The sequence below is a fragment of the Rhipicephalus microplus genome, chromosome 3, assembly GCF_043290135.1.
Source record: "Rhipicephalus microplus isolate Deutch F79 chromosome 3, USDA_Rmic, whole genome shotgun sequence".
Classification (NCBI taxonomy): domain Eukaryota; kingdom Metazoa; phylum Arthropoda; class Arachnida; order Ixodida; family Ixodidae; genus Rhipicephalus; species Rhipicephalus microplus.
The window spans coordinates 263,482,465-263,554,553 of record NC_134702.1 but is presented as its reverse complement, the minus strand read 5'-3'; the positions used below and the strand labels follow the sequence as shown (position 1 = coordinate 263,554,553).

General features: G+C 45.5%; 1 protein-coding gene across 1 annotated transcript; it reads left to right on the top strand.

Annotated features, from left to right (window-relative positions):
• Positions 1–16,315: 16,315 nt before the first annotated feature.
• Osbp (oxysterol binding protein) lies at positions 16,316–67,399 on the top strand. The gene is made up of 8 exons (XM_037419806.2): positions 16,316–16,815; positions 24,404–24,669; positions 34,904–35,524; positions 36,807–37,052; positions 51,387–51,491; positions 59,482–59,861; positions 66,113–66,254; positions 66,594–67,399. Exons 1-8 carry the CDS (start codon positions 16,470–16,472, stop codon positions 66,816–66,818), a joined length of 2,331 nt encoding a protein of 776 aa, XP_037275703.1. The 5' UTR covers positions 16,316–16,469; the 3' UTR covers positions 66,819–67,399.
• The last annotated feature ends 4,690 nt before the right edge of the window (positions 67,400–72,089 follow it).

Sequence of the window (72,089 nt, the reverse complement as noted above, 5' to 3'; positions counted from 1 at the left end):
TATGCGTTAATTCCGCGGCGCGTGGCTGTTCCGGTAATTTTTTATTGCTGGGCTCCCTAATCGGACAAGATTTTAGTCGGTACGCAGGAGTGTGCCGCCCATATGCCCTGGGTTATCCGGCACCTGACTGAGTGTAATAGACCGTAAGGCACCGATGTCGACATCTTCATCCTCTGACAAAGGTCACAGTGACGCACGCACCGTCTGACATATGCGTAGAGCTTCGGCCAGTAATACGTAGACCTAAAAGATCGAATGTTCGCCTGATGCCCGTGTGGGCACCGTCTCGCCCTTCATGCATTTCACGGAGTGTCTTAGCTTGTCGTTGGGCAGGAAGGCAGAGGAGAAATTTACTGCTGACTGGGCCTCGGTCTCTTTTGTACAACGCGTTGTTATGCGTGATGAACTTCTTTTGCACGCGTCTCGCTATTTTTTTCGTGCCCAGTGCACCCCTAAGCATATCTAGGACTTTTGCACAAAATGTATCCTGACGTTGCTCCCCACCCATGTTGTCACAGAATCACAGTGATGGATATGAATGAATGAATGAATGATCTATATTGCACTCATATCTTATACAAAATAAGCACAAACTGTATGGTCCCATGGCCAAAGGCTAGTGCGGGTCCCGTTGAAAGTATACATAACTGAAACTGTAATAGTTCTAATTAAAAATAAACATAAGTAAACAATTCAAATTTGATATCACCATACAAGAAGTAGCGTTTATCTGCTAACAACAGTCACTTGAATTTGATTGAACATAGAAAAAATGGAAAGTACATAACGTGTAGTAAACACAAATATTTGGTGATTAGTGGCGTACAGAGCTAAAGAATGATACTTGTAGTTGCAAGTATCAATAGTAGTTCTCTTATATGGCTTAATAAAGCGAACAAGGGTATTGAAACATCTTTCAGAGAAAACTTCTTTCAAAGAAAACACTAAACACATAAAGGGCTATATATATACATAATGAAAAATTACAACCTAAAGTATCAGTTAACTCAAGCAGAGAAAATTCCTTCAAAGTAGTTTTTTTTTTCAAGGATCTGGAAAAGTTTTGGGTATTCTTTATATAACGCGGTATTTCACTCCGGTATATTGTAGTAGACGTTTGCTATAGGCGTTTTTTGTGGGCGGTACATTGAAGTTGTTAAAAGTTTGGTTCCTCATTTGGCATCGGGGAATACACAGTAATGAAATTGGGAATGGTTCATTGTTCCTAACGATACCGTTAATACCTGTAGCTAATTTTAGTTCCCGCACAAAATCAAATGGTAAGATCTTTAACCTAGAATAAAGTGGTTTGCTATGTTCGTAGTAAGGTGAGAAAGTAATCGTACGTATAGCCCGTTTTTGCAGCCGTCGTATTGGCTCAAGATAAGAGTCATATGTCGAACCCCATGACTCTGCGCAGTACAGAAGGTGGCAGTTAACTAAAGCAAAATACAAAGTGCGCAAAATTGTAGTGTCAAAATATTCGCGTGCTTGCAAAAGGACGTAAGAACTCGAAGCTAGTTTCGAGCTGACTGCTTCTATTTGACTCTGCCAATTTAAACAGCTACCTAGAACAACACCTAGGTAAGTAAAAGAATCAGCACATTCCAGGGAGCAATTATTGACGTAGAGTTGTATATCATGTGGGGTAGGATTTGTACGGGAGTGGAATAACATATAATTTGTTTTTTGGCATTGATGGTAAGACTGTTAGCTGTAAACCAATCGGCAAGCTTAGCTAGTTCAGTATTCACCTGTTCTTCTATGTCTGACAGATTTTTGCCGGTAATAATTAGGGAAGTGTCATCAGCATACATAAGCATCTCGGCAGTTGTTAGTACTAGAGGCAAGTCATTTGTGTAAGGCAAGCAAATTAACGGACCTAATACGGAACCTTGTGGCACACCTGTTTGAATGGACTGGAGAGAAGAAGTAATGTTACTGATAATACCATCTGTAGTCGACCTTGAAGGTAACTCTGGAAAAAATTCGACATAGGGTTGAGAAAACCATATCTACGTAATTTGTAAAGTAAGATGTCATGATCTACTGTTTCGAACGCTTTTCTGAGGTCCACAAAAACCACTGCGGCGAATTTGTTATCTTGGAGGGCAGTATTTAAAACTTGGCTTAGTGTGAGCACTGCTGTACTTGTAGAGCGCATTGGCCGGAAGCCATGTTGGTGCGGACATAACACATGATATTTGCTCAAAAAGGAAAGCATACGTTTCGAAATTATTTTTTCGAAGACATTGTTAAGTACACTCAGTACAGAGATCGGGCGGTAGCAAGAAAGATCTGACCTATCTCCCTCTTTTTAAACAGGGGTGACTTTGGATATCTTGAGTATTGATGGGTATTGACCGGCATATAATGAGTGGTTGAATAGGTTACATAATACTTCTCCGATTAAATCAATGTTCCCTTTTATAACGTGCGCTGGAATCTCGTAATTAGCAAAGCGCCTGGTCATGACAAGTTTACTCACAAAAAGAAGAATTTCTTTAGTCTCCATGTTGTTTATAACGAAGCTATTTGGTAAGGATGTTGGTTCATACAGCGCTTTGTTAGGAATAGGCAGCATTTTGGCTAATGAAGGACCAACATTTGTAAAATAAGTATTAAAGCCGTTGACAGTGTCCTCAGTGACATTGTCGGGTAGCGTTTCTTCAGCACGAGTATGCCCGATTGCTTCGTTTTTTTTTTGCCTAGTTTTTCGCGAGTTACCGGAAGCTTGTTCAATAAGCTTCGAATAATAGTCTTTTTTACATTTACGTGACATGGCTACCGATTTGTTACGAGCAGTTTTATACTCATGTAGTAGATGAGCATTGTGCTTATCCCGTTTCTACTTATGATACCAGTACTCTTTAGCCTTAAGCGCCCCTAATATACCTTGGGTCATCCAAGGACAGATTGGTATTTCATATGAGCGTCTACGGATGACTTTTTTCTAGGTATGTACGGCTTCCGTAATAACAATAATTAGATTAGCAAACTCCTGGTCTACCTCATCATGATAAACCTCATGCCATCGAAAAGAGCGTAAGAAATAACGAACCTTTGAGTAATCAATTCTATAAGAAGTAACCTTCCTCTGATGATTTATTATAGGCCCTCCATCCACAGTGATAAAAGTTGGCATGTGATCAGTGACAAGCTCATTAAGAACACCTGCTGTTATGTTGTTAGTGTAGTGGGGAATTTGCAAGGCAATGACTAGTGGGACCATCACTGAGCGCGAAGCGCGAGCGGGAGCACGAGCTGTAGACGCTAGACTGCCCGAGTATTTGTTTCCGTACCGGCTGTCTGCCTATTACCTGGCGTCGCTATTAAACCCCCTTACAAAGTGGTGGAAGTGTGCTGGGTACGCAAACCTGGAACTTCGAAGCCGGAAGCTGCCCACTGCATCAGCAATGCCTGATCAGACGACCTGAAAGATCCTTCCGGCCGCCTCGGACGTTGGGCACTACGCCTCCAGGAATTCGACATACGCGTCGTCTACCGATCGGGGCGAAAGCACTCTGACGCAGATGCGCTTTCACGATCACCCGTGAAATCTGATGATACGGATATATCAGCCCTGGACCTTCCCCTCTCTGCCGTCAGCGTCACAGGCATGCCATCCGAACAGCGGAAGGACCCTTGGATCGCCTCGCTCTCGAATATGCTGTCTGACGCATCAACTTCCGGTTACCCGCGTGCTCTACGCCGCCAAGCAACGCATTTCGCCATACGGGATGGCCTGTTATCCCGTCGCAACTATCAAGTGGCGGGTCGTAAATGGCTGCTAGTCATACCCAGCCATATGCGGTCTGATATCTGCAAATATTTTCATGCTGAACCGCAACACGCACACGCCGGTGCGCTAAAGATGTATGAGCGGATCTGCCAACGTTGCTACTGGCGGGGTATGTACACGTTTGTACGCAAACACATTCGCTCATGTTCCCAGTGTCAGCAGCGCAAGACATTCCCTCATTCACCCGGTCAACTGCAGCCTTTGCAATGTCCTGCACGCCCATTTGACCGTGTTGGGATTGACCTATACGGCCCGCTACCGTGCTCTGTTGGTGGTAATCGATGGGTGATTGTGGCTTCCGACCATCTGACAAGGTACGCCGAAACGGCAGCGCTACCTTCGGCTGGTGCTCGTGACGTTGCAACCTTCATCTTGCACGGGTTTGTTCTTCGTCATGGTGCACCACGCGAGCTCCTGAGTGACAGAGGACGTGTATTTTTGTCCGAAGTTCTGCAGCAGCTCCTACAGTCATGCCGTACGGTACACCGCACGTCAACAGCCTACCACCCTCAGACGAACGGCCTAACGGAACGTTTCAACAGAACCCTCGGAGACATGCTCGCTATGTATATTGATTCCGACCACTCCAACTGGGACGTTGTTCTTCCTTTCGTGACGTACGCCTACAATACGGCGATTCAATCAACGACAGGCTTTTCTCCATTTTTTCTTTTATATGGTCGTGACCCATGCAACACACTCGACACAATTCTGCCATACAATCCTGATGCCTCCGAGTTCAGCCCAGTTTCTGAAATGGCCGAACATGCTGAAGAGTGTCGTCAAATATCACGGTCCTTCACAGCCGATAACCAAGCCCTCCAAAAAGATCGCCACGACCATGATCTTGTTCAGAATACCTTCCCCGTCGGTTCTCTCGTGTGGCTCCGACTGCCTTTCCACTCTCCTGGACTGACTCCCAAGTTTGCACCGAAGTATACGGGCCCTTACCGCGTCATACAGCACCCTTCTTCTGTCACCTATGTGATTGAACCGCTCAAGCCGTGCACGGACAAGCGCCGCCTTGGTCTTGAGACGGTCCACGTCAGTCGCCTCAAGCCCTGTTACGACCCTCCTGTTCTCTCATCACCTTGAGTCGCCAGGATGGCTCGTCTTCGTCGCCGGGGCGTTGTAGTGGGGAATTCGCAAGGCAATGACTAGTGGGACCATCGCTGAGTGCGAAGCGCGAGCGGGAGAACGAGCTGTAGACGCTGGACTGCCCGAGCATTTGTTTCCGTACCGGCTGTCTGCCTATTACCTGGCGTCGCTATTAAACCCCCTAACATTAGGAATATTGTGAAGACATGGTCCAACATAGTTTCTGTTGTACTTGTTACTCGTGTAGGCGCAGTGATCAGATTGCGGAAATTATACGATTGTATAAGGTAAGCGTAGTCCTTATAACTAGCACTAAAGGCATCAATATTTATATCCCCAAGACTAATAACCCGAGCACGACCATTCCTTGCCAGGGTAGACAGAATGCTCTCAAGTTAATAAAAAAACAGCTAGTATCGGCGTTTGGCGGCCGATAACAACAAATCAACAACAGAAGAGCATTCCATCTTTACAAAAAGTGCTTCTATATATGGGAGGCTGCATGTGAATTCAGATAGTACAGATAAGCGGAGTCCGTTCTTTACGAAAAAAATCAACGCCTCCACCGCGAGAGTTAGATGCACGTGGCTGAGATATCAATTTATAGCCAGGTATGGTAACTGTTTCATCCTTTCTCAGCCATGTTTCTGTAGCTGCTATTACGTCATAATGTTTGCCATGCCGCGAGATAGACGAGAGAAGAAGATTAAGATTTTTTCTTATACTGCGTGTATTACAGCGGAAAAGAGTTATATTTCCTTTCGGATTCGATGTGTGAGACTCAGCCATAAAAAGAGGTTAATTTATTTTATTAAGGTCATCAATACATGCCACTCGGGAGTTCTCACTTTTACGCATTAGTATCTTTCCATCGGATACCCATGCAAACTTCCAGTTCTTTTCTCGTTTTACCTGTATGGCTTTACCCAGCAAGACTCTGCACACAAATGTTCGTTGACAAACACCGACGTGTTATTTTCAAAACCAAGCATTGAAGTGTTAAGGCGGTGCTTTTTAGCTGCTCTCAGAAAGTTGTCTCTCGAAGTCCGTGACACATATCGGACGACAATATTTGGGGGCGTGCCACTTTTTGTGGGAACGCGATGCGCAGCATCAATTTCTTTGCTGGAGTGTTCAATGCGCAATAATTTGGCAATCTTCTCAATCGTGTCGAGTATGTTTTCGTTTTCCGCAAGCGGAACACCCTTCACTTCAACATTGTTCCTTCTTCCGTACTGCTTTAGTTCTGTTAACTCTTTCCTAATTACCCGTATTTCACTGTTCAATTTCTTATTTGTTTTCAGAATCTCAACATTTTCTTTCTTCACTTCTGCAAGTTCTTGTCGAATCGACTTGAGTTCCTCAAATTCTTCAAAACTTGTATTAACAAAGTTCATTGACATCTTTACTGATGATAGCTCAGCTTTTATGCTATTGTTCGAGGAATCAAGTTTCTTCATTTCTAACCTGAGATCGTTCATTGCATCGGTAAATTTAGCGGTCATTTCCAGTAACACTTTCACCACCTCCTTTATGCTGTTAGGGGCTTTATCACCCAAAGCCTTCGTGAAGGTCACTAACGCATCAGTGTCGGTGTCCTCCACGACGCTCTTTCCAGCCATGGTAAGTGCACAGCACAACGTTAAAATGACAACATCAATAAAGCACTGAAAACAGCGGATGACACCAGAGCAGACCAACAGCCATTCTAGTCAAAGGCTTTAGTTCATACATAGGTAATCATACAGGATGCCTACCTGCAGCAAAAACAGGACAGCGTTAGCGAGCGTGCCCGCGCAGCTGCCGGATCTGCTCTGTTGCCAGTCCAACTGTGCTGTCTTCTTTTATAAGGCCTCCGGAAACGCCCCCCTGGCTAGCCCTGGTAGGACGGTGATCCTGCCATGCGTCGAAATGGTGACGTCAGTCGTAGACCCGCGCAGCCGCAGTAGTACACAGCTGCCGAAGACCACGTTAGCTTGCATACAGTTGAAGACAGTTTCCTGAGTTTTGCCTGCAGCAAAAACAGGACAGAGTCAGCGAGCGTGCCCGCGTGGTTGCCGGATCTGCTCTGATGAGGGAGATGAGCAAGATATGATACTGCAAGAATTGGTTCAGCATCATCAACAATGGGTGAATTCCTGGAAAAACAATCTGGTGCGCTGTGCAGAATTTTCGATTTATAGATGACATCAAAGTCAAACTCCTGCAGAATCAGTGACCAATGAAGCAGGCGTTGGTTTCCTTCCATGTAGCGCAAGACTCAGCACAGTGCATGGTGGTAGCTGACAACTTGAATTTTCGGCCAATCAGGTATGGTCGTAGCTCTTCTAATGTCCATTTTATTGCAAGATCTTCTAGTTCTGTCGAAGAATAATTAAACTCTGCGCCTTTCAGAGATGGACTCAAGTATAGCACTGGACAATATCGTCGCTCTTCACCCTCTTGCAGCAATAGACTTCCCACGCTGAGCCGAGATGCATCTGTGTGTACCTGAACACAAAATTATGGTTTTTCGGAGAATTGTTTAAGGATGGGCGGCTGGCACAACGCGCGCTTTAATATCTCAAATGCCACTTGCTGATCTTCTTCCCAAGAAAAAGTGGCGTTTTTCTTTAAGAGTGAATAAAGAGGTGCTGTGATAACGCTGTAATTCGGGATAAACTTCCTGAAGTACAATGTGAGCCCGATGAATGATTGTAGTTCCTGTACATTTCGTGAAGGCCGGAAAGCCTAAACCGCTGCCAGTTTCAATGGGTCGGGAGATACACCATCCTTTGTGACAACGTGCCCAAGATAATTGATAGCAGTACAAAAAACAAACAAACACTTGTGTGGCTTGAACTTCAAGGCTGCTATTTCGAACCTTGTAAATATGTTCTGAAGGTGCGAAACGGGTTCTTCAAATGTCCGGCTGAAAACTGCGCAATCATCCATATACACAAGGGCATTGTCTTATTTAATACCGTCAATGATCGTATCTACGGCTCGCTGACATGTTAATGGGGCACCTTTAAGGCCAAATGGCATCAGGAGGGATTCCTAAAGACCCCACGGCGTGGCGAAGCCAGTCTTCTGTATGTTATCTGGATGCATGGTGATCTGATAAAATCCAGACACCAAGTCCATAACAGAAAAATACTTGCTTCCAGTGAGTGCCTGCAGCGCATCTTCAATTCTTGGAAAAGGGGACACAATGTCCCCAGTGATGGCGTTGAGACGTCGATAATCAACGCAGCTGCGCGTCATCTCGTCTTTCTCTGCTACAAGGACAAGGGTTGACGCCCAAGGACTCCGAGAAGGTCGCACTTTATTGGCATCAATGAGGTCCTCGATCACACTTTTGACGAGATCACGCTGTGCTGGTGACAATCTGCGAGGGCATTGCGATATTGGCTTTGCGTTTCTAGTTGGAATGCAATGTCACTCAACTGTGCAGGAGCCTACATCTGTACTTGACTGTGCAAAGCAAACCGAATGTTGAACCAACAAATCCTTCATGACCTGCAACTCATTGAAAGATAATATTACAATGTGAAAGCGGCGTCTCCTATTGCGATTGAACGGTGCTGCGGATCGACCACCGTATGAGCTGGTGGTGCATCAAGGTCCACAGGAGAAGAAAGGCATGAAATTTGGAGGATCTGTTGGCAGTTCTCTTCAGAAAGTTCATTATCTTCAATTCTGCTTGCTTCGACGAATACTGCGAAGATCTCCAAGCCCCAGTCGATGACGGCTCTTGAAGCCCGCAAGAAGTCATCGCCTAGCTGTATTTCTTCGTGAGGTAGGTGGGGAACAACAACAAAGTCATGCTGCAGTGTTTGGTCATCCCTGTCTCCACAGCACTGACTTGACCTAAATTTTGTAGCTGATGACCACTTGCTCCTACCAAACGTAGGGTCGAAGGCCTTATACTCAATTCGAGTTTGTCAACTATTGGTGCCATAATCAAGCTTTTGACAGCTCTAGAATCCAAGATACATTTTAATCGTTTGTCCGTTGATGGCGACAGGAACAGAAAAAGTACCCGCATCAGAGACACATGACACCTGCTCAATTACTGGCGACTGCTCGATGGCATTGGCGTCACCAGCTGTTCGTTTCCCCGCTGTTGTGAGCTGGAAGATTAAAAATCTTCCCGCCACTTCAAAATTCTTCAAAATTCAGTTAGCGGCAGACGACACTGCGTGAAAAAATGGACACTTCTGGAGCAGTTCAAGCACAGTTTACGAAGTCTCAAGTCATTTCCTTGCGACCTTTCAAAAACACGCGTTGCGGAATGAGTCGATTGCCGTGACGGTGAGTGCTTCGCTTTCGTATCCCCTTTCACCTTTCTCTCAGTTACTTCATCATCTGAGGAACCGCTAGACCCTGTAGATGATGTTCGCGCGTTGACGATGGCACATAGACTTCCGAGGGGAACGCTGCGCCATAACATGGCATTGGGCGGGTGGCGTTGTGGATGGCGTTTCGCGTTCTTCCGCAGCCAAAATTTGAATGCTTTCCTCCGAATCCTGAGCAACTCAGCCGTTGTTACTAACACAGTGGAACTGCAGAGGTCTGAAGAACCACAAGAAGCGGGCTCATTTCCGCCTCTATCTTGAGACCTTTGAGTTCCTCGTTGCCGTGGTTGCCCTTCAGGAACCCGGCACGGACGTCAAACTCACAAATTACACTACATTTCAACACAACCCGGAGACATGTATACTTGTTCACAAGCAATATACCGCCCAGGAAGTCGCACTCCCCACAACACCGCCTTTCCCATACACGATAGTGTCGGTGCTGCCTATAAGGCGATCTGACCCACCTGTTCATATTTTAAACATTTACTGTCCCCCAAAGCTTAAGAACGTCACGTTCAGCGCAACTTTCACACAAGCTATGCAGGTGGCAGGACGGGACCCCCTCCTGATCATCGGCGACTTCAATGCCCCAAGCAGGTTATGGGGTTACCCACGAGAGGACACGCGTGGAAGGAAGCTTGCGTAACTTCTTTCTACACTTGGACTCACCCTCCACACTGATCCCGCCAGCCCAACACGTGTAGGCAACTCTGTTCAACGAGATACTTGCCCGGACCTCACAATTACACGCAACATACGCCATGCCGACTGGCTGAACACACAGGACACTCTCGGTAGTGATCATTGTGTATTAAACACAACCGTGTACATGCGTCCCTTAAAACGGCCACTTACACAAGCTCGTATCCCAGACTGGACAACTTTCCGCACAACTCTACCTATTGTAGACCCTCTCCAGTCGGGATACGACACCTGGTCTAAATCACTGACGTCTGCACTGAAACAACACGAACAACTGATACAGCTCACGGAAGCTCAAACGGACGTGGACAACCACCTCCTCCATCTTTGGCAGGCCCGCCGCAGCCTCACCAAACGATGGAAAAAACAAAAACATAACAGACGCCTCAAGAAACGCATCCTAGAACTCACGGAGCAAGCTGCGGAATATGCTGCTCAGCTAGCCCACACTAACTGGGTGGACAGGTGCAACACGGCTGCACGCCAGATGTCTGGTCGCAACACGTGGCGCCTGTTTCGCGCTCTCATCGATCCAACACAAACACGCACGGAAACTCAACGTCACTTACATAAGGTCATGCACAACTTTACAGGAACGACAACACAGCTGGCAAACACGCTCAGGGACCGGTACCTGTGCACCACCAAGGACCCCCGGACGGCCGAATACTCCTACGCAGGCAAAAAGAACACGCAGTTGGACACCCCGTTCCAGCTGCACGACCTCCAGGCGGCCTTACACAAGATGAAACGTGGCACTGCACCAGGGCGTGACCAGGTTACGGTCAAACTGTTGGCCAATCTTCCCGACGCAGCCTACGCCACGCTCCTCAAATACATCAATAGCATTTGGGACGGAGAAACTCCTCTCCCTCTTGAATGGAAATCAGCTCTCGTGACCTTCATCCCGAAGGCAGGTAAACCTATTGACGTGGAGAACCTTCGCCCCATCTCCCTCACGTCTTGTGTCGGCAAGCTGATGGAAACGATGGTGCGCGACAGACTCTCCGAGTTTCTAGAAACACAGCACACTTTTGCGGACACCATGTTTGGATTCCGCCCTCAGAAGTCAGCCCAGGATATACTTCTACAGCTCCACCATGACATATTAGATCCTGTTGAATGCCCCCACAATGACAAGGTAGTCCTGGCCTTGGATCTTAAAGGGGCATTCGACAACGTGAAGCATGAGGTAATCCTTGACCACCTCAGTCAGACCAACTGTGGCTATAAAACATTGAATTATGTTAGACAGTTTCTTACAGACCGACAAGCCTACATACGCATACAAGATGAGGAACATGGGCCTTACGTCATCGGCTCGAGGGGAACTCCTCAAGGCGCGGTCCTCTCTCCCCTCCTATTTAATATAGCCATGCTTCATCTTCCCCCCAAATTGGCTTCTTTACCAGGGATACATCACGCTCTTTACGCGGACGATATCACGATTTGGGCCACGCAAGGTAACCTGGGTCACATGGAGTCATGCCTGCAAGCAGCAGCGACTGTAGTCGACGACTACGCAACCTACTGCGGACTCCAGTGTGCCCCGGCTAAGTCAGAATTTGTGCACGTACGTCCCTCCCCTCAGGACACAACTCAGCTCCATATCAGTCTTCCCTCGGGACCGATCCGTTAGGCCAAGGAGATCCGCGTCCTTGGCCTCTTCATACACCACCAACGCAAAGCCGACACCACAATAGCCAAACTTCGCACGGTGGGAGATCAGGTGGGCCGTATGGTCCACCGGGTCTCCAACAAGCGGGGCGGATTACGAAGTAGGGATGCAATGCGGCTTGCCCATGCTTTCGTAACGAGTAGAATACTCTACTCGACTCCCTACTTGCACCTACGCAAACACGAGGATGATCAACTCGAGGTCATCCACCGTAAAGTTATCAAGCGGGCTCTCGACCTCCCTATCACCACGTCCAACCAGAGACTTCTGGCCCTAGGCGTGGTGAATACCTGCCGGGAACTTCGAGGAGCCCACCTCGTTAACCAATACACGCGCCTTGCACAGACCCATTCCGGTCGCCGCCTCTTGGACCGAATACACATCAAACACGATTACTATATTGAGGAAAGGGTGAGAGTGCCAGAACCTTGGAGACGCGCCCTCCGGATCCGACCCCTTCCCCGCAACATGTCCAAAGAAAACCACAGTGGTCGCCGCCAGGCGCGCGCGGAAGCGTTGCAGCGACACTTTGGTCAAGAGGAACACGTGTGCTACGTGGACGTTGCCGGCCCGCACCCTGGGGGGTGGTATACTGCCGCAGTCATACACAACGCAAACACCGTAAACGGGCTCACTTTCAAAGCCTACAGCGCAACACACGCGGAGGAGATTGCCATCGCTCTGGCTCTCACCTATCCCTCTTCTAAACATATCACCGACTCACGAGGGGCCTGTCGGAACTATCAGCTAGGGTGGGCTTCACCGCTTGCTCAGCGCATACTGAAACCTAGCTGCCGATACGTTAATCCAACTCCGCGAAATCTGGTTTGGGCACCCAGTCACCAAGGACTCAGGGGTAACGAACAGGCCGATCAGGCCGCCCGCGCACTCTCTTCCCGGGCTATCTCCCTGTCTTTGGAAGCCTACTCGCAATCAGACAATTAAGACAATTCGGCCTTTTCATTCAAAGATATTACCAATTACTACAAGGAGGAGCACCGGCGCTATCCAGACCCTTGTAAGGGACTGCATCGCGCTGACGAGCGCCTCCTTTTAAAACTGTTTACCAATACTGTACTGTGCCCGGCGGTGCTAAAACATTTCAATTCATCCTTTGATGGCACGTGCCAGTTCTGTGGTGAGGTGGCTGACACCTTTCACATCGTCTGGGCGTGCCAGTCTAATCCATCTATCCCCCCCCCCCCCCAACCCCAATCCCACGAGAGAGGACTGGGAGGCGGCCCTGCTCGGCTGTCAAGACCTGAAGGCCCAAGAGGCTCTGGTTCAACGGGCGCGGGCGGCGTTGCTTGCCAATGGGGCCCCGGAATAGGGGTTCCACCTAGTGCTGTGAGGGTAGGAGGCCAATAAGGCCCCAACCCAATCACCTCTCTGTAACCATTTAATGGTTATTAAATGTTTTCACCACCACCACCACCTCCGAATCCTTGATCTGGTCAAAGCGCAGAAAAGAGCTTATCCTATCATCTAGCTGCTTAAATGTTTTATCAAAAAGGTGCTTCTTTGCCTTGGGTGACAGAATAGTCATGATAACTTGGCACTTTTCGTGTTGTAGTACAGGATAGTTGCACTGCTTCATCAGGTCGAGCTTTCGGTATGCGAAGTCTGTACATGACTCGCCTGCGCGTTGCGTTGCGCCGAACAATCGTTGCTTAGATGTAACATCGCAGTCCATGTTATAACGTCGGCGGAACGCTGCCTTCATGTGAGCCCCAGTACTGATACTAGCTCTCTTTTGCACTCGTGCTTGATTTGGCGTCAGAATTTTCATGCGTTTTTAACTCCAGACGCTCGATGCGTTCTACTAGTGGAGCAAGTAAGTTACACAAGAAGTCATGACTTGTCTTCATCTGTGAGTCAGGAGGCGGTTTTGGTGCGTCGTCGTGCTTGGCGGTGTTGTGGTCTTGAAGAATCATCAGTTTCAGTTTCTCCAATTCGCTCCGGAGCTCGCCCACCTCGGTCCTTAGGCGGCTTCGGACACAGCTGGCCGGTAAGCTTGCACTCGGATGGCGTCATACAGCTGCTCGAACACGTCGACAGAACACGGGGCCGTCGCCATCTTGGGATCACGGAGCCGGCGCGGCCCAAACGTCAGTGGTTGAGCCGAAGGAGCGCGTAGGGAGCGACGTTCCCACATAGATGATGTAAACGTCTTCTTAGTTCACCTCGAGCCGTTGGGCGCCAACTGTGACGTGCCGTTGTGGCCGTCAGATATACTGGGTTCCGAGGCGGCCTAAGAAGGACGTTAACACTCTTTCAAGATCAGGAAGGGACTGCCAGACACTTTTTAAATGCGAACTTCGGCGACTTTGAGCGTATCTATCTATCTATCTATCTATCTATCTATCTATCTATCTATCTATCTATCTATCTATCTATCTATCTATCTATCTATCTATCTATCTATCTATCTATCTATCTATCTATCTATCTATCTATCTATCTATCTATCTATCTATCTATCTATCTATCTATCTATCTATCTATCTATCTATCTATCTATCTATCTATCTATCTATCTATCTATCTATCTAGCCGCCGAGACGTTTAGCTCTCCTGGCCGTTTCGATAATAATATCGATACCAAGCTTGGTATGCCATAACATGACTGTAGGAAGACAATATTTGACTAGTCATAAGACGAAAATCATATTTATGTCATGAATGTCATGATCTACATTTCATGGTCCTGCAGCTATCGCGGTGGTTTCGTTCGCATGGCATGTTGCAAAAATGGTATGACATGATTGTATGGCGAACACAAGCGACAGGCTCTAACATGAAAATCATGATATTCGTGTCATGTAACAACATGAATACATGCCACGCTCATGATGCGCTCGCGGCCATTTTGCTAGCGTCACATATATCAAATTTACTATTAAGGCACGTGAATGGATGACGAAGGTATGTGACTGGTGCGAACATGATAATCATTAGATGCGTGTCATGTAACAACATTAATACATCTCACGCTCTTGATGCGCTGGCGGCCGTTTCTATAGCTTCACTTATACCAAATTTGGTATTATGGGACGTGAATCGAAAATAAAGGTATGATACGGGTGCAAACGTGTGATGCGTGTCATGTAACAACATGACTGCATGCTACGTTCATGATGCGCTCGCAGCCGTTTCGCTAGCTTCCCATATGCCAAATTTGGTATTAGAAAACGTGAATGGATCCCGAAGGTATGATACTGGTGCAAACATAATAAACATGAGATATGTGTCATGTAACAACATGACTACATGCCACAGTCAAGGAGCCAATTTATTTCGATGTGACGCGGTGCGCGCGCTCGCCGGTGTTCATTTCATTGCGTCACCACGCCAGGCGCCGGTCCTGCCATATACTCGCAGGCGCGTGCCGCGTTGCTTTGACACATGCGCGTTTCAGCGCGCCCCTCCTTCACGAAAAGAAGGAGACGCAGTGTTGTCTGGGTAACGCATCGGCACGAAATGCAGCATATGTCGCATTTCACGCTGGTTTCCGTTGGGCCGCATAGACGGACGCTGGTCGCGCCGGTCGCTCCTGGCGTCAGACAATAGTGTGGCAGCTTGGGCTAGTTGGTATGGCATGACGATAGTTATAGCGCGAGAACAAAACGACGACACGCTCGTGTCTTTCGTGTCCTTCTTGTCTCTGTGTCGTCGTTTTGTTCTCGCGCTATAACTATCGTCAGACAATAGTGCTCGCATTTTGCTAACGTAGCGTCGCTGTGCCCATTGGAGCATGAGGAGTATACATTGGAGTATAGTGGCCCCTTCATGATGCGCTTGCGGCCGTTTTGCTAGTTCCACATGTTCCGAATTTGGTTTTACTTGACGTCAATGGATGACAAAATATATGACACGTGCAATCATGATAATCCTGACACGCGTGTAATGTAAGAACATGACAACATACCACGCTCATATCGTGCTCGCGGCCCTTTCGCTAGCTCCACATATACCAAATTTGGTATCACGTGACGTGAATAGATGACGAAGGTAAACGACACATTCAAACATGATAATTATGACACGGAAGTCATGTACGGCATCATTTACTTCCACGCCGTAAAGTCGTTCTGAGTTTAATATGACATATCAACATTTGTCATTCATGCTTCGCATATCATCGATTCCCACTGTACGCGGGATCTGCTATTTTTTTTTTTTTTCACGTTCCTCGAGCGCCCGCGAGCTCAGCACCGATCTACTTCGTTTTCCTCGTGCAAAGGCGCGAGACACGCACCGAGCATCGTCTGCTATCGCACGTCACACTCTCTCAATCAGCAGATGCGTTTCATCATTTTTATGCCAGTACAAAACAACGAATTCGTCGACTTTTGCCGCGGACTTACACTGTTGACAATGTAAAAAAAGATCAGAAGGTGAGCTTGCGGTTAGCGATCTCGAAGTTCCAATAATCTCATGGTTAATGCAGCGACCCGTTTGGTCTACGCCGACACCTGCCGCATCTGTGTTTGAATGTCGCGCTCTCTCCGTGTCAATACCATTGGAAACAAATGCAAAAAAAAAAAAAAACGGTGTCACAACGACTCAGAGACCGGAAAATATGCAAGCATAGAATGCGGAGAGTATGTGTGAAATGTGCGTATGTTTGGTGTCACCACCGGAAGTGGCCACGCGGGGGCGTGGAACCACCCTGCTACACGCCGGGCCGCGAACATGGCTGACGTTGCGTGATTGCTTTCTCTGCCGTATCGTCGTCGTCGCCGAGCAGCGTCGTAGGGTGACGACCGCCAGCGTATGGTAAACGTGCCGTCGAGCCTCCTCCGCCGGGGACAGCGTGTCGCTGAGGAGCGCCGGCGGAACCACCATGAGCAACAGCGAGACGGGTCAGCCGCAGCAGCAGGGCGAGCCGGAGATGAAGGGATGGCTCGCCAAGTGGACCAACTACCTGAAGGGCTACCAGAAGCGCTGGTTCGTCCTCTCCAACGGGCTGCTCTCGTACTACAGGAACCAGGCGGAGATGGCGCACACGTGTCGCGGCACCATCAGCCTGGTGAGCGCAGTGATACACACCGAGGACTCCTGCAACTTCGTCATCTCCAACGGGGGCACGCAGACCTTCCACCTGAAGGCGAGCAACGAGATCGAGCGCCAGAAATGGGTCACCGCGCTCGAGCTGGCCAAGGCTCGTGCCGTGCGCATGATGGAGTCCGGTGAGCAGATGAGCCGCTGGACGGTCAAGGACGCCGGCAGTAGGCGTGACCTTGCGTGTTGAGGGATACATTGGGTGCAGCTTGACAGCAGGCAGGAAAATGTACAGAGAAGTTTTGCTCGTCGCTCCTAAAACAACGAAAAATAAGCACGAAGCAATAGATTCGTTCAATCTCTTATTTAGTCGAGGTTTGTGCACGTTAATGAAGTGTTATTGGCTTACACCCGGTCGAGGTTCGAGCAATAAAAAATTTAACGCTTGATCCTCGGGCGCCTGCCTTGAATCGCGTGGTAGCCTTTTATAGCGCACTTGCAAATACACATTGCATGCGTCGGTTGCTTAAAGGCGCAGATAAAACGGTGCTCGTGGCTTTCAATTCCCAATATAATTACGTTGCTCTCAAATGTCCCGAGTGAGTGTAAATACAAAGACAAATTGAAAATATGACGAGCTGCACTATCGCGTTAAATGCGGCTAGGAATGCGTGTTCTTCTTTTCTGTGCATGGAAAGGCTTGAAATGTGACCGATAGTGTAACTATATGGCTCACATGATGCACGAGAAAGGGATGTATTGTTGAATTAAGCAAAGGCTGGGAGTAATCTCGCCGATGCATACTTGTGCCGCATGGATGCATCCACTGGTATAATACTGGATATATTGGTCCGTGTTGGCGAACTTGGTCCTACAAAATGAACAACCCTTATTTCTGCAATTGCCTTCCGTAGATGGCCTTGATTATCCACTGCAGTGGCCCTCGTCTGCTGGAGCGATGCAGTTTTCGCTTTCTTTCCCCTCCCGTAGCTCAAAAGACAGCTTGATCTTCCTCTTTTCTACGTTCACGTATGCACAACAACAACACTATTTGTGGATAGGGTCAGGCATGTGCTGCCTTCCGAGGTAAAGTGTTGTGTGGGCAGAGAGATGCGTCATTGATATGAAAAAAGGCTGAGGTAATAAGAGGCATTGCCAGAAAGTATTAAGGTTTTGTGTCAAAATGTAGAAGGAATTTATGAATAGTTTTCAAAATATTTCTGCATGTTTTGATTGTTTTTATTTGAGAAGTGTTCCGGGAAGTCACTAGGCTTAGTCTTCAGAGTTTCGTTTTATACGAAACTAATCCTTGACAACTGTTAAGTAGTCCTGAACATATAAGGTCATATTCATTTGCCTTCTTTCTTGTACGCATTGTTTTCTAATTTATACGGCAGTCTAAAATTTCTTGTATTTAAGACAGATTATTTTGCAATCAAGCTTCTGTCTGACAGACTCCAATAAAATCCCGAGTAAGTGCCCCCTTCATTTTTTTTTTTAAAAGATTTGAAATATGCCCTTCTCTTTCTGTCATTTTCACTGAACGAGAACAAACTACAAAAAACAGTGAATAGATGCATACTCGATAAAGCATTTAATTAGAAGCGTGGGTCTGCTCTGCCATCATGAATTTTGATCTGCAACCAAGCAAGGGCGCACCCTCCAATTCTTGTCAAATTTCTCTTTACCATACGGGGGGGGGGGGGGAGGCTCTGGCTCTTGTTTGAAATTTCACAGCTGCGAATTTCGACGCAATGTCTCTCCTGCTGAGAGGTTCATGCTTTGAAGGATGTAGATCGGGGTGTATACGAACTGCAGAAATCCAGTAAGAGTCATGGAATTTCTGAAAAAGCCTGGCAAGGTCATGGAAACTGACAGCAGTCTGTGCGGCAATCGCAAAAATAATCATCACCATTCATCAAAGCCTAAAGAGTTGCCCCTTCGACTGCAAACACAGTAAACTGCTAAGTAGGAGTTGAAAAAAAAAATGTGGAGGCAGTATGTAACTGTCGCTTGTGCCTATTGCACAGCACATTGCATTTTCCTAGCACATTACTTATGCCGGCAAGTCTGCGCGTATTTGTCTTCATGACAATCTCGGCTTGGCTTGAATGCCTTCTGGTTAGGCTAGAAGCAAGGCTTGGTGGGCCATGTTAAACTTATTCATTGCCAGTGCAACGAGAAACGTCCTCAGCTACAAACACACTTGTTGCTGGTTGCTCACTTTTCAGGAGTAGAACGGGCTTACTATGCATCAAAAAGTCTCATTTAAGTTTCTTGAGATTGTCTAATGAGATCTGTGATTACTCTTCAGCATTGCATTCATAGAAACCTACATAAACAAAGCGAGCATGCCAGCATCGGGGATTCAGCTACGGAATCATGTTATCGATATGGAATCGAGTAAGCCATTGCCTCCTCGTAGGGCCGCGGTGCTGCCCCACCGACTGTTGCAGCCTGGCAGATTCCTTCGCTGTGCTGCCACATATTCATCAGCACTTTAAATGCAACCTTTCATTACAGGCGTTGTAAGACTTACGTGGTGCCCCAAGCATCAGAACCTAGACAAATAAAATGCTAACTTGTATACCGTTTGTGTGAACAAAAAAAGGGGGGGGGGGGAATCTCTTGGTAGGAGTCCGCTTTTTAGGCGTTGTTGGTCGTTGTTCGGAGAAGGTCCGCAGAATATGCAAGTAAAACTAACTCTTTCTTACTAAAAGTATAATTTAGCTGTGTGGAAACTAGGCAAGGACACAGATCACTTGCAAAGTAATTACGATAACCCAGGTGCAATCAGATGGAACTTCCAATCGAATCCTCATCCTAAGCTTGGTGGCTATATTGCCATTCTTCTTCTGAATCAGTCACAACGCCTTCCCAAATAAGTGTTTATTTACCTCTGGTTGTGTGAATGTGGAAATATCCGAGCTCATGTTATGGATTACACTAGTGCTGTATGACGCAAGTAATACCTGCCTCACACGGTGCACTGCTGATCACGATTAAGCCCAAAAGTGATCAGATTTTTCAACCGTGATTGGCTATGCCCTTCGGCAGCTTGCGTAAAGGAATCAATCACGATCTTGAAATCAGATTTGGACCAGGCTCGATCGCAATCAAAAGTGACCGTGTGACCCAGGCATCAAGCTTAGTGCGCTGAATGCCAAAAGACTCTCACTCATCAACATTGGCCTCACTACTGTCTCCAATTGTGCTGGGAGCAAGAAACACCAAGCTATGGTGGGCCTGTCACGAAGTGCTTCCCAGAAAAATACGCAGGCATTTTTTGTGCTAGAATATGCATTGACTGTGCGAAGCACGAGCATTGAAAGTGCACCTGCTAAGCCATGGCACCTGACATGAGGACACCTTAGTAACAGCGTTTTGGGCGTGTCGTTATGGCATCCTGTAGTTTTATAGCGCACGAGAAAACATGGACAGAGAAAGATGTGACATGCACAGGTGCTAACTTGTAACAATGTTTATTCCGAAAACAGGTAACCACATGTATAGGCAACATCGCTTTATGATCCTCATGGTTCATGAACTTTGCGAATTCGCATTATGGTTATAAAGCCGTGTTGTGCTGCTAGTTAGCATCTGTGTATGTCAATATTTAAATAGTTTTCTTGTCAGCAAACGTGTCACAAAAGCAGTAATTGTTTGGTGTCTGAACACTATAGCGACTCGTGCTTCTTTTTTATAGTGAAAGCTGTTAGAAGATCATGATTTGCTCCCAGTGCCCATAACCGCTATCGCATGAAAAAAAAATATCAGGATAAAACATGGTCCAAGCCTAGGTCCGCTCGGTGCCAGCCCAGTAGTTTACCACTCAGATGCTCAAAACTCCTGTGCACAAAAACCCTATACAAGTGTTGTGTCGGGAAGGAACTGCATTAACATATGCAATATAACATGTTAGAAGAGTAAAATAGCAACCAGGCATCACAGAATGCAAATTCTGTAACCAGGCTTCACACAATATGAATCACTCTAAGTGCTTCACTGACTGTATGAGCGGAGTGGTGTACTCCATCCCTTCGTCATGCAGTGGCACGTACATTGGGCAGACGGGACGCTGTCTCAATGTACGTCTAAGGGAGCACGCTAGCTCTCTGAAAAGTACACCTTCCATGCATCTTTGCTTCCATTGTCAGCAGTGCGGTTGCGCTGCTGAGTTTAATAAAACCATTGTAGTGATGGGACACAGGGATCAGCATACACGGGGCGTTGCTTAAGCATTTCAAATCATAGAAGCAAGAGACAGGTGCGTGAGCCAGCCTTCAATCATTTCCACAGATGCTGAGGGTTTGTATGTACATCATATACGTAATTACATGCTTGGTGGGGGTTGATAAGATCTTCGGTGACTTCCTTTATGCCTATATATGCCACATTTTTTCCATTAAACTTTCAGTTTCTGTCGCTTTTGCCGTGCACTTCCTTGTATTTTTGCATTCTTTTATTGCACTGATCGTGACAGGTTAAAGACCCCAGGTGGCGGAAATTTCCGAAGCCCCCTATACAGTGTTTGTCATAATCATATCATAGATTTTGGAGGCGAAACCTCAGATATTTTCATTAGTTGACGCTCCAGAGTATACATGTGTGCTCATTTTGTACGTCGTTCTTTGTGTTTGAGTGATATCGCACTTGCACTCATCCTGTGTGTGATAGTTTGGTGCAGCTTCTCTTCTGGAGGAGTGAGCTGCAAGTTTCTAGCTGCTTGCTGTTTTTTGCATGGCTTTACTATTTGCTTCTGTAGCATTCATTTCTTTGCCCTTATGGTGAAACAATGCATAACAAAACACTTAACTACCTCAGTAAAGACACAATTCAATTTCGTGTCTTGTGGATCCTTGTGACAGAAGTAGGTTTTAAAATTAATCTGGAGAAAACGGAAGTATGTACAACAATCTTGGGAAGAGAACAGCGTTTCGAGATAGGTAGCAGTGCACTTGAAGTTGTAAAATAGTACGTCTTCTTAAGACGGCAAGTAACCGCAAAGCTGAACTACAAAGCTCAAGCAACTAGAAGAATAAGAATGGAGTGAAGCACATTTAGCAAGCACTCTCAAATTACGACTGGTAGATTGCCACTATCCCTCAAGAGGAAGGTATATAACAGCTACATCTTACCTGTACTTACTATATACCTAGAGAGCAAAAACTTGGAGGATTACATAGGGGCTTAACTTAAATTGAGGGAGACGCAGCGAGCGATGGAAAGGAAAATGATTGGTGTAACCCTAAGGGACAAGAAAAAAAGCAGTGTGTATCAGGCAACAAATGGGTGTTCAGGACATCATAGTCGAAATCAAGAAGAAATGGTCATGGGCCGGGTACATAGCGCGAACGCAGGTCATTAAGGATTACTGACTGGATCTCAAGAGAAGACAACTGTTTGAGAGGGAGAGAGAAACTTGGGTGGGCAGATGACATTAAGAAGTGTGCGAGTATAAAGTGTCAGCAGCAAGTGCAGGACCGAGTGGACTGGCAGAACATGAAAAAGGCCTTGGTCCTGCTGTAGGCGTAGTCAGGTTAATGATGATAGAGGCATCTGCCATGTTTCATTACCATGTCAGTTATACAATTGAAAATAAATGTCACAGTGAAGAATGGAGCTGCTACGCTGTTTGTATTTATTTCCATCTATCTGCTATGTTTCCAAAAGAAAGGATTGGTATATTTGGAATACTCTATACAATGTCATGAAATGTCCTTGTTCTAAAGATAACGTCAGGAATCTACATGAATATTCCATAACTCATCTTAGTGAATGAACAAATGGAGCTATATATAACATTACCCTTACAAAAGCCACATGTGGTTAACAATGTCAGTTTTATTCTGTTGGGGTTAACATTTTTAGAGGTATTTGGCTCAACTTCTATGAAGCAGCCACAGTACAGGCGCTACCTCTAAAATGTATAATAATTACAAAGCACGATGTCTTTTGAAGTTGGATGTTAAAGTTAGATGATAAAAATCTGAGCTCCTAAAAAAAAGCAGCATGAAAGGGCTCATAGGGACTAATGAGAAAAAAAGGGAAGATAATATTACGCTCCTTAAATGCCCTGTCTGAATTTTTTTTCTCAAATTTTTGTTGTAAAGTAACTCGATTTTGCTATTTTTCAAAATTTAAAGCTTAATTTTCGTCACTGTATACCTTTGGCATGTTTCACCTCAACATTGCCTTGACTTAACAGTAACTCACATGGAATGCAGATGTGTAAGTAGTAATACTGACGCAGGAACTAGAAAAATAAGAAAGAACGTGGCAATAGGTTATTAGAGACATATAAACTGGTGGCAAGAAAACTACGGAAGCCTAGATACTCTGGTGGATTCTAAAGGGAAACAGCAAAGAAAGCTTTCTGCTAATGATGAACTTATCATTAAAAGAACTGCTTGAATTATTTAGCAGGAAGAGCAAAAAGTATGCCACAATGCGTTCTGTAACAATGTTTCTTCTAGTGCATCCAGCTCCAGAGGTGCGATGGTTGTTGTGTCATTTCCATTTAAATGAATGTCATTGTATAGAAGTAAGACCTACATCTACGAGACTTTCAAATTTTGGCGTGTGAGAGCAGCGTGACACAGACCAACCCCATTCTCGAGTGCAGTGAAGCACAGTGCGAGACAAACTTAGCTAATGACACTATAGCGGCATCAGAATTTGCTGACGATGTTGCACGCATTTGAAGTACACAAGGTTACTGTGTTGTGAACGAATGCCATCATACCCACACTACTAAAAAAAAAAAAAAGGTATCAAGGCAAGAAAAGGTCAGATGCACGTAGATTTTCGCGCACTTGTTTTTGTGGATATGGCTCGAGAACCGTCACGTGAGTCTGCTCCACCAGTGGGAACTTGATAGCCTCTACTGGCTGCCGCATTCTGGTGTAAAGAATCTCACTGCTATTTAGTTCTATTCTGGTGGCCTAGTGGTAACTGTTTGACCTTGAGAAGTGCTGATTATTATTGTGTATTTTGGTGGGTTTTTATACCAGTGTCTTGTGTCTTAAGATACATGATTGAATATAGGAAACATCGTTTTGAGTGGCCTGAAGAAAGTGCAGAGCTGGGAAACGGCCTTCTTTCTTTCCACCTCTTTGGTCTTTTCTCTTCATTTCTATGTTTCTATTATTTTTGCCTTTTATATTTCTTGTTCGGTTCATCTTTATTTTTCTATTTTTATACGTACTTTTTTCCTGTGTACAGCATACGAAAGCTCGAGTTCCTAAAGTTCTCCGCAATTAAAAAGTGGTGCATTTTACCATGTACAACAACTATCTGCCTTGAAAGTTAGCCTACATAAAGGTAATTTCACATGCTTGCATGTAATTTGCACGAGAAAATGCTCACACAAAGGCTATAAAATGTAGTCTAAATGCAAAGGTCGTTGACTATGACGGAAGGTGGCTGCAAATGACTGCTGCTGAATGCCAAATGGTGAGAAGTGCTTGTGTTTTATTTTCAGCTAATCTGAATCACATTGGTTTGATTTATGTGCAACTCACATTATTAGCATGAGTGCTGCGAGTGCGTACCAGGCTGCTGTGTATAAAATGCGAATTTGTTACAGAAGTGTGTCTTGTTTTTTTATCTCATCTTATTTTGGCAGAACATTACTCGTGTGTTGCGAAGGTTATTTTACTTTTATTGATGAAAGCGCCTACATTTAAATCATATCCACCAAGACTCTGTTTACATATTGTTTGAATCTTAATCAAGTCTGTGGCCAAGCCTTAGCCGCTACGAATCTCTTTTCAGAGGAAGACGACGAGCTGGACATGCCATCGCAGCTAGATAAGTGTGAGCTGCTCACTGTGCTGAGGCTTCTGCATGTCAAGCTTGAGGACCTGTCCATGTGCAGCGAGCTCATTGGGAAGCACGGAGCGGCACTGCAGCGCTCGCTGTCCGAATTGGAACAGCTTGACACAGCAGCCGCGGGCGGAGGGCCCGAGCTGGCCGCACGTGTGCGCGCTGTGAATGAGCGTGCTACACTCTTTCGCATCACCTCCACAGCAATGATGAATGTAAGTATTTGACATACATTGGCAGAGCTAGACCAGACGGCATAAGTAATGCTTCTTGCATAGTCTTCTGATGTTTCGAGTCAACCATAATAGCTGTCTGCTTTATTGTTTGTGTTGATATGGAAGCAAGTTCCACTTCTTCTGTATTGATACTGTTATGAATCTGCAGAAAAGAGAAAACTCCAACCAAAATTTATTTTAGGAAAACCAGACGTTTTCAGCCCAGACGGACTTTTTCTTCAAGCTTCAAGGATGCAAAGGCCCGATACATCTGGTGCTTATATACTGGGGGGGGGGGGGGGAGACCCCTCACCTGCGGCTCATCCTCAAATCGTGACATATTCAGCAGACAGCGGGAAGGAAACATCAACCGCTTTATGGGGATATAATTATTGCCCTTCCTCTACTGCCAGTGCTGGCATGACAAGCAGTTGCCGCAAGCCTCTCACACACGGCAAGCAATCCTTTATATAAGCACTGCACATCTCGGGCCTTCTCACCTAGAAGGAGCTGGCCTGGTTTCGGGATGTTTCAAAATCATTTACCTGGTTGGAGGTTTTTCTACAGCTCTTCATTCCAACCAGGCAGACTTCTTCCAAATTCTTTAATTATGAATGTGGAAATTGTGAACCTGTTACCTTACTTAATGTACTAAATGTACTTTAAGGCGAATTGCAGTGGCCTTAAGGTTGCACTCACACATTTCAGTCACCAAATCAATACAGCGAATGGCATTACACTATAAGTCTTCCTAGCAAAGCCAACTTTATTGTATGGCTTTAAAGATAACAAAAACACGTTCAATTACAGCAGTTGTAAGAGCGTTATATTTGCAACGCGTACAGCAAGCATACATGAATGCTCTGGTAGTATGTGTGGGGACATCTGTAGCTGCTTTAGTTCGGAACATTTCCAATAAATAAGGGCATGCAGGGAGATCTCCACACTCGATTACTGCAGGCTTAGGAGTATTCGTCTGGGAAGGCTAGGACTTCAGATTAGTGATGAATGTTGTCACGGGTTTGCGATGTTGAGAAAGGCGGCAGTTGACTTGTTCAAGATAACTCTTTATTCTGGCAAACTAATACCCTAGAATTAAAAAGTCGAGGTGCAGGCGATACACGCTGTACTCTGATAGTTGTGATTTGTTCCCCTGTTGTTGGTTATCTGATCTGCTATAAGGCGTGTTGGCATTTATACATGACACATTTAAGATTTTAGCCTCATCGTTGGTGCCTGCATCAGTCTCAAAATAAACTCTACTGTTCTTGTTTTGAGCTCAAACATATCCGTATATTCTAAAATAATCTGGAAAGTTTCCCGAAACGTGGGCATAGTTTGTGCAAGGCAGTGGTTTTACATGTAATGGACTGGTTATATAAAGCATAAAAAGAAGTGTGCACGGCAATATTTTGGTATCCTACAGTTGCCAAATGACATTTTGCTGTGAAGTAAAGCTGTGGGCTTGACAACCAATTGAACAAAATGAACAGTGTGTATGGGGAACCTGCGCTGGAGTTATGCGAACGTGGAGCGCCGCCCTGTCGATCGCGGCCATAAACATTCAGGCGTAAAAACAAATACTAACTCGAGCTATGCCGCCGTGTACGATGATCGGTTGAGGAAAAAGAAGCTTTTAGACTGGCGGTATTGTTGTATTTACTAATGCCACAAACACAAAATGTTTTTAATAACGGAAAAGATAATCCAGAGCATGTATAGTTGACTCCCTCCAGCGTCTTATTTCCACCAATGCACATGGTTTGGTCCTCTAGAAAATATCATAAGTTCTTTAATTAAACTTGCCTTTAAAACGTTCAAGAAAGCACATAAAAACTTTGGTAGTGTAAGCATCGTGCCATATATTACACACACACCGTATTTATTGGATTGTAACACGATCGCGATTGTAACGTGAGGGGTGACATTTTATAACGTCTCGGAAAAAAAACAAAAGCGGTACTCGGCACGTGAAGGTCGACTTTAGAGCAAACATCTGAAATAAGAAAGAAAAGAAAACCCCATGTCACATTTCAGTAAACATACGGTATTGTAACTGACAGTCACGTGCACAGTTCCCGACTGGTTACAAGATGATGACTGCTCGAAAATCCTTGATGACCTACGCATGTTGCATTACTGACCACACACTGCATGTCAACCATGGAACCACCACAAGGTCAATTACCACCAGGTTGTTCAAAGGCATTCTTTGTTTTAAGTATCAGGCTTATGCGACGGCCTACCGCATGTTTTCATTTTTACTAACACCACTAGTTCTCGTTTTACTCTGGCCTTTCATAGAAGGGTTGCCTTAGACATTGATTTCACGATTCACTGCCATCTTCAAAAGTTTATTTTAAAGACTGCGATACGAGCATTTTGTGGGTTCTAGCTATCCGTTGAACGCACCATAAAGAATAGCCTGTAGCGAAACAGTTTCTGTAATATATAGTGCAAGAGCTGTGACTACAAACTATGTAAATGTGATGTTCTCGCTGAAAACTTCTGTCACTGTGTTGAATTCTACCTCGGTGGTGCCTGAGAAACGAATTTTACTTAAAAGCGGGCGCATTATGAGCAACCTCCAGACTACGTTGAGCTTCGAAAGCACTATTTGAACACACTTATCTCTAAATTGACCCCGTATAATGCTTGGCATCATGTTGAAAGGTCACACTGTTTCTTCCGCGTCATAGACATACTTCACATCAAACAGTGTCTGACCTTTTGGCAACCCAGTCTCGTCAAAGCGTACAACTGCGCACACCACATTGCTGAAACCGGAGTGGAAAATAATCGCTGGTATCCTTGCTCGCCCGCTGCGTTGCAGTTATCAGAGAAGTGTCCACTTCTTCGCTGGTTTTAGGCGTTCTAAAGTACAGTCGATCCCGGATATATAAAACTCGGATATATCGAAATATTGGCTATATCCAACAGTTGAGGAATCCTCTTGAATTTTTCATGCCAAAAGTATAGAACCAGTGCACTTGTATATCGAAGTCCCGTACAGCGGGACATCCAATTGATGGAATGCTGCGCCGCGCCAAAACCCAGTAAGTGCATTTTTCCAAGTAAATTTTGATCAATTTTCAGCCGCCTTCTGACCAGTTCCGATCCCTTTTCGTGAATAGGTGACAAAAAGGTGGTGTTATTCTAGTTCATTGCGCGGCGCTTGCAGGTGCACCGATAGGTTTGATGTGAAATCTGCAGGTCTTAACGAGTGGGCATAGTGTTTTTCAAAAAGACGGATTGCTGAGGACACCAAAATGAGATTGAGAAGGGACTGTGCAATCTCATTGCAATGCTTGCATTCCCTACCTTCTTTGTTAGCGCACAATGCCATGGGATGGGCATGCAAGCATGAAAAGCATAGCCTTCGAGATCTGCAACTTTGTGACATATCTTTAGTGTTTTCAGTTTTAAAACACCTATTTCGGAGGCTGTGCTTCTTTTAGCTTTTCACATCAAAACAGCTGAAAGCAGTGGCTGCCAACTACAAAGCCACAAGTGATGCCGATATCGCCTACATGTCGATGGTGGTGTTCTGTTGCATTGTCTTTTGCGCCTTGTGGACTTCTCCCCTTGTTCCTGAAAAATCCTCATTCTGGAGTTGAACTAAACATGGACCCACATGTAGCGATAAAAATGATGACTGGCACTATGAGTGACATCAAGCAAAACGCCGTCTTAAACTTTCCTTGCGAGCGAGGTGATGAATTCGGGTGCGTCATGACGGCTGACAACGGCATGCGATGCCTTGGTGAATTCAGCGACTTATCATCGTTTCCGTGCACCATCTCTGACAGTGAGCGACTTCATCAGTGCAGATGACGACGTAGCTGTTTCTGACAGCATCAATGCTGAGATCATGGCTGCCGTTTTCGCAGAAGTGAACCCGTACAATTATAGATATGCCACGGCTTTCGCTGCCGCCGCTAACCAACCTTGTACTGCTCTACAAAGCTTGCATCAGCGTTTTGCATCAATTAACGCTGTTGTGGTCAAAGCAGCTGAATTCGTTTATTTGAAAAGACTGGAACTCGACGGCGTGCAAGAAGGAAGCAAGTTTATAGACTATTTTCATGTTAAATAAAGTGCGGTTACTTGCAGTTCACGTTTACTGTGGGTGAATCGTTATGTTAGCGCTTTTAACTACGTATTTTCGAGACCTGAAATGCTTATGTTTAGGCCCTAAATTTGCATGATTTTATATCGAATTCTCGATATATCGATCCCCCTTCGAGTTCGATATATCAGGGACACGGAGCAAGAAAGACAGGAGGGGAAACTTCGCGCCAGCGCGAGCCACAATAATGTCACCCTGGAAAAGGAGGTTGGTGAACGCGCGCGCTGCGATCTTTGCAGCGACGCATAAAACTATTCGTTTCCCGGCGCGAGAGGAGAGTGCGCGTGCTTACGCTCTCCACGGTTTCCGACGGCAGCCGAGTAAAACCCGGGGTGTCCTCAGCTACATCTGCCGCTCGCCCAGTGCGGTTCGCCAAAACAAAATGAAGCAAGTAGAGGATCTTAGTTCCAGCATTTTTATTTATATATGTTTGATCAGATACTCTTTGGACAATGAAAGCAAGTTAGTGGTAGAATTAAAACAAGCAGACCATCTGCAATTGTAGCAAGGCACGTGCTTAATATCACTCATTTGTGTAGCTTGAGGACAGATTTTGCACGTTCGTCGATATAACAGCGTCATACAGAACTACTGCGTGGAAAAGACATTTCTGAAACACGTTGAGCAGATGGCATCTGATTCAACAGAAGAGCGTAGACTGCTGCTTGATTGGAGTTGTGAATCAATACTGCTTAAAACAAAATGTTCTTACTTTCAACTGACCAAGAACGGCAGCAAGAATGGGTTAGAGCTATATGAAGAGATCGACAACGGAAAGCAAGCGCCCATGTCTAAAAAAGTTATTTCAGCAGCGATACGATCGGCAGGCGCGCGACACTAGGCTAAGTTTAAATTTCCAGACATCCAAGACCACTCAAAGTTTTTTCGGATCCCTGAAGTGGCACCTTACATTTTTGAACGGAGGTGACACTTAGTTTTACTCAGAAATTAAGCCAAGAACTCGCCCGAATGTCATTGAAATCACCGATAAAAGGAGCACCAAACGAGTGAAGGTAGAAGATGCTCGTCAGAAGTCCCCAGCAAATATTTACCAACATCCAAACTTACAGGTAAACTACAACGCGATAAAAGCATGGCTCCCAGCTTTATGTGTTCCGTTGTTGTAATTTGGCATGAACGAATAGTTCTCACGAAATTCAAACTTGAAACAAACGTTGGAAGAGCACAGACACATGAAAAAAGCTTTTTCTTGATTTTTGGTTTCTAGTGTTATATTTTTCTTTAATATGGAAGGTTACCGAGCATGTTATTCATTCATGAGTAGCGCAGATAAATGTGCCATGTTGCCACAAATATTACTGGCCTCGCATGTGTATATGAGAATGAGAGCGAACCTGTTTAGCGCTTGTGGACAGCTTTGTGAAACTATCGCGGTATAGTCTCTCTCCCAAGGCGCTCAGGCTAACTTAGCGAAAGCACGTAACACTTTACCGTCTCATTTAGCGAGTGTTTTTGAGCTATGCACTGATACACTGAGCAGCCAGCACAAGCCTGCAAGCAGACGACAAGAGCGGGGCGCTTCTCGTGTTTGCTGCTCTGGCGCGGCAGTTCGGCAGTGGTTTTGTAGGTAGCGCTGTCCTGACCCTTGCTGCCGCTGCTCCCCGGGTGACGAAATTGCGGTGCAGAAAGGAGCAAAGTTCCCCTCCTGTGTATTCTTCCTCTGGGATCCAGAATCAGCTGTTCCTACAACACAAATCACATCGGGCAAAGCTAGGGATAGTGTTGAACTGCGTTCACTATGCGTATCAGCACGCGCGACTTGTGCGAGTGCACATTAAAACATACTTCTGGTACACCTTGCGGCAGCTCTGCTCTACTATCCGGTTCTCTGCCATCTCGCCAAGGTGGCACAGTGTGTAAATTTTAGGCGTGCATGGAGGAAGGGTAGGCGTGCGACCTGGGCAACGCTGGCTTCCCATAGGATTCAGCAACATGGCTGAAATTAAAGGTAATGTTTTGTGGCCTGGGGCATGATTCCCAATGTATCGTGGATTATCCACTTCGGACTCTGCTGATTGGCTAAAGCTCAGTGCGTAGCGTGCTTCGTTTCCCATTAGTCAAGGTTTTCACAACCCTCGAAACAAATGAAAGAGATGGAATGCGAATTCCAGAGATGGTATGCTTTGGGACAGCCATCTTGGAGGCCGTGCATGAACTGTTATCTTGTTAGCACTCAAGTTAGGCTTAACATGGCTGCCCACCTGGTAGGCCGTTACACATTCCTTGCATCATTCTCAAATGTTTGTTGCACGAAATTACATTTGAATCTAGCGACATTAACACCTCCACTATGACAGAGGTAGGATACTCCCAAATCTAAGGCTCATATATACCCCATGAAGTGGACGGGGGGGGGGGGGGGGTGGGGGAGGAATGACAACCGCCACTGTAGCTCAGTTGGTGAAGCATCAGATGCGTTATTCCAAGGTTTCAGGTTTGGGAGCTGCCAGTGGGAAGTTCGGGCACATTTACTTCTTCGCATTCCTATTACAATGACAACTAATTTGTTCTTTGGTGGCATCATTGTTTGTTAGTTCTCTTACATGGAATGTCTAACAAGGGGTTGAAATAGCTTTGGGTTTGTTGTGATAGCAATTATATTGGCACTCTTTGCTGGTTTTTTGCTTTCGCCATCATGTTTTGTATATGTATCTATATATTTATTTATAAAAGTTTCAAAGCAAAATCATCCAGAAAAATGTTTCCATAAAACTGAATCGAATAAGAGACCTCTCGCTCTGCTGCGTGCGGCATTAACACATCAGATGTGCTCATCCACAAAAGTGCACATCTTTCAACATTCAATTTGCGAGCAATAAGCTATATAATTGCACCACTCACCCCTGGGGGTGCCGGTCTCCGAGGCAAATATCAGTGTGTTCTCAACATTACCAGCAGGATGACACATAGGATGCACTTCGTGCCCTGCTTGCCTCGATTTGCACTCACGCGCTCATCTCCCACATTTCCTTTGCCTGGGGGGTAGACGTCTATGCGCATGTGCGCTTTTCTTGCAGTGGGGGAGAGTTGTACATCTTGGGCTTTCACCAGAACGATTGCATTGTAGTTACTGGGTGCACAAAAGTCACTTAGCTCGCTGCACAGTTCCCATTTGTGAAAAAAGTGCGCTTTTCAGACACAGGGAAATAACAGTGACACTTGCTAGTTCGCGCTAGTCTGTACCTGTCAGTATGTTTTGTGCATCGTTTTTGTTTGAGCGGCTTGTCAAGTTTTAGTTGTGAATGTTGTCCATTCACTCTCGTCCTGTGTGTGTGTTTTTCGTGTGTCATTTGTGCCTAAGCAGTGCGCTGCACGTTTCGATCTGCTCACCATTTTTTGTGTGGCATTCCAATTTGTTGTTATCGCATTCATCGCTTCGCCCTCGCAGCAACACTGCAATTTTTTCAATAATGCACAGGGTCTTTCTGACTCCGTGCAGGCATTGTGTACTGCAAGGGGCCACACTAACAGACGTGTTATCAGTCTCTACACATAATTAGGGAAAAGATTACACGAAACGAGAAGCACAAAACAGAATGAGGTCAAACTCTGAACTGACTTATTTTGTGCAGGTTGTATATATATATATATTACAATACTCTCAGTAAATGGAACTTATTTAAATGCAATTACATGAAACATGATTAGATTGTTCTTGAATTTGCCCCCTTGTTCATTTCTCAATCAGTGGGACTCCTGTTAAGGGGAGACATTTTTTTAAAATTTTGAGTATTTAGAGCTGAAATTTTTGTGATACGCAATTCTCACAGCTGAAAACAAATGTGCAAATAGTAGTTTTCAGCTGTCACTTCCAGATGTTAAAATATTGATTGTTCCACAAACTTGCATTCGGCCCACTGTGTAAACAGCTTTCACATAAAAGATTGATGCAAATTAGATAAGACAGTGTGCTGTAAAGAACAGGGAGTGCAAGGAAACCATAATTTTATTTTTAGCTTCATCGGTTCAACAGTTATGGCCTTAACAAGTAGACTCATCAGTAATCTGATGCTGTTGCTTAATTATACCGCTAATTCATTGTTCTTAATAAAATGATCATACTTTCTCAGTATAGTTTAACTCAGCAATGTATAAGGTTTCAAATTCTGCAAAAATTATCAAAATTCAATCACTAGATCAAAAGATACTTCGGGTAATGGCCTCGGACGTCATAAAAAATGTTTTGAGAAAACGAGAAAAGTTTGGGGACACGGTGGGCATGTATAGTCAACAGGCAATGGTGTAAATCATTGCAGTAATGATGTTAGAAGCCACCAGGAGTGTAGTCCTCATCATTTTTTATGCGCTTTTTTTTTCATTGCTCGCCAGATGTTTTGAGTTTCTAGTGTTTCCACAGTTCAGATCAGCATACAGCGTTCTGACGGTACTCGGGCAGTCATTAATGTGCGCAGCAGCCTTCTATGAAGCAGGAATCATTCTCACTTTCACGTAATCTTTGTGCGTCTTTGCATCTCAGTGAAACATTCAGGGTGAAACAAAAAATGCAATTCAACGCAGTTTGTTCGTTTGCTGTGCCGCGTGAACCGCGAGCATGTTGATCTTGAACAGGCCGCCCGCCGCATCTCCTCCCCCCCTTTTCTCGGCGAGCTCTGTACAGTTTGCAGTTCTCCACAGTCGTCACACGTCAGCACAAGTTTCATGGCGATGCCATATTCCCGATATTTCTCGGAAATGTTGCCAGGCCCACCACACACACCGCATTTCATACACTGAGCAATTCATTCATTATCGCTAAGCTTACGACGAACGGCATTCTAGTAGTCACAATCGCTTCGAAAAACAGATTGCTCACGTCGTGAGGCTGACGTCGACAAAAGGTCTCTTTGAATGTCACTTGTGCGATACGCAAGGGCCGCTTTTCAGTGTCGGAAACCAGGGAAATGCCGACGCCCAGATCTCGCGTGTGATCGTTGGCCCTGGTTATCGCAACCGTGATCACGGGAGCCGCGTTCGTGATAGCGTTGGCACAGAAAGCTTTTACCATGTTCTCGGGGGCCGAGGTTTTTCCTGATAAAACTCTGCATGCTCTCAGACGCTGTTTTTGCTTCTTTTTGAATGCATGAGCCGTATGGAACTTTGGGTGACCGCCTGCCATCGCACCGATCGCACAGCCGTTGTTTAGACTGCTTAGGCCTCGTCACAAAATGGCAGATTGCGCGCCGCTGTTTAGCAGATGAATCCCCTGACACCCAATAGGGTACCAGGAACTGCCCCCTTTGATAGAAACGCACCAATGATGTGCGTGTATTTGTTTTTTCTTTATTCGAGATAGCTTCGTTGTTGCTAGACGAAAAGCATTCTTTCACAAGGAACAGACAAAAAATACTTCTGTCAAATGAGACCAAATTGGTTGCGCTACTTGGTGTGGTTCTCAGGCACCGCCGCGCTGAATATGACCGTTTTTTACGTGGTTTTGTGAGTGGAAATGATCACAAAACTGACTTTGAGACTCAATTACTCGACAAATACGCATTCCATGGCAATAGCATTTTAAGAACACCTTCTTCAGACCCTGATATAATTAAAAAAAATAGTTCAGAACATCAATTTTTCAGAAATTTTTTGGCCTTCGAGACCCGTGTCTCCCCTTAAATGGAGGCACGTACAGTGCGAACTCAAGACGGGGATACTAAAGAAGGGACACAGAAAAGCGCTTGTCTGCGTCTCTTCTTTAGTATCCCTGTCTTGAGTTCGCGCTGTACGTACTTCATTATGCACAAACCGACTAGCCCAAAGTTAGACCCTCAAATCGAACATTTCTTTTTCTAGACCCTTGAGGTTCCACTTAATGAGTCTAGACAGTGCATAGGGTCACAGAAGCCACAATTGCCCAGGCATGATGAATAAAATCAGCAGTGTAGACTTCAACACTTAGTGACTAGTGCGTCCTCAGCTTGTCACTCTACTTCCTTACTATTCACTCTTGTCGCTGCAGATAAAACCCATTGTTGGTAGTGAACCCATTCTGCAGATGTCAATGTCTAGTTTGAGTTTTCCTAGCAAGTATGAACCCCAGCAGACGGTTTTAAAGAAGCTTGGGAATAGCAGGGTGAATGTGTGCAGGCCTGCAGTGAGTATGTCCAGCTGGCCCAGAGCCAGGGCCGCAAGTGGGTGCGCATGCTGCAACACGAGCACGAGCAGTGCCTCCGCCTCCAGGAGATGGTCGAGCAGCTTGCCAAGCAGCATTCGTCGCTCGAGCGTGCAGCGCAGGAGGCCAGTGCACCTTCCTCGGGCGGTGGTGGGGCAGCCACTCACTCTGACGACGAGGAGTTTTTCGACGCACCTGAGCACTCGCCCACGGGTGCAACAGGCCTCGAGCACCGCTTTGTAGTTTCGATGCCATCGAGTGAGTCGGCATCACGAATGAAGCATCGGCGCTCGGCCAGTGGACTGAGCGGCCTTTCTGATTCTCGAAACTCTGACTCCGACTCTGAGCTGGAGCCCTTGTCGTCTCCGCCGCCCCTGCCGGCTGTGTCATCGTCTGGTGGTGGTAGCGACCCGCCGCCGGTTGTCGATCCGCCGTATTCTGAAGGCAATGGCATGGCCATACTGCCCTCTGCAGAGGGTGGTGGCAGTGTCCGGAAACGACGCACTCGCATTCCAGAAAAACCGTCGTGCAGCCTTTCACTCTGGTCCATCATGAAGAACTGCATCGGCAAGGAACTCACCAAGATCCCGATGCCGGTGAGTAGAGAAAGCGGGCTGGCACTTCCTTCTGCTTGCTGCCCATTGTTATGACCAAGAGGCCACTGATGACCTCAACTGCTCATTAACGAGGCATTTACAATGTCTGATAACATAGCTGTAGCAGTTGGCATCCTCAAGTTATGCGGGCTTGGTGTTTTGCATTGAGTTTCGTTAAGCATACCCCCGTTAGGAAACTTGCAAAAGCTGTATTAACAGAACTTAAGGCAGTTATTGGCAAATGGTTGCAGGACTATGCAGCTGTGTAACATGTATGAGTAAAATTATTTCCAGTGGCAAATAAACTATCTTAATTTATTGAAGGGACACAAAAAAGAAAAATCTTGTTGCTAGTAAATTGCTCTTTCACAATTCTGAAGTTTACAGTGAGAACACTTTTAGTAAGAGCGAAAATTGGCAAAAAAAAAAAAATTTGGGTGGCGACTTTGTTTTTCAATTCCCGTACCAAAAGGCAAGACATTATCGAATTTCATAATGTTTTAATGCAAAAAATAGCATTTGCAAAAGCCTTGCTTCAATATGAAAAATAATATTGTACAGGTTAGTTTGGTCACAACAAATATGCCCATTTTCCTTTATAATATTGGATATGTATACTATTCGAATTTGATTCAAAAGTATTCGACTGAAATCACTAGCGTTTCGAATTCGCTTCAAACCTAAAATTCACTGTTCACACAAGCCTAATTTTTTCGAAGTGATAAGTGTATCCCTATGGCTAGTCATGGATAACAACTTTGGAGTGAAAGGCACATTGTGCAGGTGTCTCAGCCACCTCTGCCTGGTAGACAGGTTGACCAGAGACACCGGAAGGTAAAACGATCCATCTTTAATGCACCCAGAGATGTCTGTGATGATGTTGCAGGCCTGGGAAACAGTACATAATGCATAGCTAGTGTTTTTTAATTGCACGTTTTTGGCATGGTAGTTTTCAAAGTTTCTTTAATGATACAATGTTTGGCTGTTATGAATACTTTTCGTGATGCCATGAGGTTCATATCACTGAGGTTACTTAATTTTTATTACTCCAGGTAACTTGAAACTTTTTTTTTGTGTCCTTAAATCGCTCTGAGAGAGCTTTTATCTTGCCGACTTTGTACCATTATATGTATGCACCCTTGAATGGTATAGAGGTCATGTGTTGAGTGAAATTTACATCCCAGAAATTTTACTGTAATGCATAAACAGCACCTACTGGTGTCCTGTTCATTGCTCCTAATGCCATGGGATGGCATTGTGAAGGGATTTTGCGTGTGTGCAGGTGAACTTCAACGAGCCACTATCCACACTACAACGGCTCACAGAGGACTACGAGTATTCGGAGCTGTTGGACCAAGCCGCACAATGTGACGACCCTGCCTTGCAGCTGGTGTACATAGCAGCCTTTGCAGTGTCGTCATATGCGACCACGTCCAATCGAACGGGCAAGCCCTTCAATCCACTCCTCGGGGAGACCTACGAATGTGATCGCCGTGATGATCTTGGCTGGCGGGCCATCTCTGAACAGGTCGGTTCGCTCCCCTCTTGAGTGCTGCTCTTGAACATCTGTTCTTGCGTAACAGAGTGAAAGCATGAGAAGGGTGGGAGTCTGTTCCCCAATGACTGGCAGGGTGGCTCTGAAGTGCACTCACCAATGCAGCAAAATTTCTCAGTTGGACTTCGTAAGGGCCGAATTATTGAGTTTTAAGAAAGCAGTGAAAAAAATGATGTACTTTTAATTTTGTGAATGAATGCGTGAAACCTGTTTCATGCTTAAGAGCTGAAATTCTGATAATTTTGCAACTTCCTACAGAGTACATCTCTTGAATGAATCACTGCACGTTCTAGCGTTACCACTGGTGCTCGTAGAAGTTCGAGAAAGTGCACAGCTTTTGATGTTGTGCAGGCAATAAATGAGAATGGTGAACGACAGTTGAGAAGGCACCAGTGCATTTAGGCACGGCTTGCACCGAGCGATAACAACTCCAACAGTGCAACGATTTGTGTGACACCCGGACACACAGAAATATCAAACCAGTGAATGTTCAAACATGCTAACAACACTCCAACGCAATGGCAGCATTGGAAATGAAACGGGGAAAAAGAAAGGGCGCTCCCTGCTGCGACATGTGGGCACAATGAAGCGACAGCAAGCAGGTGTGTCGAAGCAATGACGGAGAGGTAGGACTAGAGTTTTGCCCACCAAAGCTGTGCAGTGGCCTACTGTAAAACCCCACCTCCCATCAGCCAGTCAAGATTACAGGAAAAAAAGGGGGCGGGGGGGGGGGAGTGGTGGCTTTGCGGAAATGGTACTTGACGACAAAACGAAAATAATTCACTTATATCTGGTTTGGCCACATTGAGGTTTGAGCATCTATATTAAATTTAAACCAGCCTATTATAACATTAAAGGGACTATAAAGGCAAATATTAAGTCAACATTGACTGTTGAAATAGCAGTCCAGAAACCTCTTAGCGCTGCTCTTGTGCCAAAGGATTGCTTATATTGAAATAAAATCAAATTCTAATAGATTGCATCATGTTAGCGCATTTCAAGGCCGCATGAAAGCAATCTTTTTGACGTCACTGTTTCCGTGCCCAACTACGTGGCCGCAGACATCAGTAGCAGCAGAGAGAGAGAGTAGCTGGAGCCACGGCAGCAACAACGGCCATTGGACAATTTTCCGTTCAACTGAGCCGAAAAGTAAACCTTTGAACCATTCGCACTATTCTCCATAGTACTAATGCCAGGCAGTTATTTTTTCTATAAACCAGACAGAAATGGACAAGCAGTATTTTATTAAGTCTCTTAATGCACAGAACGTTCATTTCGTTAGGTATGACGTACTGTCATACCTAACGGCAACGTCGTTAACAGCCTTTTAAGAAGTATATTGCTAACAAAACAAAAGCACATCCTATTGATCCACACTCTCCATGGTTTTGCATTCATTCTCATGGCTATTCCTCCTGTTCCACTGCCACACCCGTCTTCGATTCCTTCATGGCACTGGACCATCTGTAGAAGCCGCTCGTTGCGTGGTGGGCACTCACCTCACCTTGTTCCTTGTACAGTAAAAACTCAATTCCAAGTCACTGCGGTCACGAGAAATCTTCAAATTAAGCGGGTTTTCGAATCAACAGAACATACAAGAAGTGGGATGCAAAGAACTTGGAATTACTATTTGAAGTAATAAGAGCAGGTCGTTTGCTGTGCCAGCTAGTTTGCTGCTCTAAGGGTTATGTTTTCCTGCAATACCTGGTCTTGTTCTTTGCCTAAAACACGGATTAATGGTGGGTCTCACTGCTGTCACCGAGTAATAAAAGAGAAAAGGAAGATAAAAGAATGATAACGCTCTCGTGGTCAACTAAATTGTGCGCCTGCAAAAAACAAGACATGCTTCACTGTGACACAGTGGTGACACGCGGGCAGCATGTCGCCTGCTTCTCGCTGCGTTGGCATGTCATGGTGTGACCATTCGCCCATTCTTTCTGGTAAAAACAAGAATTCAATAATGGCCATTGTGATGAGATTCGCGATATATCTAGGCTGGAAAACATGATCACTGAAGCTTTTAAACTTAGTTTTCAAAGTAGGCATTGCAGGCAGGAACTCTGCCAGCAGTGCAAGTGCACGAATTGCTGGAGCCACCAGCAATCGGTAGTTCGCATACATCACGAATTTTGTCTAACTGCCCTTTATTAAATTTCTTTAGAATGCCAGAAAGAAGGGTTAGATTATGACGTGCTATCCTAGCGAAAAACATCTTGTTTTCCGCAGGTGCAAGTGATTGACCACAAGACCATTCCCCCCCCCCCCCCACCCATTTTCGAGCTGAAAGTCGTGGAACTGGGGTGCTTTTCAGCTGGCACTCATTAGTATCACCATGTTGCATTGCCTTATGGCTCTTAAAGGGAGTCGTTTTTAAAAATTTGCAGCAAAATTGGTATCAGGATTGGGCCCATGGCACCCAAAGTTTTCGAATTATTCAGTCTGGTGCTGATTGTCGCTTCCAAATATCTGCGCAGACTTACATTGCAAAATACGGGACCGTAAAAATATTTCTAGTTAAGTGGAATTTCGTGGTAACCAAGTTACCAAGTTATGAGGCTTCACTGTATACACCTCTCGCAATCCCCTGCGGACGCCAAGACCTCCTCCCATATAGGGCCGTTGAAGCAGCGTCTTTTCCTTTCTTCTTCCTCCTCCAACCGCTCCCCCCATGTCAGCATTGTGGCGTTTGGTGGTCGCCATGTACCATTTCACTGCTGCTAGTGGATATTTTTTTGGGAAGTTGGTTCAACTATAGGGAACTTGGCTAAACCTCATAGAGTTTTGAAAGGTCGATGTTGCCCTGTGACATCGATAACGATCTCAAGCCATGCTCTAAAACAAAATTTAAGCCTGAATAGTGTTCATATAGATGCCGATATTGAAAATATGCATTTATAGGAACTTTCAAGCATTCAGGCAAGAATGCGAAAAATAGACATTTTTAGGCACTATAAAAACACTAAAAAAGCATTTCTTAACCTCTGGTTTATCCTCGTATATCGAAGTGGCACAATAGAAATGCAAGGAACAAAATAGCTGTTTGCGTGAAGTCCAGTCTCTAGTCATTACACAGCACATCACTTGTTGTAGCACACAAGAGGTAATTTATCTATCGGTTTATTAGTGACCAGTCTCGGTTTCTGTTTGAGAGAGCTCTGAGAATGACAGTTACTTGCATCCAATGTGTGAAACGGCGCACACAAGTGTGGCGTACTTACACGCTACCTGCATCGTCCACTGGGGCTCTTCAGCCTGCTGTGAGTGCCAGACGATGGCGTTGCTATCATCAATGTAAAATTGTAAAAGCTTTCTTCAAACGCCGTAAAGTTTGAGTCATTCTTAATATCGTTGAAGCTTTTCAAATAAGCGAACTTAGCTCCTTCGGCCACAATGTTGATTGACGCAGAACGCCGATGCAAACTTTGTAGAGTGGCAAAATTTTGGTTTGTGGCAGAAGCAAAGGCGATGGCACATTCATAACCACACCGCTACACTTCCATGGCACCGGCAACGGCAGCCAAAATCTCGGCATCGATGCAGTCAGAAACTTCGTCATCTGTACTGATGAAGTCGCTACTGTCCGAGATGGTGCCCGGAAACACTGATAAGTCGCAGGATTCACTGAGGCATCGTACGCTGTTGTCAGCGGTCACGACGCACTCGAAGTCGTCACCTGGCCCGCAAGGCTGTCGTTCCAAGCGTCAGTCATAATTTTTATCGCTACATTCGGGTCAACGTTCAATTTAACTCTTGAATGAGGATTTATCAGGAACGAGGCGAGAAGGCCTCAAGGCGCAAAGAACGCAACGCTGAGTTCGTCGGAGTCACGGAGGAAGTAAAGTTGGTTCCTTCGTCCATGGTCGGAGTTCTCACTGCCGACATGTTGGTGATATTGATGTTACTATGGCTTTATAGCTGGCAGCCGCTGCTTTTAGCGGCTTTGATGCGAAATAATAAAAAAAGCGTAGCCCCCACGACACGCGTTCTGAAACTGAAAACACTAAAAAAATATGTCGCAAGGTTGCACATCGTGAAGGCCATACTTTTCAGGCTGGCATGCCATTGTGCGCGAACAAACAAGGAAGGTAAAGCGAACCACATGAGGACATTGCACTGAGATCATAGAGTTGCTTCGCGTTCTCTTTCAGTGCCCTCGGCAATCGGTCTTTTGGAAAACACTATGCCCGCACGCTAAGACCTGCAGATCGTGCATCAAACGTATCGATGTACAGCTAAACCTCGTTATAATGAGACGGGCTATAACGAAATAATGGATATAACGAGCAAATGCTAATTCCCCTTGAAAGTCCCCATACAAACCAATGTATTCAACACCTCAATTTAACGAGGCAAAATTTGCCTGTTATGGGATATAACGAACAAATTTTGTTAGGAAGTAAAATTTTGAGCCGATGTCACGACAGTGCACAACGCGAATTTGAGACGGCGCGCAATGCGAGAACTGTATTTAGCAGTTCAAAACTCCCGCCACGCGCCTTCCAGCAACGCGCGCAAAGCAGACGGCACGCGCTGTTTCCGGAGGAGAGGTCGCTGCACGTGCGCCGCTTGGCTACCACCGATAGCGGAGCGCTCCGCAGCTCAGCGAATGTCTTGCCCTTTTTTTTTTGTGTGTGTCTTCTTTATATTCTCCCTCTCCCCTTTCTCATGGCGCTGAGGCACGCTTCCTAATCTTAATACCCCCTTTCCCTTGAGTAACCGGTTCCTAGAAGGCAGCGCAAAAGAGCGCCCCTTCTGCCCCTTTGTCTTCACAGTCACTTTCTCTGCAAGTGTTGTCGCTCGCCGACGTGAGCCGCATTGCTTTTGCGTGCGTGTTTCTTCTCTTTTTCGACCGCTTCTGCCTTGTATTTTATCGTGCTGTGCTCGTGATTCCAGCAACATGAATGCCCCAGCCGGGAAGCGAAAGCGCATAACGCTAGATCAGAAGGCGGCTATGATAAGAGCCGTCGAATCGGGGACCAAGAAAGGCAACGTGGCAAGAGACTTTGGCGTATTGACGAGCACACTGTCGACCATCTTGAGCAAGCAGGACTCTATCATCGACGCTGTTGCACGTGGCGTGAAAGGAAGCGCTAAGAGGATGAGGGCACCTGCCTTTGAAGCGTTCGAAAGGGCCGTTTTTAAATGGTTCTTGGACACGCGAGCTGTGAATCTGCCGGTGAGCGGCGCCTTGCTGCAAAGAAAAGCGAGAGACTTTGCCTGCATCATGGGCTATGACAACTTCGTAGCAAGTTCGGGTTGGCTCCAACGCTTCAAGGAGCGCCACGACATTGTCGGGAGAGCGGTCTGCGGCGAATCGCAATCTGTCGACGAAGCAGAGGCTACCAAGTGGGCGAAAGAAAACATCGTGCGGCTGCTAGAAAAATACAGCGCGGAGGATATTTTTAACGCTGATGAAACCGCTCTCTTTTTCAAGATCTTGCCGCACAAGAAGTTAGCCCTCAAAGGCGAGCCGTGCCATGGCGGCAAACAAAGTAAGCTGCGGATCACTGCGCTACTTTTTGCAAACGTGACCGGCTCTGAGAAGCTGCCACTGCCAATTTTTGTAATTGGCAAAAGTGCATCCCCTCGCTGCTTTAAAGGGAAGAGGCAGCTCCCAGTCAAGTGCGTAGCCAATCGCAAAGCCTGGATGACCAGGGAGATTTTTGAAAATTGCTTTGCGAATGGGACGAGAAGCTGGCAAAGGCGAACCACAAGGTGTGCCTTGTTTCAGATAACTGCACCACCCACCATACCGCTGCCGTGCTTCAAAACATCGAGCTGCTGTTTTTTCCCACCAACTGCACAGCAAAAATACAGCCGCTTGACCAAGGTGTGATTATGTCGCTGAAGGCAGGTTACCGCAAGCGTGTGATAGACAAGCTCCTGCTCAACATGAGGATGAAGCGAGACACTGATGTTGACTTGTACGCTGTGCTCGAAATGCTTCAGGCGGCGTGGATGAGTGTGACGGCGACCACGATTGCAAACTGCTTTCGACACGCCTCATTTGCCGCCGCACCAGACGCCAGCAATGAGCCATCAGACGAGCCCACTGTGCCGGACGGTTTTTCCACATCAGACGAAGTCGCTGCATCATGGACGGCACTTCGTGTCGCCGGTGTCGTGCCTGACAGCGAGTCGTTTTGCAACTATGTGAGTGCGGACTCGGAAGTGGTGGCAACGGAGCAGCTCCTGGATGGCGATATTGTGCGCGCGGTCAGTGATTGTAACGAAATCAGTAACGATGACTCGGTCGACGAACAGGAGACAAGTGTGCCGACGTCGTCGGAGGCATTAGATGCGGTGAACCTACTGCGTCGCTACTTCGGCGCTCATGAGGGCAGCAAAGATGGCTTGAACATTGCGGCCGCAGCTGAGCCAGCCATCGTTCGCATCAAGAAGGTGCATCAACGTCCAATTACGGACTTCTTTGCAGCTAAGTCTGCCTGAAATGCAAGCTGTGTATTTTGAAGTGCATTAAAACAGGTGCATGACTTTTTCCTTTTTATTTGGGAATGCGGTTATTTTGTTGCATACCACCGTGCGGCGGGATGCTATTTCGCCCGCTATTTTTTGGGGGTAAGTACAGTGCATAATATTTGGGGTAAATGCCCGCTATGGCTATAACGAAATAATGGTTATAACGAGCAAATAGCGGCGGCCCTCCAATTTCGTTATAACGAGGTTTAACTGTACTCGCAAGTACCGCGCAGCGAACCAGATCAGCGTGATGAAATGACATCATTTTTTCGTCACCTGCGCGTGAAAAAGGATCGGAACTTGTCAGAATGCGGCCTAAAATTGATCAATATTTGCTAGTAAAAAATGCACTTTCTGGGCTTCGGCGTGGCGCAGTGTTCGATATAGCAGATGTCCCGGCCGCTGTGTGGGAGTTGGATATACAGGTTCACTGGTTCCATACTTTTGCATAGGAAGATCAAGGGGATTTTTCGACGGTTCGACATAGCCAATACTTCTATATATCTGAGTTTGATATATCCGGGATCGACTGTACTGCTCTTTCAGTTTTATTGACATACCAGGTGTAAATACAAATGTCCAGCACTTTCAAAAATACAACTTAACAAAATTCATGTTAAATTGTTATCTGCCACTGACCCTCAAGATAAACGTATAAAACAGCTGCATCTTGCCGGTAGATATCCTTGGAGCAGAAACCTGGAGATTTACAAAGAGGGTTCAGCTTAAACTGAGGACATCGCAGCGAGTAATGGAAAGGAAGATGATAGGTATAACCTTAAGAGAGAAGCCCCGCCGCGGTGGTTTAGTGGATAAGGTACTCGGCTGCTGCCCGCAGGTCGTGGGATCGAATTTTGGCTGTGGCGGCTGCATTTTCGATGGAAGTGAAAATGCTGTAGGCCTGCGTGCTCAGATTTGGGGGCAAGTTAAAGACCCCAGGTGGTCAAATTTGCGGAGCCCTCAACTACAAAGTCTTTCGTAATCATATGATGGTTTTGAGACGTTAAACTCTACATAACGGATTGAACCTTAAGAGAGAAGAAGAGAGCAGAGTGGATCAGGGAACTAACAGAGGTTGAGGATATCATAGTTGAAATCAAGAACAAAAAATGAACATGGGCCGGGCACGTAGCACGTAGGCAGGATAAGCGCTGGTCATTAGGGCAACTGACTGGATCCCAGAGAAGGCAAACGCACGAAGGGGAGACAAAAAGTTAGGTGGGCCAATGAGATTAAAACCTTTGCATACCTGCAACGGCACAGCAGGAACGGCACAGCAGGAAGCACTAGACCAGGTTGTTTTTCGGATCATTGGATAGGCCTTTTCCCTGCAGTGGGCATAGTCAGCCTAATGGTGATGGTGTTCATGCAATTTTTTTTTCCAATTGCTCAGAACCGAGTGTGCACAGATCCTCATCAAGCTCATTCCAGAAAAAAATACATTCCACGAAGAAACAAAAACCACAAACAAAAGAAAATGAAAACAATTCATGATTGATCTAATGGGCACAATATTTAGAGAATCAAATCACCGGGTACGGTGAGCAGAAGATGCAACGAAGGATATGGGTGCTAAAACACTGGAACCTGTGTCAACTATCATATTTATGCCGGAGGATGACATGATTGCAAGTCCACCGATGTCCGAAGGGGCTACAGCGATAAAACATGCGCATGTGAAGTACTGAGAAACATTGGTCAACGCGACGAAATATAAGCAGCATTGCTTTTTCTAACAGATTATCACATTCACGTCTGTGGTCAGGTCACCAAACAACGGACGCTTATTTAAGTTTAGCCATAATCTTATGCGCTGTCCGTCCGGATTCTTTTGTATAGTTGCTTAATGTGTGTTGGAGATACCAGTGTTCCGAAATACTGTGCCATATTAAATTTGTTAGGAGAGTTACTCCAATCTATTTGAACCCCATGACACATACTAGACTTACACAGTCATTAATATATGCAAAATGAAGAGGCCATTTCTTACTCGAAAATGTCATGACTATGGCATTTTCGCAGTTACTAGACAATTGCCATGTTTTCGCTCCTGTTAAGAAACGACGCCAAAAACTGTAATCAGGGCATCATGATCTTGAGTATTAGAGACGATTTTACAGATAACGCTGTCTGCATACAATTCATATTTAATTTGGGTGTTACTGATAATCTCGGCTGCGTCGCTTATACAAATATTAAACAAAAGCGGCCCAAGCACTGAACCTTCAGGCTCCTCTGGCGTGATCTGTACATCGGATGACTTTGCATGGTTAAACGTAACAAATTTCAGGAGCTATCGCAAGTAATTTGTTATCCAATCAACCAGCTTGTTGTCAGCAAAATTGTAAAGAAGGTAGAAGTTTGGCATGTCGAACCATGTCCGATTCCCAAGAATACTCGATAATAATGGCATAAATTAGTCTTCAGTTGTTAAGGGAAGCAACAATGTCGTGCGTAAATTCAAGCAACTGTGTAGCTTCAGGAAAATAGGTTGTGTGTGTTTATGTATTGTACATAGTATTTGTTGATAATATGCTCCAAAAGTGTGAAGCTGGTATACAAAGCAAAAATATTGTCCTATAATTTGCTTCTTGCTTGTTTCCGGACTTAAGACGACGTTTGCTAATTTCCACTGTTGGAGAATGGTTGCAGATATTTACTTTTTAAATAATACAGTAAGATATTTAGCACACCACTTTAAAAATATGTTTGGCATACCGTCTGGGCCAGAGTGCATCGTAACTTCAAAATTACTATCAGGTTATGCACTTCAGAGGAGCCCAAATCAAGATTAGAAAGAGCGAATAGTGCTCTGCAAACAGAAAATGGAAGAGAGATGCCGTTAGCGGTAGAAAAAAAAAATGATTCAAAGTAATTATTAAAAGCTTCTGCTATAGCTTCCGGATTTGAGAATTTGCCATCAAGAATAAACAATGAGAACATAGACGACGCAGAAGTAATCGACCTCTAGGACCTGGATGTTTTTTTGTTTTTTTTTTTTCATAAGTGGAGCGCAGGCATAGCTAAGGTAGTAGTTGCTTGTCTCTTGATTTTAGCTTCTATTTACTTTTCAATGCGTCAACTCAAGAAGCATTATAATTACACTCGGAATGACGATTCTTACGTAAGTGCTTTATGCGACGAGTGAATTGGGTAATATTTTATGGTAGCTTGGGTGTCAGGGGTTCCACTTAACATTTTTGTGTGGCCCACATTTTGATAGACATTGTCACAAAACTCAAGAAGGAGCTTATCTACACTGCAAAATTTGGTACAGTATTTAAATTGCTCAAAAGATGAGGCTAAAGTGTCCAGTACGGAAGTTTCATCAACGTTAAGAAAGTTCAAAACAGCTTTGATCTCGGGTCTTCGAGGAGAACACGCCAAGTTTGAGGCAACAGTACTATGGTCGGAAAACCCTTCGAAGACTTCACATTTTACACCGTGCGATAGGAGCTCCCAGCCCCATAATGAACTATGGGTGCAGCTAACTCTTTTTCATCTGAACACACGGAACTGTGAAACACAAGTATATGGGAATACGGCTGTTTTCGGGAAAATAAAACAGGCTTTTTACAGTGGTGTCATATCATGTGGAAGGGTAAACGAGCCATTTGCTTATTCCTGCTGAAAGAGCGAACGCACTAGCACTTGCTAGCACTCGTGACCACGCCCTTATATTAAAAGTTCACAGATGCGGATTGAGCCATGCAGCCTCCTACCTGAATATCCCTTCATACTCCTTTGTCCAGCAAAAGGCAGACAGGGCTTCCTTTTCAGTTGAGGAGCACTCGACAGTATAGACCCTTTCACTCTTTGAAAACACAGGCCCTTGATGACATCCGGTTTTGTCCACTGATGTGCCATAATACAGTTGACCCCTCTTAAACGAAATTCGAAAGGGATCCATAAAACTGTTCCATTTATCAGAAGTTTCATTTAAGCAAAGTACACTCATTTAGTGAATGAAAAACTTTAATCAAACTGCACAAAGCTCACTTTACTTATGAGGATGAGTAGGAGAAAAAAAGGAGTGAAGGGTGGTTTGTTTGGCAAGCTTGCGTTGTTTTTTCACAAGGTACGCACCCATGTTTGAAAAACTAGCCAAAAATTCTGGACAAGCCGCATGCTCAAAATAGCACTGCAAACGTTCAACAACCTCTTTAGCTGATTGTTCTGGTGGCACCACTACACTGGCAATATTGTCATCACATTCATCGCTGAACTGTTGATCCTCATTTTGCACTTCGACAATCATTTCCTCGACAGTCTCCTTACGACACGTACGAACATTTTCATCAATTGATTCGTAGTCCTGCAGCGTGAAAGGGGCAGACGGCACGACCTCACTGAATACTGCATCAATGTCGGCATTAGCAGGGCTTTCTTCTTCATCAGGTACTGCTTCTTGCACTTGAAAGCCAGGACTGATAGTTGGGCTAGGTGGTGATACATTATGGGCAGTACCAGCGCACAAACTCACGAGACGAAGAGAAGAGACACAAACAGGCGCTGACTCTCAACTGAAGAATTTATTGAAATATGGCCCTCTGCGCATGTTCGCTGTCCCTCTGCGCATGTTCTGTGCACATTTATCCTATGTGTTTAGATAACTTGTATATTTCGATAAATTCTTCAGTTGAGAGTCAGCGCTTGTTTGTGTCTCTTCTCTTTGTCCCATGAGTTTGTGCGCTGGTACTGCCCATAACTTGAAAGCCAGCATGATCAAAGCATCTGTGTATTGTTGTTGCCTTCACTTGCTCTCAGGCACGAGCCAAAATGTGGATAGTTGGCAAATAACCTATGCTGCTGCATTTCTCGCTGCCTGCACAAAGCAGCATTCGATGGAGCAATTGTCTGCGATAATGAACTTTAATGCTCTGAATAACTCCTTGATCCATCGGCTTGATCGCTACTGTTGCATTGGCTGGCAAGAACTCCAGAGTGATGGCTTGGAGTCTTTCAACCTGACCGTGGGCTGGGCAATTATTCATGATGAAGACAACCTTCCCGCCTTGCCCCGTAAATCTTGCGTCTTCCTCCCATTGCCAGTTTTCGAAACGGCCATGGTCATCCACGCTCTTCCGTTCGCATGGTTCGCAACGGGAAGGTGTCAAACGCCTTTGAAACAACGTGGGTGCCTTGATTTTTCTGTTACCAACAGCTTCAATTTCTCATATCCTGCCATGATCGCACCCACCAGCACAGTGATGCAATCTTTACTGTGTTTTCCTCCACTACAGGCTTCACCTTTGCAGGTGAGAGTCTGATAAAAGCGCCTTATAAAAAAGACCCATCTCGTCAACGTTGACGTCTCGTGGCTCAAAGCTCATCGAAATTTCCTTAATCCGTGCCTATTGCCAGTCGGTGCAAATGTCCCCGTTGACTGCAGCACTCTCGCCTGAGATTGCTTTGAAGACTAGGCCGTGGGGTGTTTTGAAGCGGCTGAGCCATCCGTCGCTTAGGACGAAGTTCTCGACATCCATTTACATGGCGATCTTTCGAGCTTTCTGGTCGAGAATCGGTCCGCTTATGGGCAAATTGGGAACTCGGTGCACGCTTGAACCACAGAAAAAGAACTTTTTCGAGTTGTTCATAAGGCATCGTCCGCATTCGCATCCGCATAGATGGTGATTTCGAGATGTATTTTTTCGCCACCTCCGTCTTGGGCAGGCTACTTTGATCTAGCTTCTGAAGAATTTGCAGCTTTTTTTCAAGCTAGAGTGCATGGTGCGGCCGCTTCCTGTCCATCCGGCTGAAATAAGACCGGGATCTACCTCACTTAGCTGCACAAATAGGCCTTACACACAACTGACTAGCCAACTCGACTCCCACAGCCACCACAAGCGAAAATGGCTACTGAATTGGCTTGTCTCAAAGTGTTGCCATGGTTGTGATACTACCTTTGGCCTGAGTGAGTCTATGCTGTGTTTAGAGTTTGTGCCGTTTAACCGTAGGTGACCAGTAAGCACTGTTTCGATTAACCGAAGAATTTTACTACGCAACACATAGAAATCCAGCCATATGATCCCATTTAGTTCCGTTAATGAGGCATTTTCGTTTAAGTTTCGTTTATTGGGAGTCTACTGTAGCATCGGTGGACAACAAGAGCTCTATAATTTAGCCCGCTGATTTTCTACAGTTTCCTTCGCTTATTTAGCAAAATATATTCAAATAATTGCTCTTTTTAGCTATATAAAAGTTATAAAGATTCCTTTACGCACGTTCCTTGTATGTAAAAAAAAAAAAAACGAAAGAGATACTTTTCTTACTCTTCGAATCCCGGCTGCGGCGGCTGCATTTCCGATGGAGGCGGAAATGTTGTAGGCCCGTGTGCTGAGATTTGGGTGCAGCATGCGAACCCTAGGTGGTCTAAATTTCCGGAGCCCTCCAATACGGCGTCTCTCATAATCATATGGTGGTTTTGGGACGTTAAACCCCACATATCAATATTGCAATTACTTTTTTTACTCTTGGAAAAAGAACTTGAAAACGTGCTTTCAGTTTCGACGTTAGGAGCTGCTAAATGAGGTACCAGACGTTTTTTTTATACAATGTTTGCAGCCTTGAAACTGTTCTCTATCGCAGCTCCTCGTTGTCGTTCACCCTTTTGTGATTGACCTCTTCCCGCTTGGTTGACGTAATGGTTGCTGTGGAACAGAAGGGCGTGCTCTTCTCTGTAAAGTTGGCGACAATCATCACAGTCAACTGTGGAGACATACGACTTCACTGCTGAGCAGAGCATTTCTAGGAGCGCGCTCAGTGCGACTGAAAAATAAGGCCGACAGAAGGGTCAAAGCAGAATAAAGGCTTCCGGCACCAAACGAGTACACACAGCTGCATATGGAGATGTTGAAGCTCTGTGTACATTGATAGTACTCTGTTTTTTTGTGTATAACCTGGCCCTGCATGTAACCCTCACTGCCACCGACAAAAAGAGTGAAAATGAGAGAGTATTGTTGGGAAGCTGCCTTCCTTCCAATACCATGAATCAGAGGGCCATGAAGCAAATTTGCACTCTGACATTCAAATTGAAAATGTGGTAGATACTTTATAAGTGTTTTATCTAATGACATGATGTATCAAACTTTCTTATTTTGACAAGTTGTACATATGCAGCATAGACTGTGTATGCATCTTCATGTGAATTGATCCCACAAGCTATCTCAACTGTGAGTTTTATTGCCATTTCCCCGATAAGGTTGTGTCTAGCAAAGTTAAACAAACTATTCACCTTTCATTCGTATCACCAAGTGTCTTTCATAGCCAACTTTTTTGCAATGACTTTTTTCTGTGGCTGTAGCGAGCTGTAGTGCCAACTATATGATCCAGCAAGCAAGGAGGTGGCCGAAAGCTGTGTGCTGGGGGGAAATTAACATGATGGTTTATGTACTCTTATACTATGCAAATACAAGATAACAGGCGTTGAAGCAAGGAACATGAGTGCTTTCATATAGTATGGGCTTTAGGTTGCCCAATTCTGTATTAAGTTAATAGGAAATAGTCCTATATCAAACTGCTAGTTGGCTTTTTTTTTCTATGTTGAACAGGATCTGCTTTTCTCTCGTCAGCTTAAAGCACGCAGCGCAGTGTTAATAATAGTTGAACGCACAAACATCATTAGAATTCTGCTCGGCTTTCTAGAGACTGTACGTACCAACACTAACTTGGCCAGTGAAAGAGAGAGACCAGGGAAGTGTTGTAAGCACATGTTCGACCTGTCTAGCTTTGAGTTTATGGGGTTCACTTCAAATCAGTGAATTCGCTGCAAGAGCACACGCACATGGCCATGGCATGTCTCGCTTACATGAGTTTGTTGTGCTGTAGGTGAGCCACCACCCACCGATGCTGGCTCAGCATTGTGAGGGTCGTGGCTGGCGGTGCTGGCAAGAATTCTCCATGTCGAGCAAGTTCCGCGGCAAGTACCTGCAGGTGAGCACTGCCCTGTTCTTGTGTCAAACTGGTGTAAAAATGGTGGAGATAGTCAATTAAAATTCTTTAGCCTTTATTTGATTAATCACTTTTTATGTGATGTTTCAATTGATTAATCAAAATTTTTGATGGGTGCATTATAAAGGGTATCACATTGCTTGAGAGGCATTGTTCGTACATAAATGGAAGCCGCAACAAGTTGGTATGCGTTCATCTAGGTTGCCACACGAGAGAAGGATGAAGAATAAGAAACATACTGGCCTTGAAGCCTGGTTATTCTAGCGAATGCCGTGTAAGATAAAACACCCATTAATATTGCCCTTCTTCCCCCCTCCCTCCCTTTAGCAGCTTTTGTAGTAGTGTCAAGGTTTCGGAGACAAATGATAATGATAATGCGAGAAGTCTCTACACCATCTTTAATATATTCTCCCGATTTGAATCGTCTTCTGACACCCAGAACTAGTTCTAAGGAAGTATTCACTGGTATCATGTGTGACTCTAGGTTATCGGCTGACACTATGAGCACACGTCTCCCTTTTCCGTTACTACAATCGCAGCGATAGACGGTGTACTTTTTTTCGCAATCAAATAGTTCCCTACTGGTTACAGTGGAGAAAGCCACGTTTCAGTGAGCGCCACAACATCTGTGAAACACAACTCGATGACAGCCAATAATGAATCTCGCTTATCGATTATGTTTCTGACATTTGATAGTAGAAACGATGCGCTAGCTGAAACCGGGTTCGCATCATTTGACATTTGAGCTAAGACAAGCAACGGCCTCTGTAGACGCAAGGGCAGACAGAGAGTCGTGCCCGCTTTCGTCTCTACCGGGTTCCAATTCACAGATGCTATCGGTTGTTCACGAGTACACAAAGCACTTTTTGTTCATATAAAGTTCTTATAATATGCTGAGAACTGCTATTTGCTTGCTTTCCATACTCAAGCTTTTTACGCACACTCCTCATAGTCGCACAGAAGTCTTCGTTAACTGAGCCGCCACAATCCTTGAGTTTGGCTCTAGCAACCAAGATGCTCTCGCGTAGTTTGAAAGATGCGAATGTAATTACGACAGGTTGGAATTTTTTTGGCATGTATTTTCCCAACCTGTGCACGTGAGATATGCGTTCGTCATCGTCACTCAGGTCAAGATTCAGCTCTCTACTATGGATACTGCATACTTTTTTTTTCACACTGGGTCCATGTTTCGGAGGCAGTGTCTTCAGTGACGTGTAATAAGGGACTCGAGGGGGATCGCAAAATAGTTCGATATATCGATAATTCGAAATATAATGTCGATTTAAGGGTTACCTTGAAGTGCTGCAAGTCTCGGAGCGGTTTATAAAGACCGTGCTAAGCTTCCACTTGCTGACTTTCCCAGAATATCAAAAGAAAAACACGAAATCCACTGCACTTTATTTGGCCCGAAATAAATCTGTGAGCTTGGCTTGCTTCTTTGTCTGAGCTATTAAATTCATGAGGCCATCCTCAATATTGTTGGGGTTTTCCACATAGGCAAGCCCAGGGCCTTGCATAGCACCACAACAGCGGCAAATAAAGCTAAATGCCGACGCAAGCTCTGCAGCGGTCCAAGGTTGCGTCGAAGCGTCGTCGGCATCATCGTCGCTGCTCTGGTCAGCCTCATCGGCACTGGCGACGTCGGCCACGATTTCTGCATCGGTACGGGTCGCCGGTGCGGGCCGAAACGGCTTGCACATCATCATCAGCGCTGACGAAATCGCTCGCTGTTGCCCCATAAGCGATGGCACCAGGAAACGCAGAAAGCTGGTGAAATTCATCCTCAAAGCACTCTCCGTCGTCGTCTGCTGTGACATCGCCGTCACTCCCAATGTCGTCAGATGTAGCTAGAAGGCTAGCTTTACCGAAGCAGTTCACGATTGTGGCTTGTTTGGCTCCATTCCATGCGCTGTTAGGTTTGGCCTGGAAATTCATCTGGGCAGAGGTCATGGTGCATAAGCCGGTCCACTGGAGAGGCTCTCAATCCCTTCGGCACCCAGTCTGCCAGACGCTGTCGAAGATTTGAGTAATTACCCAGACCATGTGACAAGCGAAGGCGAGTTCCTGACTTTCAACTACAGACCCTTTTGTCGTCTCTTCGAGCAGAAGCGGTGACTGATGCCCTCGGCGACTCATCGAGCGACGGGGAAGCTGGCGTGACCGGCGCCAGAGCTGACGGGCGAGCGGCGCTCTTTTAATCCTCAATCGAGTAGCCGACCGGCCGACTGCCTATGCCCGCCAGGCATTGTCCTTGCTCGCCGGAGCATGAGACGTCGTGTCGCCACGACATCGTAAACAGTTCCAGAGAGGACAACAAAGACAGCATCTTCCTTGGAAGAGACCGTGGCGGCCGCCGCAAATCGCCCCGATAATTAAGCGAACAAATCGGCGGATCCTTTGATGTATGCTGTCAGGATCGTGGGAACTCTCGACTAGCGGCACACACACGACGAGGAAGAGCCCTGCTGGTGCCACTTTCAGTGCAGTGTTCGCGGCTCAATATTGGATGTTCACGTGGACCGTGCATGCTCGTCCCCCTCACCTGTTGTGTGTGTGTGATTGGTGTTCCACTCGGAGAGGAGGAGCCCGACAGGGTTTAAAACGACGCCGCAGAGTGCTGGACGTCGCTCTGAACTATGTAACGTTCAACCACCACGCTCGTGGTTTGGGAAACCCCTAAGCTTTCTTTGCTGTAAATATGTGTAAATGGTGCCATAAACCTGTTTTGTTTCTCGTATACTCCAGCGACCTTCCTCTTCCAACCTTAACAGCGCCGGTTACCATTTGTATCGCTCCGACGAGATCGGTTTTAAGTTCGACCCATCACTGAAAGTTGATCAGGAACCTCTGCACCACATGTCGCCTGTATCTGACTTAAAAAATTTAATGCGGCTTTGTTTGAGAGGCTGAAGCCTCGCCGTGGTGTTGGGCGGCAAAAACTTGACTGTGATCCTTTTGAGATGTCTGACCACAAGATGTGCTGAACAGTTGTCTGCCAGAAGACAAACATTGTAGTCTGCCTTCTCTAATTCGGCATCTCATGCACGCATTCCTTTGGAAAAGAGGTCTTGCGTCATCCATGCTTTTTTGTTGAACGCGTATCGGACCACAAGGCTCTTTGCGTTCTTGAAGCATCACGGCGACTTGCTCTTGCCGATAAGGAATGGCCGCAGCTTGCAAGAGCCATCCATGTTCGTCGCGAGCAAGATCGAGACGTGCACTTTGCTCATTTTTCCTTCATGACAAGAGGTCCCTTTAAGATCCCAAGTCTTGTTCAGCAACATTTGCCAGAAGAGCGCCGTTTCGTTGGCGTATATGTCCGACGGCGAGAAGCTGTCTCGAATGTTCGGCCACTCTTCGGAGAGCCACTTCTTCATGTCCTGGCTCTTTGTCGCGCCACTTTCGTCGAAGAAGGTCTTCCCAATAATGCCATAGCGATTCTTGAAGCGTTGCTGCCAACTGGTGCCACCAGTAAAGTCGTCCAGCCCCAAGGCTGCAGCGAACCACTTCGCCTTGTCTATTAGCATCGGGCCACCAACGAAAGTGTTTTTCGTCCTGGTTTCCAAAAACTTCGCGTACGGCGCTTTTTCAATGTTGTCGTATGCAGGATCACGCGCGCGACAAGCCTTAGAATGGCATGACTGGGCAGCCCGCGCCTTTACATCGGCTTTTGTTCCGGAGAATCATGCTCAGTGTGCTCCGAGGAATGCTGATAGCTTCTGTGACCATCGACTTCTTCTCTGCTACCTTCACTCGCCGAATGATGTCGGCTTTGGTCCCCAAGTCTAAGTTTTTACGTTTTTTCGCGTCTATGGATACCAGGGCCAAGAAATGCTGCGCACAAGTCGGAAACGTGAGAGCGGCGAGCCAGTGACAGAACACTAAGCCAGCACAACACAAACAAAAGAGCAACGATTGCAACGGGGTCCTACTCTTGTTGAAACATGCTCTCTTGGTGACAATGCAACTTGGGCTTTTTTAAACAAGCAGCAAAAAAAAAAAAAAAAAAAAAAATGGAAAGAAGGACCGCCAGGGGTGGACAATTCGCAAATGCATGGCCTTTGAGATCGGAAATAGCCACTGTTGCAAAGGGCGTTGATGGAAACAGATCCCAACGGCTGTGTTCTTGGGGACTGCATGCCAGAGTGCGGGATTACCTTGAGAATGCACATTGTGCCAAAGCAGTCAGTGCAGACTATCGTGTAAGTTTTATTTGGTAGTTCAAGCTGTTGGCATACTTATTGAAAAATGCTTTACCACACCTTGCAAGCTGAATACCACACCAGGCAAACAGGTGCGCTCGCGAGCGCTGTGCAAATTATGGCGTATTCGGTTGGGCATTTTCGAGCGCTCTGGAGGGCTCTGAAATGTGGCTGCGCCTTCGGTTGGTAGAATTCGAGCACTCGGACTACCTACCTTTGGTTGGTTCTTTCAGGCGTCAGCCTCTGACTCAGAGCGCTCCCAACGGCTTCGACTTCGAAGTTAGAATGAGGCACGATCTGACTGGGAGAACGGATCGCGTGACTCAAGCCGGCCAATCACGTGGCTGCCGGCAGGTGAACCAGGTGAGGAGCGCGCGTGAGCGTGCATTTCGGAAGGGGGCATGGTCGGCCACATAGTACTTCGTGCACGTGCATTGTTAGTGGCCTTTTTGAGCGTGTGTGGGGTGAATTCACATCTACGAAGCCGTAAACGCACCATGTCGATTAATGAGGTGGCTAGCGAAGGCGGTGCAAACGTCAATGCTTTTGTTACAGCAGCTTACTGGCAGCCCCGTGATTTGCCTTGAAGGTAGCAGCTCGGACGAGTACAATCGTGAAATTTATGTGCTGAGCTCAGAAGGCTTTCGCTACATCCAGAAATGTCGAAGAGAGCGAAATAAAAAATATAGGAAAGGTCAAACATGTTGTAGATATCCACGGAACTGATCAGCACTGTTTACCCGACAGCTTCCCGCACTGGCTGCATTGTAGTGCTATAGGCACGCTTTAGCTGCTCTGGGTGCTCTGAGATTGCTGATGTATTCGGTTCGTACGCTGCCTCTCGCTCTCTGATTTTGAGCTGCTTCTGCATCTGGTGAGTGTAAGCCAGAGGACCAGAGCGGTCAACCAAATACGCCATTATTGAAGCAACGCAGTCACATTCTCTACGCATGTGCACACAATAAGGATCCATAATTCTTTTGAAACGCGACTGAATAAGTGCTGTGCGAACTTATTGAAGCAATGCGATCACATTTTCGACGCGCCCACGAAAAGGGTTCGTAAATTTTTTGGAACGACACTGAATTGTGATCAGTGTCACAGTTCTGGCGCGGCGCACCTTCGATATATTGAATCTGTCAACCTACAAGTGTTCGGTATACGTGCACCTGTGCCCTATACTTTAACATGTGTTCTTCAAGGGGATTTTTCGACCGGTCGATGTAGCCAATAATTCGATATATTCAAGTTCGATATACCCGGGACCAGATACATCGCGTCGGGAGCGATCTTCTAGTTCATTCAGCTGGTCACCTAACACTGCCAGTGCTGGTGTTACTCCCACACTCGAACTTTCACCACTCAAGCGCATACTGTCCTCGGCCAAAGAAAGCCTGTTGTGAATGTCACAAATTTTTTCTTCAAGTAAACTTTGCACTTCTTTGATGGCGTCTAGAGAAGCCATAACCTCACTGTGATTCGCGTCACCATTTTTATGCAGGAATTTTATCAAGGAAAGTAGTTCTTTGTGCTCCTTTGCTTGTCTCTTCTTTGGGTGGCCCAGAATTCAATTCCACATCACCCGCTAGAAACAGTAACCCCGCTAAATGTACACACTCGCAACCAAGATAAAACAATACGTGTGGGCATGGATGTACTAGTAAACAATGATCGCTTGACTTTCTACAGTTCAGTGAAAAGGGACAATCTACCTGCACGATAAAACAGAATGGCGATTGAAGCGGCTGCATCACTGCTGTGCTTCCACACCCACTGACATGAAGCTCCAAAAATGGCGGGTTATCAGAGTGAGGTGAAAAGAATGAGATGTATTGAAGAGCGTGGTGCTTTACGCGGCACACTTCAGTGATCACAAATATAAACACGACCATTGTCTCTCCGCCAAAATACTGCTGAAACTGAAAAGGATGTTGAATTCTGATGCAGTGCCTTCAACATTCAGCCACAGCCAACACAACAGCGGGAAGGCCCGACCGGATTTTAGAGAAGCACCGGCGAAGACATGTATTCGTATTCTACAGCTTTAATATAGCGTAAAATATTTGCAATAGTGTGTTATGTTCGCTAAATATCAGCACAACGCTACTTCAGAAAAAAAAAGTCCCCACCTCGCCAAAGGGAACAATGAAGAAATGTGAATGCATCGCGTAGTGTCAATAATGGTGTTTCGCACGTGAGAACACAGCGTTAAAAATATATTTTTTTTCTTACTTGCACCGTGCAAACAATAGCGCCGTTCGCCACACGTGACATTTTCCTGTAAAGCGAAACGCGGTATGCATTTCCAGTTTTAGAAGCTAGCGTGCACCGCAGCTATTGCTATGGGACAGAGTGGTGGACGGATCCGGACGGATGCCTGACATAGTCAGACTAAGAAATGCATTCGCATTTAAAAAACTATAAAACAACACACCGCAAAGTGCTAGACTAGCTGCACCGTCTGTGATCGTGTAATCAAAGCTCTAAAGCTGACTGGCTTGCTTCTAGTTGCGAAGAGCCAAAGTAGCAAACTTCGACAGAAGTGTTGTCGTGCTCAGTTCAAAGCAATTTAATGCCATAAACATATCTTAAGAAAACTGATTATGCTGTGATAGGTTTAATGTAAGTTTTTGGGGGCAGTCAGACAAGTTTTTGGGGGGCATTTGGACAAGTTTTGGGGGGCAGTCAGACATGTTAACAGATATGTAGAGATTCTTTTGGTAGACATGGTAGTGTGTTAGAGCGAGCATCAGTATTGAAAACAATGTCATCTCATCATTCGTAGTCTATCAACAAAGCAAGAATATTGGAAGCGTAAGTGAGGAGCATCATTCATTGTGAACCAGTGACTTAACCAAGACAGTAGGACAAGACGGTAGGCGCCAAGTGGGCAGCCATTATTAAGTTACGGGCTTTAACGAGCTTTTGCAATGTGTATCCTTCACGGTGCATGTTATTATTTCAAGAGAAAACTCTGGGGCGTGGCATCAAAGTGCATACTTCGGAACGCAGAGGAGACGCTTCGCCTGCATCAGTTGGTCTTTTGAGCTGCTGTCTTCCTGACTTCCGGTCATCTGTAATGGCGTTGTTTTTTTTAGTTCCTGTATCGAAAATTGCATTGTTGCCGAGTGTTTTTTTTTTGGGGGGGGGGTAACTAGTTGCATTTCGAAAGGGAAATTTGGCAGGCAGCATTGTTTTCAGCTAGAGTGCCTATAAATCGGCTTGTTGCGGTGTGTGCAATTTTGTTGCAGTTGGCTTTTAAGGTAGAAGGAGAGAGTAGAGTGGGTCGGGGAACAAACAAGCGTTAACAGCATTGTCGTTGAAGTTAAGAAGAAATAGAACTGCCAGGGTGAATAGCGCTGGTCATGAAGTGTAGCTGACTGCATTTTAAGAGAAGGCAAACAAGACAGGGAAATGGGATGGTAAGTAGGCAGAGTTGATGTAAGATGTTTGCAGGGAATGGCAAGTGCAGGTCTGGGTTGCTTCGTGAAACTTGGGAGGGGCCTTTGCCCTGCAGTAGGTGTAGTCAGGCTGATGATGGTTTACAATCTGAAGGCGAGTGCTGTAACCTCTTGGCTAACCAGGTGGAGCATAGCATAGTGCAGCAAGAGGGAGGGAACTGAAGGGGATGAGGAGGGCTCTGTTTGAGCACCGCTAGCTGCCCCAATTTTTTCTTCTTTTACATAACATACTGGTCTGTAGAGGCATCTGGAGCAGCAGGGGTTAATTGCCAGCTGGCTCTGAGACAGATGTGGTGTGGCGTGGCACAGGTGGTGCCGCTGGGAGTGGTGCACTTGGAGCTGGTGCGGGGCGGCCATTTCACGTGGCACAAGGTGACCACTGTGGTGCACAACATCATAGTGGGCAAGCTCTGGGTGGACCACCAGGGGGACATGGAGATTCGCAACCACCAGAAGGGTCATGTGGCCCGACTCAAGTTCCAGCCGTACTCGTACTTCTCCCGTGAGCCCCCCCGGCGTGTGACGGGCTTTGTGTCGGACCCAGATGGCAACCCGGTCTGGGTGCTGCAGGGCACCTGGGACAGCCAGATGGAGTACGCACGCGTCGTGTCCACGACTGGTAGCCAGGGAAGCCGGCCCGTGATTGAGTCTGCCAGTCCACGGCCTGTGTGGAAACGCCGCCTGCCTGGGTGAGTGGGTCATGCAGCACTCAAGTTCTTTTTTCGTTGCCGATGACTGGAAGTTTTTTGAGAGTTGGTCGAGGGAGAGTTGTGTAGATGTTCCTGCTATTTTATGGCGAGACATGATGAAAATAAACTGAGTTGTTTTGGATTTTAATATTGATTTCACTTAGGCAATAGTCTTTCTTGTATTCTCATGAGGCCAAAAAATAAGCAATACTGCATATCTCTTGTTTCTGAATACACTAGAAAGAAGCTGTTAGGCAGAAAGGGAGTATATTCAAATGAACAGGTGTCATAATATGCAAGAAGTGTACTCTGAAAGCGGTTTTCAGGTGAAATCTTAATTAGTCACTGCACAGATAAAAGTTGAGCCTTTGTACCATAGTTAACCTAAAAAAAAAAAGGAAAAATTGCACAGATGAAAGTTGAGCATTTGTACCATAATTGACGTAAAGAAAAAGAACAATGAAAATATCAAAATGTATATTGAGAAAGCTAAAACTAGTGCAAAGCTGCCTAAATTATTTCATCTCAACAGTCAGAACCACTTTAGGCTTATTTGAAGTCAAAATAGGCTAGCCCATCAAACATGTGACATTAGAAAAGTAACATGCATGGTAAAGCCAGAAATGTAATGATAAGAATACAGTAGACTCCCAATAAACAAAACTGAATAAATGAAACAACTGCCTCTTATATGATCTGTTTTGTACTTGCATTCCAAGCCCCTGTAATTGTCTGAATAAATGTAACTACTGTTGAACAAAACACATTTTTCTGGTTCCTTCTGGTACTGTTTAACAAGAGCATAGTGTTATAATAATATCAGGGGTTTTGAGATCTTAAAACTAAGATATGATTGAGAGAGGCTGTAGTGCAGAGCTTTGGAAATTTTGATCACCGGGTGTTCATTAACGTGCGCCGACATAGCACAGTACAATGCGAACGCTGTGGCTAAGATCGAACACCTGTGACCTTTGGATCAGCAGCTGAGCACCGTAATCGCTACTTCACTGCAGCGGAGAACCCAGGTTTTTCTGTCAGTGTATCTGGAGAAACTGTTGGCAAACGCCGCAGTGGCATTGTTCCTTCAAGACACGTGCAGCATAACAGCCTGCGCACTTACAATGCATTGCCCACCTGCTGGTAATCTGACTGGATCTTGATGTAGTATCTTGTCCTTGCCTGGATGCCAATACACTAGTGTCACTGCTACTGTGGTGTTGGACTGCCATGACTGAGGTTGTGGGTTTGGTTCGTGCCATGGCAGCCACATCTTGTTGAAGGTGTAATGCAAAAACACCCGTGTACTCGTACTACATTTAGGTGTGACCTAAACGAACCTCAGGTGAGCATAGTTAAAATAAATGCCATTCACGAATGAAACGCAAACATCTTTGCTCCCGCTCGGAAGTCTTGTTCAGAAATGCAAAACGAAAGCACAGACAGTGTGGTTATGTGTTTTTTAAAATGTGACATAGCAACGTGGATACACGTATGGAAGTTTCCGTCATTGCAATTAAGTGTGTTCGCCGTTGTCTGGACTCCATCGTGGTGGTCTAGTAATTAGGCGCTTGACTGCTCACCCGAAGGTTGGGGGATCGAATCCCGGCTTTGACGGCTGTATTTTCGACAAAGGCAAAAATGCTGTAGGCCCATGTGTTCAAATGCAGGTGCACATTAAACAACCCCAGGTGGTCGGAATTTCCGGAACCCTCCACTGCTGAGTCTCATAATCATATGGTGGTTTGGGACGTGAAACCCCACATAATATTGTCTGGACTCTTGAAGAATTAAAATAACGTTGAGATGTCCAGTTCTTTTCTCTTCCCCATTATCCTTGGTTTACGCCTGTCTATTTTGTGGCAAGTTGCTTCTGCATGTTTGGACAGCATGTTTGATAGTAGTTCCTTTTTTTCTTTTATCATATATGTGCTGCTTGAGTCCTTGTGAAAGGTTGCCTATCTGACGTAGCTTTCACCACAGTCTGTGCATCAAATACTGCAGGGAATGCTCGAAACTTGCAGCACATTCATCGAGTAGAAAGTATGTACAAAAACAAAACTCAATGCTAGTGCAAACTAACAGCTGTCACAGCTCTGCTCAAACACAAAGGACGCACAAAATAAATGCACAAGAATACACAGGACGAGCCTTACCTAACAATGGTCACAAGTGTTCGCTGAGTGTGTGAGCAGCACACCCCTTTCGCCAGCGCTGCTGCTGTTGCGACATTTGGGCTATCCTAATGAGAACTAACAGGCAACGATGTCAAGGAAAGTATAGGGGACATTATTAGATGTAATGTAAATGTGAAGAAATAAAATCTGAACCTGTGACCTTCGAAGGGAAAGTATAGGGGACATTATTAGATGTAATGTAAATGTGAAGAAATAAAATCTGAACCTGTGACCTTCGAAGGTGGCAGGTTCGATCCCTTCTGGTGCATCATTGTCTCTTAGTGCTCATTCATATTGTCTAACAAACCTTCAATTTACATTTCTTCTTTTCGTGCACACTTGCCGAAGATGTACAAACCACCCCGATTTCAAGATAAGCGCGTGCACGTGAGTGACCACACCTTGTTGAGATGCATGCACAACAAGTGAAACGACAACCTTAAAGTGCACCCTTTGCACCATTGATAGCAGTAACAGGCTGAAGTTCTCTGAACACGTCCAATGGTAAGTGGTATACAGTAGACTCAATAAATGGAATTTAAAGGGACCAGAAAAATTTGTTTCATTTGACAGGAGTTTCATTTACTGTGTGATGAACAGGGGTGTAGAATACAAGTATGAAACCAATCTTATCAAATGCACTTGTTCCATTTAAGGGGAGATGCGGATCGAAGAACTGCGATTTTTTTAAAAAAAGCCGATTTTGTGTTCTTTTGTGTTTTGTGTTCCACCAAGCCTTCTTCTTAATATATTAACAAATCAAAGCTGAAAATTAACTGGAAGTTATCAAAAAATACAATTGAAGCAGTCGCGGTGGCTCGTGAAAGTGCGATGCATTTCCGATGGAGGCGGAAATGTTGTAGGCCCGTGTGCTCAGATTTGGGTGCACGTTAAAGAACCCCAGGTGGTCTAAATTTCCGGAGCCCTCCACTACGGCGTCTCTCATAATCATATAGTGGTTTTGGGACGTTAAACCCCACATATCAATCAATCGTGAAAGTGCGAAATTACCCGATTTTCACCCACGTGAGACTTCACTTTACGGCACCGCCAGCTCTTGAAATTTTGGGGGCATGTAGGCCTAATCCTGTTCTCCCAGAGCCCATTTCGGCAGAGCGGCATTCACGCTAAACATACAACGAAAAATTCGTTTTTCCACTGCATTCCAGCGTGGCAAGTGGGCCTTCAAAGTCACGTGGTATAATTGGAGCCCTGCCATTGGTTGCGAGCATTCCGCCGTGCAGTTGAATGTGAGCGCTTTCTTCGTTCTCCTGCTTTTGCCGAGACATCGACGAACACAACCGCCTGAGTTATTATTTCAGCGTCATGGATGCTGCCAAGAAGCGCTACTTTCGTTCACGGAAGTTCTTCACGCGGCACCAGTACTAGGGAAGGGGCCCGAAACGCAAGTAGTGAGTGCCAGCGCGAGGTTCATCTGCTGCTAGGCCTAGCCGCGGCAGCAGCGATTTGCATTGTTCAAACTTCATTCCTAGCGTCAATGACTTCCTCAGTGCTTCAGGGTTAAAGATAAAAATATTCGACAACAAAAACAAGTGTCGGGGCGAACACGGAAGCACATTTATTTGTGAGACCGATGCGATGCAGAATCTCTTCAGCGTCGCAGTATGCCCCAAGGGTGGTGCTAGTTGTGCATTCGCGTAATGGCAAGTAGACTATAAGGACTGGCATCGTTTTCAGAACCTTAGCATCGAAATGACGCTTGTGCTGCAACTGTTGTTTCGTCCACGTACACGTCAAGCGGCGAGTATCTGTCATGCAGTGGAAGCGAGGAGACGTCCGCCAGCGGCAGTGCACCGGACAGCTTCGCTGTGAGCGTGAAGTCGGTGGTTGCACCTTATGCGATCGGCGTCGGATACAAGCAGCTTGTGCGGTTTTGTACAATCATTAATGTTCAAAAGCCAGTGTGTCACAAGAAGCGCCATTTGCAAAAAAGAAGTGCATACCGCCACCGAAAACCTTGCACGAGCCTGAGAGCAACAGCCCATCGCCGCAGTACCGAAAAAAAAAAAAAAATGCCTGTCTGGAGGAAGCGTCTTGCAGAGGCTTTAAGGGTCCAATATATAGTGCTGGATTATTCTGAAACTGTCAACGTTTTCAAGATAGCTTTGCTGACATTCTCCGTGAATATCATGCAGATTAGTTGAAAAGTATAGTATTAAACATGTATTTGAACTTCCATACCTCTTTTTCTCAGTTGCCAATTTTTCCGCATTTTTAGAGCTTGTGCACTTTAATTTGTACGCTCTACGTAGTCGGATTGCAAGGAAACTTGGCATGTTGAAAGTTTGACATGTCCGGAATTGAAATAAACAACTTTTACAGGTTACCAAAACATATTCTGCTAGATAATCTCAGAAGGTTCTTCCTTGAGTATGGTAAAACTCAAACTCAGCATTGGAATTTTTTTTCTAGGCCAGCACACAAATGTTACACGATGTTTCTTTGCTTTATTGAATTCTGCAATTCATTAGTAGCAACATTTGCTATTCTTTAGAGCTTTCTTGTGCTTACTATTGTTGTCTAAGCTTGCACAAAAATGCATCGTTTTAACAAATGCATGGTCTGCAAAAAATTAACTAAATGTGCCATAAAAAATAAAAGCTGACTTGAAAAAAGGAGCTTGAACTCTATAACTGGTGAAAGTTTTATTGAGCTGTCACAAATATCTGAAGAAAAAGTTTTACGAGAAGTATCTCTTCTTAATCAGTAGTTTTGTTGAAGATATTTATTTCTGTTTATCAAAAGTTTACTGCATATTAATAGCTCGCCATTGGTCTTCAGTTAGTTCTTCAGCTTGCTAAAGAATCAACTTGTGCTTCGTGGCCGAGTCTGTTTGCCTTGTGGGCTGCAGAGCGAGAAGTCATAGGTTCGAATACCCGTGACAGAACTTTTCCGTCAGTTTCTTTTTTTTAGGGGCGAAGCTCCTTAGGGCGTGGGCTGTGCGTCCCCTGTAGCCTGTATGTAGCCACCTCTAGTTTAGTTCTTGCAGTGTTTACTAGATGGCGGTACCGTCCCCTGTATGTAGCCACCTCTAGTTTAGTTCTTGCAGTGTTCACTAGATGGCGGTACCGTCTCCTGTATGTAGCCACCTCTCGTTTAGTTCTTGTAGTGTTTACTAGATGGTGGTACTTGTAGCTGATGATGAAAAGATGCAAGATGTTATAAACTAGAAAGCGGTACTTGTAGTTGATGAAAGACGCGAGATCTTATAAAATAGGAATGATGTCACATATGGCGCGTGTCATTGGTTGAAGGCAATCGTTCGATTTAGTGCGGCGACGTACGCTAGGGGGAGCGATGTAATAAAATCGAGTGGGCAAAATGTACAGAGGATTCATGGTTTACCAGGTTTACCTCCGGAGCTTCGCCCACTCATCATCATTCACTTCGTGGATATGGCGGAATTTTTTTTGGATTTCTTGGTACATATTTTACAATGTCACATTTTAGATGGTAATGGGTCAGTGCAGCTATGGTGGATTCTTGGTGGACCCCAACATAAAGCACTTTCGTGTTAAAAGAATAAAAGTGCGAGATAAAAATAGAAAGGAAGCGATAGAAAAAAATGGAGATAAGCAGAAAGATAAAAAAATTAGATGGAGAGAGAATAAAGGGAACAAAGATGAGATTGAGCGAGAACGCTAGTGGATAGAGGACAGAAATAGAAATAAATGAAGACAAAAAAGAGAGACGGACAAACGGACAAACGGACGGATGGACAAGTATTTCACCCCATTTTATAGGGGGATGATCAAGAAAGAAATAATTAATGCAGGCTGTGCAGCTGTGTGCACTTCCTTAAGCTGCTTCAAATTTTTTTCTCAGATAATTGTGCAGATTCAAAGATTAGCAATGCCAATGCTTGTGTCTTAAGACAAAACTTTGTCTGACCATTATGTCTGCATTAGTTTTTTATTTATTTACACGGTAGTTATTAGAAGATTACAAAGATGTAGTTTGAAGCACTATGTGTCTTGTGAGACTGATTAGTTTAGCAAATTCAATACTCAGCCTCTGCTGAAATGTCTTTCTTGAAGAACCATGTTGTATTTGCAGGGAGGAGTATGAGCGTATGTACAACTTCACGGTGCTAGCTTGCCAGTTGAATGAGCCAGAAGATGGTGTAGCCCCCACTGACAGCCGACGGCGACCTGACCAGCGCCTCATGGAGGAAGGCAATTGGGACGAGGCCAATCAGGTAGGCGCCCATCTTGCTATTATTCAGAGACTGTACTGGTGTTTGGTTTTATACTTATGATATCATTCTATCTTGTTTCACTTTTTGTTGAAAAATTAATGTCTTGAAAACAATACTACGGATAAAAAGCCTAATTTTAATTTCACAAGGTTTCGAGAAAATGAACTAAAGTGATGATTCTGCAGATTTTGTTGTAGTGACGAAATTACCGTATGATCATGAGCAGTGGCATGAGTTAGCAGAAAAGGTGGGTGTTGCTTTCTACTCTAGGAAACAGAGTGCAGTATCTCCGAGGCACTTCCCTCGCAGAGGTTGTCCTAAATCTTCCTCTGTTTTCAGGTGAAGCTACAGCTAGAGGAGAAGCAGCGGGCCACACGTCGACAACGCGAGGCCGAGGCCGAGGCTGCCGCCGCCCAAGGTCGGCCGTATGTCGGCCACGAGCCGGCCTGGTTTCGCAAAGAGACTGACCCCGTGACGGGCAACCCGATTCACGTCTACCAGAACGAGTACTGGGGCTGCAAGGAGCAGTCCAAGTGGGATCGCTGTCCCTCCATCTATTTATAATGAGCGGCCTTGCAAGCGGGCATGCCTCGAGCCAATGCTGGCGGGTTCGACAAGAGAGCAAGTTTTGGCTGACTCTACTGCCACTCAGCTGCGAGCAAGGCATCTCGACAAACTCCCACCCCAGTCAGACCACTGCAACTTGTTCACTTTACGAGCAACGTTTGTGATTGTTCACGTGAAAGAACTCCGTGAAAGCCAATTCCACGTGAGCAGGTGTATTACGAGTCCAGTTTTCGCTTGGTCGCCGATGTTCACGTAGTAAGATAATCTTCTATATAGCGATGCGATATAAATATCTGCTCCGGTGTGGGAGTGAAGTGTCAGACCGGAAATGCTGACCTTCGACCGACCGACCGAAATGTGCGGTTCACCTGCCTGCGTGGGGAGCTGTGGTGGCTCTGTGATGTGAACTACTGTTTCGACGCGGGCAAGGGGCCCCTTCTTGTTGACGTGCTACCGCTTCCATGCCTTTTTTTTTAATGTCGTTGTTAAAGAATTGTACTATATATGCATCATATGAACTGCTACATGCGCTTGGAGAATGTTCTGTTTTTTAGGGAATTAAAATTCTTGGTTTTATAGTATGTGCATATTCTTTTGGCTTGTAAACTTTGTCTTGCAGCCATGCCAACTACCGTATTTACTCGATTCTACCGCACCTGATTTCTGCGACGCAAAAAAAAAAAAGTAGGACATCGATTGTAAGGTGCACCCATTTTCCGCGACGGGAGAGAAAAAAAAAAGTCCGTAGGAGTCAACTTTTGCACATTGAGAACAAGTATTTGGGTTTTGATGCACTGAAGTTTCAAAAGATAAAACACAAAGTCAAACAGCCAGCCCTGTAGCTAAAACTGTGACCACTACGGCGGCGTTACGAGTCGCGTAATAGGTCAGTCCTCGTCACTGTCGGACAACTCCTTATCGCTGTCAATAGCCCAAAGCATCTCACCCTCAGTACCGTCCATGGCATTCGAGACGCCACATTTTTTGAATGCCTTGATCACCATGGCTGATGGTATTGCACACCACGTGTCCTTCACCTACGCAGCGAAGTCTTGCAGAGAGGCGCGCTTCATCCTGTTGCCTGGCGTGAAATCATGTCGTTCATTGATCAGCCAGTCGGTGTAAAGCGCCCGCATCTTGTCCTTCAACGGCTTGTTCAGACATCCATCGGTTGAAGTTGTGACGTCATGCCGCCGGGTATGACTTCAAGGTCCGTATTGCACGCAGCGAGCTTGTTCTTGATCCGCTGGTCGAGATGGCACCTGAACGCGTCGAGCGCGAGCATCGCTCGCAGGCCCAAACTGGCGCCAAGCCGCTTTCGCCAGACATGATGGATCCAGTCGGCGACCAGGTCCGTCGTCATCCAACCTTTCTCATTGGCTCGCACGATCACACCACTCGGGGAAACGACTCCTTTCAGGAGCGTTTTCCGCTTAAATATTAGGTACGGGGGAAGCTTGTGATCATCTGACGTGCAACAGAGCATTGTCGTCACTCTAGTTTTTTCGTGCCCCGATGTCAGCACGCGAACTTGTTTCGCGCCCTTTTTCTCGGTGGTTGTGGTGCCAGGAATGTCGAAGTACAGAGGCGTCTGATCAGCATTCCCGATTTGCCCAAGCAGGTAGCCATTGTTGTGCCGCAAGTTGAGGACGAACCTCTGAAAACTGTGAAGTTTTTCTTCGTACTCCTCCGGCAACTTTTGGCATATGCCCGTTTGCCTTCGGAGGGGAAATCCTTTTCTTTTCATAAAGTTACTTAGCCAGCACCTGCTCGCTTTGAACTGGCTCCGCGTTAGCCCTTTTTCCAAGGCTAACTGCATAGCCCGCACTTGGAGCAGTTCTGTCGTCACGGGCCGCTGTGCCGCTCGCTGTTCAAGCACATACTCAGCGAGCAGCTCTTCAATTTTCGGAAACCGACCCTGCTGCGGTCCACTTAAGCCTTTACGTGAAGCTTTGCAGTCGACAATCTTCTGCTTCTGTTTCCGCCAGTCCCGCACGCACATTTCAGAAACTCGGAACGACCGCGATGCGGCCCGATTTCCGTCCGTTTCTGCACACGCGATTACTTTTCTTTTAAAAGCGGCATCGTGGTGCACTCGTCGAGTCTTCGGAGTCGGCCCTTTCATGCCGTTGATATTAATGCACTGCGATATGATGAACTCCTCAGCACACGTACGAAGTGCCGCACATGGAAAATACATTGGCAGAAATGGCTGACGTGCCATGTCGACGCACATAAGGGGCGGCCATTTTTGAAGTGTCGATGGCAATAGAATGACCGTATTATTTTTTTTTTGTACTCAATTATAACGCGCATGCGATTTATGAACTCGCTTAACCGGAAAAAAGGTGCGCGTTAGATTCGAGTAATTACGGTACTTGAACATTTTTATGACTTCTTAAATGCAAACGGTTAATGCTCATGTAGTTACATTGTATAATATCGAATGCATATTGGAAAGGCCAGCTGTCGTGGTCTTACCATCTAGTTAATTGGCCATCTTTTCTAGCATCACATTGCCAGTTTATCCTAGAACACTTTAGTGCACGCCCACTCTCAAGAACTGAGGGAAGTGATGGCAGAGCGCTCCAGTTCATTCATTTATTCAGGACAGACATGTCCCAATCAGAGTGATTGTCTCTACACAGGAGGATTCAAAGTGCCCAAAACTGACTTGCCGATTTCGTAGAAACTTGTTCAGGCGGGAAGTGACACTCTTTTAGATCAAACAAAGATGTATGCGCTGCAAACAAATTGCATTGGGTCATTCCACACCAACGGTCCCAACCTTGGCGCTCGACCATCTCTGATTGACTTGAAAAAAATTTAAAAACTATCTACCTAAAGCCAAAAGTGTTTCCCCAAAACATTTTTGCAAAAAAAAAATTTTCCAGTACCGCGAGGCTCATTTGAATTTTTTTCTGAAAGTTTGAAACCATAGCTCGTAAAACACCTTGTCCAAAAATCTGTTCTTAAATTAGGTTAGAACAAATTTTCACCTTTAGAACAATGGTAGGCGTTTTACTGAAAATACGTTTTACGAGCTTTTACACTTTCATATATTTTTTTAAGTGGCCTCAAATATGAAGAATATGGTCCATATTGGGGATTTTTTTCACTGAAAGACAACATCAGGGGAAATGTGACAGTTGACATTGACATTAGCATATTGTCAAAATGTTTTACTGTAGACCAAAAATATTTTCTGGCATATGCAGTGCGAAATAAAGTGTACAAGTGGCGACAAAGTAGCAAAAATGTTTGCTACACACTTGTTAATAATTTTGTGCAATTTTTTATGCAGTGGCTGATGAGGGATTATGCCTGAAGTAGGTATGTGCCATAGGTAATAGGTGATCAAGAACAAGTTTTCTAATGGGTGGGAGAATTGGACGACCCACTCATTACGCAGCTTGCATTGTGTCATGCGGGGCTGTTTCTTTTATTTCCTAGAACTTCTTATTACTCATATTATTAATGCGATTCCTTTTTCGACATCAAGCCTATCTAAGGCAAGTTTAGAAGGTACAGTTAAATCCCTATATAAAAGGCATGCTCCAGGCAGCAATTCTTGTCTCTTATAAGCAGGGTATCTCGTATGCATTTTTGTATTGACCCGTACTTTACTGTAGGCCCACTGGTGTCTCTTATACCCAATTGTCTCTAATGTCAGTGTCTCTTATAAAAGGGTTTGACTGTACTGGCTCGGCTCAGTGTTATAAAACTGGGTTGGCATGCAGTGGGCCTGAGTTCGGATTGCCTTGCGTCATTGGTGTTTTTTATTTACTGAGTTTATTTTTTTTTTTGTCGTTCGAGACTGGTTACGGACACTGCCGGTGGCGGCGGTGGACAGCTACAGTGCCGCGCTTCACCCGTGTTGTGATCTCATAACAGCTCTTGTAAAAAAAGAATGTGCTGCTTAGCAGCTAAGTTGCAGTTATGCGCCAACATTTGGTCACTGGTGCCAAATGGTCAATTATGTGCGATTATGTTGGTCCTAACTGTGACTTGTCTGAGATGCCGAACATCTTTGATTTATTTCTATACAGAACATTCAATTATTCGTACAAGTCGCAGTTAGGACCAACATAATTGTATATATTGACCATTTGGCAACAGTGACAATATGTTGGTGCATAACTGCAATTGATTGATTTGTGGGGTTTAACGTCCCAAAACCACCATATGATTATGAGAGACGCCGTAGTGGAGGGCTCCGGAAATTTCGACCACCTGGTGCATAACTGCAAGTTAGCTGCCAAGCAGTACATTTTTTTTTTTTTCACTTCGATTGATCTTTTCCTTCATCGTGCTCTTCCTACTTCTAAATGTTAGCATATAGGTAGCGGGGTGCTGCACACATCAGTACCACTTCCTGGCTATTTCCATAAAACGAACCTCTCCTTATTTAAAATAATCGCAGTGATCGGCTCTGGCGAGATCTGTCTCGGCGGGTAGAAGTATGACCACCGCTTGAGAATTGTTCCTGTCGCCGAGCCAACTTCAAACGCTTGCTGTCGAGATTCCTGCCGAATACCTCACAAAATAAGAAGCCTTGAGAAACGCCGAGACACGATTTTCCGTATGCAGACTATATTCATTGTAAAAGCACCCAGCAATGATATTGTGATAGTAGCAGCGCTTATAATTTCTAAATCATGTCAGCGTGAAGCGATGATAAAAAATAAGTTTAGTAGGTGGCAAGAGGGAGGGGGTGTTGGACGAAAAATTTCGGGGGAGGGTTTGAACCCCTTCTCCCCCCTTGGCTACGCCACTGGCTCCTGCATATAAAAGTCATTTTTGTTATATCATCGCCTTGTCTACGTTGCTGAGTCCTCACATTGGGTGCAGCCGTCGACGAACCAGGCCGAGAAAACCGGAGAAACTCGTCCATTTTGTGTGGGTTGGTGTTTTGTGCTAGCCGCCCACCTCACTGCCCTTGCCTGCCCTAAGCCTTCGCCGATCTTGCCCGCCCTTCCAGCGACCGCAATGCCGCTTTTAAACTGGAATAAAACCACTGTGGAAGACCTCCACGGGTTCACAGCAGACTTTATGCGTCATGAACTTTCGCGTCGTAACCTGAAGACGACTGGCTCGAAAGAAGACAGGATTGAATGGTTGCTTTATAACATTGCTCGGAACCGTCAAACATCTAGTGGGCCCAACTCTACAGCTGAGAAGTCGGTTTTAAGTACGAAAGTGCTGAGTGACCTACTACAGTAGTTCTTGACGTTGTCAACAATGGCCGACGTTTCCAGTTCAAGTCAC

Bases quoted from the DNA above. Each gene is read 5' to 3' on its own strand.
- Osbp (XM_037419806.2), top strand. From the start codon at position 16,470: ATGAGCAACAGCGAGACGGGTCAGCCGCAGCAGCAGGGCGAGCCGGAG. The intron at 24,670-34,903 runs GTAAGTATTTGA...GAATGTGTGCAG, and splicing joins CCTCCACAGCAATGATGAAT to GCCTGCAGTGAGTATGTCCA. The intron at 51,492-59,481 runs GTGAGCACTGCC...GGCGTGGCACAG, and splicing joins TCCGCGGCAAGTACCTGCAG to GTGGTGCCGCTGGGAGTGGT.